This window comes from Cibotium barometz, chromosome 3 (assembly GCF_041138505.1).
Source record: "Cibotium barometz isolate CiBa-2024 chromosome 3, ASM4113850v1, whole genome shotgun sequence".
In the NCBI taxonomy this organism is placed as follows: Eukaryota; Viridiplantae; Streptophyta; class Polypodiopsida; order Cyatheales; family Cibotiaceae; genus Cibotium; species Cibotium barometz.
The window spans coordinates 32,018,104-32,090,192 of NC_141048.1; the positions used below are offsets into that span (position 1 = coordinate 32,018,104).

The following is a 72,089-nucleotide window of genomic DNA, read 5'->3' on the forward strand; positions in this document are numbered from 1 at the left end:
TGAGGCCTTAGAGTTCAAATGAGCTTAAATCCTTTCAAGGCCATCAATAGCAATTAGTCTAGTAGAGCATTAAGCCAAGAAACACAAGAATTGACCAAACATTGAATGCTTAATCTCTGTTTTACCAAAGTCACCTGCAGATTTGATGAGAAGCTTGGATCTCACTGTATACTTGATTAAATCAAATTCTAACTTCACTAGCTTGTAGAGCACCCTTGAAAACCCTTGGGGCTAAGAGGAATTAGACCCATTGCATTTGATGAAGTAGAAATCTCAATTTTTCCTCAGAAAAACTGCACCTACAAATTAGCAAAAATCTCCAGCTGCGCACAGCGGTTTGACCTTCTGTTTGGATGGGCTGGAGCACAAGTGTGTTAGCTAGGTTTGCCTAAAGTGGCTTGAGCTAATTTGATGTATGATGGGAGATAGAGCTCCTCCAGCCGCTGGGGGTACAGAGGGTTTATTGAAAAAGAGATAAAAAAATCTAATTATCTACTAATCGTAATTAGCCAAGTGATTAGCAAGATAATGGACTCATAAACTTGATGGATTCTAACCTGGCTCTAATACCATGTTAAAATTACAGCAATGTGATGAGCTATGGTAGATCAAATGCTAGAATCAACATCATTAACAAAGAGATTAGATAATAATTAAGATGTGATTAGTGAGTAATTAACTAATAGCTTAATGTAGGCATGGATAATAAAAAACCAGCAAGTTCTCATTAGTCCAATGCCTCAATTTATAGAGTTTACATCCAAGCATCTAATCCCACTGATTTCTCCTTGATTCACTCCACCTCTTTTGCTTGATTCTCTCCACCTCTCCTAGAATATATCCACACCTCCTAAATCTTCTCATGCTATCCTTTATTCTCTCCCCGTAGATTCTTCTCACCTTTTCACAGGTTCTCTCACATTTACAGATTCTCTTTTACAACCTCTAACCAAGGGCTTGTTCCCGCACACACCCTATTCACTTGTATATTTCAACATGTTACATGACATTTAGCCATAGAGAGTCCCACCCTAAGTCACGTTGGTTCAATGTTTAGTTCCTCTTTGCCTAGGAGAGTTAGTGAAGCCATGTTCACATGCAACATTCTCTTCTGGAGTATCTGTTTAGCTTTGCCTCCCTTGCCTTAGCCTCTTCTTGAGCTTGCTGGATTTTTTCTTTTGCGAGCTCCTTCCATTGTTTTCTTGCAAGAGCATCTCTTGGGTCAATGGTCCAAAATATTTTTTAAGTTTTCTCCCATTGACGTAACCCTCCATTTGTATGCCCTCAATTGTCTCAATTCTAACCGACCCCTTAGGTGTGATCTCGGACACTTGGAAGGGTCCTAGGCCTCTATACTTGAATTTCTTTTTTCTGGTGCTCCCTACACCATACATGAGGACAAGGTCCTCCGTTTCCAGTTCTTTTTGTTTTAAGTTGTTGTCAAATCAATGTTTTCTTTGTAGTTTTTCGACCATAAGTCGATGCGATGCAATTAGTATGGTCTCGTCAAGCTTCTCTAAATCGAAACAATGTTTTCTTTGTAGGTTTTCGACCATAAGTCCATGCGATGCAATTAGTATGGTCTCATCAAGCTTCTCTAAATCGATTAGCCTTTCAGCTGATGCATTTTTCGTCAGACGTTCTTGCATTGCAATCCTTAAGCTTGGAACTAGGTATTCCATAGGCGTTACTATCTCAACACCATAAGCTAGACGGAAGGGAGTGTATCCCGTCACTACCTTATATGATGTTCGGTATGCCCATAAGGATGCTGTTAGCTTATGCTCCTTCCCAGTCCGTTTGACTTGCTTCTAATGTTTTCAAGATAGTACACAAAATCTTGTTTGTACTCTCTGCTTGACCATTATTAGCATATGGATAATAAGGTGATGACTTCCGGCCGGTGGACTACTAGGAATCCAGCAAGTAAGTGATCAATTACCTCATTAATGAAATGTGAACCACAATCACTGACTAACTCTAATGGGAAGCTGAAATTCGAGATAATTTGCTTATATAAGAATTTTGCTGTTGTTTGTGAATTAGCTCGCTTAGAGGTTCTGGCTTCTACCCATTTTGTGAAATAGTCCGTGGTGGTCACCACCACGACGAATACATATCGGGCAGATGCGTCGCTGGATCAATCCCCCATTTCTTGAAAGGTTGTCTGACAATAATAGGGGTGAGTGGCATCCTGTCCCTTTGTTTGCGGGATAGCAAATCTCTGACATTCCTCACACCTTTTGACAAACTCTATGGCATCCCCGAACAATGTAGGCCACCATAGTCGTGCTTGAAGTAACTTTTTGCGAGCCATAATCTCTCTAGCAAAATGTCCTTCGGCTATCCCTGAATGTGCTCCATACAGTATCGTGAGTGTGATGAGCTTATCTTCTCTCACACATCTTCTTAGTTCATTGTCCTTACCTAGCTTATATAGTTCTCTCACAATTAATTGATAAGGTGCAACAAGCTTGATAAGCCACTGCATTTTATCTTTATTCAAGGGTCTTTCTTGTGGAAAACCATTAGCTAGATAATCGGATCTCCTCACTCCATTCGGGCACCATGTCCAGTTTAAACAAACAAGTATCAAGGAGGTCATCATTAACATTAATTGTCGATTCCCCATTTAGAATTCTTGACATATGATCTGCCAACACATGCTGTGTTCCCTTTCTCACCAGTAACTATAAAGTCAAATTCCAATAGTAATAGCAACCAGCGTGTGATTCTTCCCGTGGTGCAAGGCTTATTCTCCAAATATAATAAGGCTTGATGGTCCATGAAGAACACAAATTTGTTGGCCAATAGGTAATGTCGATACTTCTTGACTACATAAACCGTGGCCAACCCTTCTCGCTCTCTGTTGTAGTAGTGTAATTCACCTCTGCATCATTTAATTGTTGACGACTAGCGAAGTAGACTGGGTAGTCCAATTTGAACTCACGAGACTGGGCCAATTTGAACTCACGAGTTATAATAAAATAATCATCTTTTATGCATACATCTATGCATGAAATTCAATTATGCTAAAAGTACATATCCAATAGCAAAGTTTGATGCATCGATATGCACATGAAATATAAGGTCCCAATTGGGTGGTCTTAGAATTGGCGTGCTAGCCCCAATGCCTGTTTTAATCGATCATATGCTTCCTGGCATTCCTCAGTCCATGTAAAGATAATGACTAGCTTGTATAATGGCCTGGCAATTTTAGCATAGAAGATTATGAAGCGGCGGTAATACCCAACGTGGCCCATAAATCTTTGCACACTTTTGTAATTAGTGTGGGTGGTGGCAGTTCCAAGATCAACTTGACCTTGTTGTCATCCATGGATATACCATTCTTAGAGACAATGTGTCCCAATATCACACTGTGTTTGACCCAAAATTGGCACCTTTAAGGATTTAGGGATATACGATGTAATCAACATCGCTAAAACACCTTCCTTAAGCAAGCCAAATGGTCTGCCCATCGAGAGTGTGCACACAGATCATCAATGAATACCTCCAACCACTTCTGCAAGTAGTCTTTGAAGGCTGTGCACATTAATCGTTGGAATGTTGCTGGGGCATTGGTGAGACCGAAAGGCATGACTTTGTAAGCAAATGTCTCCCACATTGTATTGAAGGCTGCCTTATTCTGGTCTTCTGGTGCTATAGACACCTAATTACAACCTAAAAAACCATCCAAGAAGCTGTAAGCTTCTTCACCATCCACTCTCTCCAAAACATACTTCGTATAGGGCAACGGATAATGGTCTTTCGTATAGCTACGTTGATGTTTTTAAGATTGACACATACTCTAAGTTTCCCATTCTTTTTTGGCACTATTATGATTGGTGACAACCAATCCGTATGTTCTTTTCCTCCTTTACAATTGCCGCATATTTAGGATTCATCTGGTATGGTTTCTGCCTGGTTGGTCTTGATCCTTCCATGATTGGGATCGTATGTTGCACCACCTAAGGTGGTACACCCTTCTCCTTGTAGTTCCAAGTGAAATAATGCTTAAACTCCTTAAGGAGAGTAACAAGCTCATTTTCTTCAACCAAAGTCAATTCCTTAGCGATATAAAGAGGTTTGGCTTCCTCCCCCAGCCCTGCAATATCAACTTCCTTAATTTTAGCTGGGCCATCGTATGATGTGGACAGCCCATCTTCCGTAACTCTTTTTGCCATCAGTTAGCCTTTTGTGGACAGCCCATCTTCCGTAACTCTTTTTGCCATCAGTCAGCCTTTTGTGTGTAGGTTTTGAAATGGTCGTACTAAAAGCAAGTCTAGTTTATCCTCGTCGTGTGTAGGTTTTGAAATGGTCGTACTAAAAGCAAGTCTAGTTTATCCTCATTCTCACTTTTTTTTTAAAGCCATAACTTTCCTGGCCTCTCGCGCTCAACTTCTGCCAAAGCTTTGTTTCGTTTTCGATGCCCAGATTTTGTAAGCTTAGGTGTTTCTGGTTTTTGAAGGATGAGTTCCTCCTTATGTTTCCCTTCAAGTGATATCTTAGTCAATTCCTCACCCCAATCCTTAGAAAACTCGTCGTGTACCTTAGTGGCTTTGAGGTATCTCAGCCATTGGGCTGTGGGTTTTCTTCATAGTAGGGAATTTCGTCGAGCAGTATATCGTTCCTACTTTCGCCATCTTCTAAGGCATTGGTGGGCACTCGTACAACCTTGTGATCCAGTCCCTTCTATGCTAGAGACCTCCTCTTTTGATTCCTCATCAATGGTTTGCCAATTGACCATACAAACAGAGGTAAAGGAAACAGTTCCAGATTCCACATATTGGGTTCGTGGGGGTTGCATCACATCTATGGTAGCTAGCACATGCATCCAATTTTCACTGAAATCCAGAGGAGGAAGTGATGCATACATTTCCATTTCCCCTTTCTCTTTGGAATTTTCCACTGTGGGCTGGCATATTTGTATGGATGTGGTCCGCGCGGTTGTGACCGAATCATTACCGAGCAGTTGCCCTTCCATGGGGTGTGCTCTCCATGTTCTTAGATCTATCTTTAAAATTTACGAATCCCTATGCACATACACATGCTCTAATGCTCAATCGTGCACCAATTTGGATTCCCTCATGAAGGGTCTCCCCAATATTATGTCATATGAGTTTGGTTGGCACAGAAAGTCCATTACTACAAATGTATGATGGTAGCAAAACGTAAAGAGTTTGAGTCTCACATCCTCTAAAAGCCCAATGGGCCTTGAAGATGTTCCGTCTACCGTTTTAACGATAAAATCTTCTCTTTTTAGATAAGGTTTTTCCTAGTTTTCTCAACACCGTTTTGTGATGATGCTACCCCCTGCCCCACTATCTAGGATAGCTAGTTCCTGGTACCCATTTATGATGAATTGGGATTGTAGCATTAGTGTCTTCACTTTCGTAATAATGCCCCAATTGATTAATCGGTATCTTGTGACGACTCTGGTTGTTTCTGCACTTGTGTGTTTTAAGGCTCTTTCTGCCAGAGGTGACAGAACATCCTCTGTAGTGCCGGTTGCCCATTCCTTTATGTCTACCCATAATGTTGGTGAACTACGTCCCAATGGAATTTACACAGAAGTGGACAGTACAGCCCCGAGGTTACCTATGTCTCTAGGTTCTCTGGCAATTGAGGGTTCCTTCCATGTGTGTGTCTCGTATCCATCCCTAGGGAATGAATGGATGGACTTATCTGCTTATCTTCCTCAAACATTCTTGACATTGTGTTCCCTTGAGATTCCTCTTCGTCTCTTCTGGAATCGGAGTAGGTACATCCAATTCTCTTCCCCTTGTTGGTTCATTTTTTGGATACATTGTATCCCTGACCCGGTTAGTTAACTTGACTTTGTGAAGTTGTTGGCACTCTTCTACTAAGGCCCTGGCATCTTCGAGCTTCCTTATCTCCTCTTCGACATTTGGGTATTCCCTGAATCCTTTAGGGGTTGATGGTTTTTCCCCTTGCATCTCTAGGTCAAGCTCTTTTTGTTTGACCACTTGATCCCCTTCTTCTCTTGATTGGGTGGATCCAGTGTCGATTGTATCTTCTTTGAATCCATCTTGGATTGTGACCTTGGTGTCACCCTTACCCACTTTTTTCACTCTCCTTCTCTGGCCAGTTCTGGAAGTGGTTGCATCTGCTCGGTTCTTCCCCTTGTCCCCCAATTGGGCCTGGGCTTGTGTCAGGACATTGAGTGGCGTGATATTTTTAGGTTACACACCAATGGTCCGAACGACGGCCTAGTTAGAAGTGGAAGTCAAACCACTTGCATGGTATGGAAAATCCTTGATCAAATGATCAATCCCACATTTAGTACAAGCAAGTACTAGCATGTCATTGGGTGGAGCAATTAATTATTGGGGTTGGTGCATATGACCCACATTCTTGTTTGGACACTCAGCGATTTGATGCGGTCCACTGTAACCAAAACATTGTAGTGGTCCTCTCCTCATGTTTGACCACATTTAGTACAAGCAAGTACTAGCATGTCATTGGGTGGAGCAATTAATTGTTGGGGTTGGTGCATATGACCCACATTCTTGTTTGGACACTCAGCGATTTGATGCAGTCCACTGTAACCAAAACATTGTAGCGGTCCTCTCCTCATGTTTGAGTTTATGTCCTTACCCTTCCACTATACCATGGTTTGAAATAGAGGTACTGGCGTGTTATTCTGTAGGACAGAATTTTGGTGCGATCGCTGCAGCTTCCTCATAGTACTGTCCACTGAGTTCTACTTCACGCACCATATCCATATCTTTTGATGGCTCTTAAATCTATACTTGGTTAATTTTAGCCTGTGGTGGTTGTGGTGGTAGAACAGGTGGCGGTGGTGAAGTGTCCTGTACTCGAAATATCTCCCTAGGTAAATAGGAAGAGTTGGGCTATCCTACAACTGCAGTGGTGCTAGTAAGGCCAATGGAGCTCTAGGTGCCGGCAACTATGCAACTATTTGGAACCTTGGATATCTGCACATGGAGGTGTCATGATTTCCTAAATTTTACACAGTGTGCAAAATAGAGTAGTGGCCTTGCTCTTACATTCGGTGGTAGTGTGATTCAATCTGCACATAGAGCACCATACCAATTCTCTACAGGGGTAAATATGGGTATGCCCATGCCTAGATGTTTCTCTTCCCTCCTTTACCTCGAATTTTTCCAGTATTGTATTCGTAAGTTCATCCACAATCATGTTTTTGACTTGCTTGCTTTGAGTTCCAATCTCTTGGTGACTTGAAACACGCGAAGTCATTGCTCTGCCAAAGATATTTTGACATCTTCCAATTGTGGCAATTCCATCATATTATCTTCATATTCAATTGCCAGTTTACAACATGCATCCAGAGCAGTCGATCGGGCTAATACCAGATAATCATGCATCTTGTGGTCTCTAACTCCTCTTCGGAAGCAAGGCAATAAGTGATTATCCCCGTTAGTGTTTCCCGTAGTTTACACCTTGAATTGAAGTGCTTTAGCCGAGACACATAGTCTCGCATGTCGACTCCATTTCCTTTTGTTTGATGTTGTGCAACTATGCCACAGGACTCCATCTGTCTCGCCACTTCTAGCAGAGCTGGGTACAAACACATTCTTGAGTCGTGTGAAGTTAACCTTATCCTCAAGTTTGAGGGTTCGAAACCATTGATGCACTTTCCTTCTAGGGTTAGTGAGAAAGCATGAATCAGGTTTTGCATGTGGTCTGAAAGATCTCTACATGTTGAATAGGATCCCCATCCTTAGAGAATTTTTGAACGAGCTTTGAAATGATGTGTGGCTTCATTTGGGAGGGTTGGGATTCTAGAGCAGTGCCTAGTTCCTGACCATTCCTCGGCCCATTTCCATAGCCATATTCAACAAATCCGTCCTTGTGGCCCCATTAAGATCTATGGTTGGATCCAACCTTGGTCTTTGAGGAATTTCTCCCCCCCCCTAATTAGACCTCGTCCTCTTCCTATGTTGGCTCTTCTAGGCATCTCCGGCCTATGGGATGGTCCGGCCACTTCATTCTAGAATGGCTCATCATTAGCCGTCTCTGTACGCCTTTGCAGAATTAAGAGTTCCATGTCCTGTAGAAACGTGGGATGATTGATCATCTCCTTGATGTCCTTTTTTGTGTACAGGCTGTCTTCCACTTCACCCGCTTCTCTTGGTAGATTATCCTCTTCATCTAGGGTTACAAACCCTTCCTCCTCTCTAGGCTCTTCATTAATGGGTTCTAAGTTTAGAATTTCTTTCACTTCTTCCCATGACTATTTTCGGCTCTTTACCCCATGATTGAAGTAAATTTACGCTTCCCATCTCCTTTTGTTCGGCCCTAGCCCTTCGAGTATCAAGCTCTTATTTCCTTAAGCTTAATTCTCGTAGCTACCGTTCTACCTCAATTCTTTTGAGATCTAATTCTACTTCCTCTGAGGTTGGAAACAATACTTGACCAGTCCTGACTGCACTTTTCATGTCTCTTCTCATTCGGGGGTGCCAGTGTTTGACAGCCTCGAATTTGAAGTTTGGAAAGGTACTTCTTGTCTTGGACCAAGTCCAGCACTGATTGATGGACCCATGCCTGCAGATTGCTCTTCTTCATCATTGTTGGTTTGGAGACCAAAAAACCTACAGGCTATATCGATGATACCACTAGATCTCGCAGGGGAGGTTCTCCTCTTCCCCAAAACCCAGAGTATCGCAGCCCTTCTTCCATGGATTATTCACTACTAGTTTTGATGGTGGTCAGATTCCTTAAGACGCTCAATTGAGTGCTTACTGAGTGGCCTGAACCCACACTCTTTTGATAGGAAGATCCTGGGTGATTTGATGCACTATTATGAGGAGTGAGGTCGTCTCCGATGAGCTTTCTAAACCTCAAGTACATGTGAATATAATTTGATAAGCTATTTTGTTGTCCCAATTAAATTTTGGTCAGATTCTGCCGAGACTTGTTTCTGAGGCCGTGAGATTGCAGAAAACAGTTCACGTCGTGAATGATTTTTTGCACTTTCACGTGTTTAAAATTTTTGCTTTGGACTTAGATTTCCATGTTACCTTGTTATGATTTTCAATGTTCTCAAGACTTTCTTAGCCTTAATCTGACAATAAGGTGTAAAATTGCTGAAAAAATTCACACCGTGAAGAGAAAAGGGTTCACGTCGTGAATTAAAAATGGTTCATGTCGTGAAGGGTTCTAAAATGGTTCATGTCATGAAATGAAAATTTTTCACGCCGTGAAGTACTTTGAATTAGTTTACATCATGAACAATTTTCTACACGTTCACGATTCTTAATTTTGTCAGATCCCGTGATGCCAGCGATGTCAGGATAAGGCTACCTATTTTTGGGAGCAAGGTAATCCCGTGAATTGCAGCATTGATGCTGGGAGCGTTTCACGGCATGAAGTTGTAGAAAACGGTTCACGTTGTGAACAATTTTCCTACAGTTTCATGTGGGAACTTCCCGCATCGACTAAGGTGATTTTGGGTGCAAAATCCTTATCCAACTGCTTCCAAGATGATTATGCCACGCCTAAGGAGTGTAATACAAGTTCAAGGCACAATTAACGGCTCCTTATTTTTATGATTTTTGTAAGTTTTTGAAAAGAAAGAAAAACAGAACACCAACCTGCTTGTTCATGTTAATGATTCCGGTGATGCAAACATCAAAATTAACTAGAAAAAACAGTGGAGCTCTCTTCCCAGACCACTCCACCACACAAATACACAACAAACACAACCAATTTTTCACTTACACTCAAATCTTATCCATTCATTTCCTACACAATGCACTACCATAATACAAAGGCAATGATGAATCTTATGTAATGAGAGATGAAACTCAAAGAGGATGGAAGAAACAAAGGTGTTTCCTTGACAACGGTGTCAAAAATGGTATAGGCTACCACACCTCCAAGAGGAAACTCAATGCATTCACCTAAGAAAAGAGCAATAGAACACAAATGTCATAGGGCACTTACCAATGCTTGGAACTTGTGTCCCTTGAGGCCTCCAAGCTCACTTGAGAAGCTCCAATCCTCCAAGCTCCACCTCCACACTATCACTGTAGAGTCGCTTGCACCATCACATAAGACAATCACTCTCTCTCACTCTCCAACACAAGCATGCAACATACAAGTATAGAAGAGTCGCTTGCACCATCACATAAGACAATCACTCTCTCTCACTCTCCAACACAACAACATACAAGTATAGACGAGGCACAAGTGCTAGAATGCTCTCTCTCTCAAGACACAAACAAGAGCTCTCAATAATAGCACAAAGGGGGATTGTGTCCTTTTATTATGAGAAAATGCCTTGTATACAATTGGCCCTTATTCACACTTGGGCACCCAAAACTTACTTAACTAAGGCCTTGGGTGGCCAATATCTCATAATGTACAACTTCCATAGTGCCTTTGCATGACACTTATTAATGTCCTCAAATGGAGGAGCATATTTGTTAATCCAAAATGGGATTAACACATACATAGTGATGTATATGGTCCTATGAGTACACCATCAAAATCGAGGGATATATCTACTTTGTGACTTTTATTGATGACTCCTTTAGGCACACCTAGATGTATCTGTTTGAAAGAAAAGTTAGAGGTTTCAGAAATGCTTCAAACACTTTTCTATGGCTAAAAATGTGTCTGCATGTAAAGTTAGAGGTTTCAGAAATGCTTCAAACACTTTTCTATGGCTAAAAATGTGTCTACATGTAAAGTTGGCATTCTTCGTATAGATCGAGGGGGAGTATATGTCAAAGGAGTTTCATGTATATATGGATAAAAGAGGCATAAAACACTAATCCAGAGTCCCTTGCGCACCTTAGCAAAATGGCATGTGGCTAAAAGGAAGAACATACCTCTCATGGAGATGGCATGTTGAAAGGCCAAGATTTGCCTCATGTTTTTTTCTTGGAGGTAGTTATGTGTGCCACTTATGTGCCCACCAAGGCCTTGTAGACAATTACCCCTTGTGAATCTTGGAATGTAAGGAAGCCCTTTGTGGCTCCTTTGCATGTTTTTGGTTATCTTGCTTATGCTCTTATACCTAAGCAACAATGCAATAAGCTATGGATAAGGCGATAAAATGTATTTTTGTGGAATATAGCTCAAAAAGCAAAGGGTATAGACTACCATCTAGCCACAAAGCTCAAAACGTATTTTTGTGGAATATAGCTCAAAAAGCAAAGGGTATAGACTACCATCTAGCCACAAAGCGAGAGATGTCTTTATTGAGAACTTGGTTCAACCCATGCCTTTATGTGAAAAATAACAAAATGTATGCTCACATAACATCTTTGATACATTCCTATCTTTGTATAATGCTAAGCAACCATATGTAGAGCAAGTGACTGCTTAATAAGGTGTTACAAATTAACCCACAGAGCAACTGAAAATCAGCTCAAATTTTAGTCCACAGATTGCCTATTGATGAGGAAATTGTGGATAATGTAGTGGAAGGAAAGGGCGAGTATGACTCAATCATCAAAAATGACACTTAGTATTTAGCATTTTGTCTTATGGTAAAAAGGCCATTGTTTGGTATGAAGTGGGTTTATAAGCTTAAGCATAAAGATGATGGTAACATTGACCGCGTATAAGGCAAGGCTTGTTTTGCAAAGAGTTATGCTCAATAGAAGGGCATAGATTAAACCTTTGCCTACATCTTGTATGACTACGATCAAGTGTATTATTGCATTGGCAATGCATCATGGTTGGAATGTACATCAGTTGGATATCAAGACTGCCTTCTTGAATGGTGATTTGCATGACGAGGTTTATGTATCTCAGCCTCATGGTTTTGTTGAGAATGGATAGGAGTCTAAAGTATACATTTTAGGAAAATCATTATATGGCCTTAAGAAGGCTCCCAGATTGTGGTATGATAAGATAACCACATACTTGGTTTCAAATGGTTTTTACAATAGTTCAACTGAGAGTACCCTCTATGTACATAATACGAATAAAGAGTTTTTACAATATTCTGACTAAGAGTACCCTCTATGTATCTCTATATACATAAGAGTAAAGAGTTTTTTTAAAGTCATTACTTTATTCCTTGATGACATGCTTCTCACAAGCCCTAATGCGAAGAAGATTTCAACTGTCATATGAGATGACAGATGAGTGACAGATTTGGGTTCATTGCATTATTATTTAACCATACAATTTATACGTGTGATTATACTATTATGATGTTGTAGTCAAAGTACATACAGTTTCATCTTGAAAACTATAAGCCAGTGCTACACTAGTAGAGACTAGTGCTAGGCTTAGTCTCTAGGATGTAGGTGAACCATTTAATGCATCACTTTATCTCAACAGGTTGTTGAGTGCCTCATCTATTTATATAATACGGGGCTATACATTCAGTTTGGGGTCTCCTAATTCAGCAGGTTTATGCGCAGTTCCATAAGTAAGCATTGGTAGGTTGCCAAGTGAGTATTTCAACACTTATAGGGTACTCAACCCCTTGGCCTATTCTATGTTAGGAGAGGCGACAATTAGCCATATGCTTCCAGTAATTTTGATTGGGCTGGATGTTATGACATGCACTAGTGGCTTTTTCTTTCATCTTGGTTATTCATGTATATCATGGCTTAGCAAGCACCAGAGCCAATAGTGGCCACTTTGAGCAGTGAAGCTGAGTATAGGACAACTTTTACAATGTGTTGCTGGCCAGGAACCCATTGTGTCATGCTCACTCAAAGGACATTAAGGTGCATTATCTTATGTAAGGGAGAGTCTCATTGCAAGAGAGATTAGCTTGGCTTATGACTCTACACATATGATAATGTGGCAGATATGTTCATGAAGTCTCTCTCATGAGAGAAGTTCGAAGATTTTCGTAAAGTTTTGGGCTTATTGCCATTTGGGGATTGCTTCAGCCACATGATCCCTATACATGTTCATATCATCATTATATGGAAAATTTATAGCCATTTATATGTTAGTGATATGTGAATGTAGGCTAATAATGGGCTAGGGAACTTTTTCCCTATTTAGGAGGTTTTCTTCCCTGAGCATATGTATGCACTCTTATGAGTGTGTGTCAATGACATTATTATGTCACTTCTCTTGTACGTCACTTATTCTTATTAATCTACTTTGAGTTTTGTGCTTCTCTCTATCTCTCTTTGCTTGTTGTGTGTTGCAACTCCTTTGTCTCCACTCTAGTAGAAAAAACCACTCTAATAAGAAAAACCCATAAAGATTAATAATTCCAACTTCTCTAATGTGTCTACACTTAGATCATGATTTTATTTTTAAAAATGAGGGTGGCAAGGGAAAAGGGTTTATCCCTTAACAGGTATGTTTAAAAAAATGTTACACAAGATACCCTTATCCATGGTTCAAAGTAATTGTTTCTTACTAGGAAGGGTTTGCACATTGAATGATATGTAGGTAAAGAGTGCTTATATACGTATTTTGAGTTGTGTATGGAAAGGGTGCACCATGCTAGTTGTTAAAGAATTTTATCTCCTTTTCAATATAGTTTACAGGATTAAGTCACACATATGTTGGGAAAGGGTGACGTTGAAGAGAGTGGTAGTGGGTATGGTAAGAATGAGATTTGATTCAAGGAACTAAATAAACTTGTGGACTTTTATGAAGAAGAATTTGTCAAGTACAAGCCATTATAGATAAAAAGGTTGCTTTTAGGTAGTAAAACAATTATAAATATGCACAAATAAGGGCAAACTAAAGAGTTGCACCATGAATAAAATTAGCTTTAATGTAATATTTTTGGTTTATGAATTTGTAGATATAACCTTTAAAAATTTAAGAGTTAAAAAAATTGTAGATATAACCTTTAAAAAATTAAGACTTATCACAATGCAAATTAAGACTTATCACAATATAACCTTTAAAAAATTAAGACTTATCACAATGCAAATTTGAAAGAACACCTCCTATTTATGTTTTGGGATTTAAAAGAAATAGTAAATCAGCTCTACAGGAAGTGGTGGGTCAACATGATCAAAATTGAGGTGACTAGCAAGGATTAAGGATTTGAAAGATTTTGTGGTCCATTGTGATAAATCATAATAGACTTTCCATTTTGAAGTAAAGTCTTCCCTTTATTTTTCTTATGTAAATATAAGTGAGAAGGTAAGGGAAGGAATTTAATTTCTCACAATGAGGAGATCTTCTTATGAGGGATATAACATGGAAATCACAAGGGCTACCAAACAACACTGGCACATTGAATGTGATGCACAAAGTCCACAAAAAGAAAGGCTTTTATTACCATTGCACAAAGTCCACAAAAGAAAGGCTTTTATTATCTTTCAATTTCATGGCATGCTGGCAAGCATTTGACATATTCACACCTACATTAGTTAAAGTTGAGTATGACCAATGTTAGGTGTTAATGAGGATGCGTAATGCATTATCAAATTATATATTGATATTAATGGCCTTCATTGAAAGCAATCAAAGCAAGCACACACACACACACAAAACATATTATATATGTATCGTATTTAATACTTTAAAAAAATTGCTAATCCATACCTATTCTCTTAATATTATATTATACACATCTAACATCACTAAGTAAATGGCTAATAGACACAATGTTGGGTAATGTGTCAAAAAATTTGAGTGGGCATAAGCTATAGTGATGTGTTGTAGGCCTTATGATGTGGTAATGAGTGTTTGTTTAGATGAGCATATATATCTTAAAATCACCCCTTACTTTCACTCTTTTGGGATTTTATTTGCCCAACATACTTTTATTGCATGCTCTCTATGTGTTCCATATGTAGTTTCTATGACATTTGTTGGCCTTAAATAAGAATGTACTTATGTTACTCAATCAAAGTCTCAATTATGTGTTCTTATATTCACATGGCCTATGGGGACCTCACTCTTTTGGGATTTTATTTGCCCAACATACTTTTATTGCATGCTCTCTATGTGTTCCATATGTAGTTTCTATGACATTTGTTGGCCTTAAATAAGAATGTACTTATGTTACTCAATCAAAGTCTCAATTATGCATCTTATATTCACATGGTCTATGGGGACCTTACTATTTAGAGCCTATATGCACATGACCTATTTAAAGCCTACCCTATCATTTGTGTTCACATGGCCTATGGGGACCTCACTATTTAGAGCTTATATTCACATGGCCTATGGGGACCTCACTATTTAGAGCCTATATGCACATGACCTATTTAAAGCCTACCCTATCATTTGTGTTCACCAATGTTTGTAAGAATCTCCTATATACAACACACAAGAAAAAGGTTTTGTCCCTTAAACACAAGAAAGGGGGGTATACACATGTTAATGTAATTTACACAAAAAATAGACCTCTAATGTATACATAAATACTATGAAACCACCTCTTTAGAAAAAACTTTATTTGAATGAATGTGTTACATTACATCAATTACAGTGAGGTCACTCAGACATGGCCTCTAAGGACTTTGTAGTGATACTCATAAGTTATGTGGAAGCGTGGGATGCCTAAGAAATAGGTATGTTGGCTTAACCCCTATGGTAATGTGAAAACTTAAGTGACATAACAATTGAATACATCTTTCCATGTATTCAATTGTTCTATCACTTAATTTTTCACATTATGGTGTAATGTCACCATAATGTGAAAAATTAAGTGACAAACAATTGAATACATATTTCCAAGGATTTGCAAGTGTGATTTCATGCTTGGGAACCTATAATCTCTATGATTTGGTATGATGTCTCTTTTGTAAGGAGTGGACAATAGGATGGAGCTCAAAAAGTAGTTACTAGTACTATGGTAAACATTAAGCAAAAGTTTCACACCGTGTCACACCGTGCCACGGCCACAGCACTCTTATCAATGAGTATTGAGAGGCCCTTGGTTTTGGTGGATGGTAGTTGCACATTAAAGCCCACTTAATGCTACCCCAATAAATATGGACACCCAATGTTTTAGGTAGTTGCACATTAAAGTGAGAATCTTCACATCTTCAGATGGTTTGTGAACAGATGAGAAGGTGAGGACTATGGAATTGTTATGTTCATGCATTGAAATTTAGTAGTTGGAATGCTAATTATGGTTGTGGAAAGATAAGAAGGTGAGAATCTTCACACCTTCACATGGCTGGTGGAGATATGAGAAGGTGAGGACTATGGGATTGTTATGTTCATGTATTGAAATTCAGTAGTTAGAATGCTAAGAAGTTGAATTTTATTAGTCCCAATGTCCTAAGAATGCTAAGAAGTTGAATTTTATTAGTTTGAATGTCCTACTCAAACTCTCTCTCTCTCTCTCTCTCTCTCTCTCTCTCTCTCTCTCTCTCTCGTGTACGACGAACTCTCTACATGTATACACAAAACCTACATGTATCCACAAAACCTTTTGCTTCTTCAAGTGGTGCCTTTTCAATGTCTCTCAACTAAATGTATTTCTAGCTTTAATATTCATGTGCTTCTCATAACGATGGCTTTTAAAGTTAATTTTTCATAATGCTTACATAATACTATTTAACCTTTGTAAAAGAGGAGTAGTGTCTAGGGTTTAGGATTTAGAGTTTAGGGTTTAAGTCTAGTTTTATAGTAGTTTATGTATAAGCTTTTCTCATCTATGAGTCTTGGCTCATTGACGTCATGAGCCACTTATCTTTACAATTATGAGACTTGGTGCACTAGCATCACAAGCTATGTAAGTATACTTGACATAATCATGTCGTTGGGTATGCTACTACATGTGACGTTTTAAAGTTATTGAGATTTCTTTTCATGATTTTTTCATATTAAGAAGCAATTAACTCAATTAATGTGTGGGATTCACAAAGTTTTTTTTTCATGGTACATAAGTGTGAGGGCGCATGATCCCATGTGATGACTAAGATAAAATAGATAGTAGTTTAAAAGACTATTTACCTTTAGAAGTAACGGCTTTGTAAAGTTATTGAGTGTTTTACTTTACTCATGCATAAATTAATTTCTAAAATTCTTGGTGATTTTCTTTACGAGTGCATATGCATGGGTTGCACAACTAGTTTCTTAAAGGGGGAGATGTTCTTGTGAGGAATACAACATGGAAATCACTAGGGCTACCAAACACATTTGCATTGAATGTAATGTACAAATCAAAAAAGGCATTTTAAACCTTTACATTTCATGGCATGATGGCAAGCATTTAAGATATTTACAGCCACATTAGTAAAAGTTGAGGATGACAAACATTAATGCATTTTCAACCTATATATTCATATTCAAAGGCATTTGTTAAAGGACTAGTAAGTGTATTTTCAACCTATACATTCATATTCAATGGCCTTTTTTTGAGGCAACTAATTAGCATGAATAGGTGAATTTTCAACACCTATATTCATACCCACAGACATTGTTTTGGGTTAGTTATGGGAGAGGCTAGGAATGTAGATGTCTTGGGTTCAATCCTTACCCACCAGAGGTGCAAGCCTAAAATGGAATTTCTTTCAGTACCTCTCTTGTAATGCAAGCTAAACACGTAGAAAAAGTTGTATCTTCATATTCAATGGCAATTGTTAAAAGCAAGTATGTTCTTTTGTTTCTTCTGTCTCTCAAAATGATGTTGTCTACCCATAAGAAAATTACCATTTCAAAACAATGTTAGAGCTTAAAATAGCATTCTCCTTAAATTGTTAGGTTTTCTAATCTTAAGTGAAAATGTTAGGTGTGGGATGTGATTGGTTAGAATCTAGAGCCATAGAGAAGTTTTCTACAAAATTGTTTAACTACTAAAAAGTCTCTTTCCACCCACCATGTATACATTTGAAGTAGAATTGTTCAAGGTTTCCATGAAAAGCTTGTGAGAACAAAGAAAGATGGTAATACCATCAATCAATATTCCTTACATAGGGCTACACACATGTCATCATCATATGCCTAATTCCATGTGAGATGATAAAACTACTCATGTACAAGGCTCGACCTAAGATATCCTTAATTACTTTCATTGTAGCTCCAAATTTTATATTTCTCATTCGTGTTAAGCTTCTAAGCTACTTGTGTGGTCGAAATGGCATAGGTTAGACATGCCACCCTTTCATATTACAATTGATTTATAGGAGTACAATGATATTAAAAAAATAGTAGGTGGATTTGGACAAGAGTTTTGGTCCATGTGAAACTGGTTGCACATCCTTGGTTTTGGATAACATCAAGGCCACTCTCTTATTTTCCTACATGTACTTGAGATGAATACCAAAAACTTTTTGTAGCACAATTTTGGTGGTTTTTAAATAATATATATCACATACAAACACTCTCTCTCTCCCTCTCTCTCTCTCTCTCTCTCTCACACACACACACACACACACACGTGCCACGCACAAATGTATGATGTACATGGGCATATACTGGTTGCTCTCTTGGAAAAAACTTTTTTTTTTTGCTTTTGTTTACACATGCCACAATGAGAAAACAAGGGTCTCTAAGGAAAAGAACTATTGCCTATATTAAAATACTATCACATGAGAAGGTCGTGTCTTCCTATTCTTTCCTTGCATTTAGAAGAGGAGCATTAGAGATGATGTGTGGAGAAATTTAGAAACTTGCTATTATATTCTTGTTTGATCCCAATTAATGGGACTTTCCTTTACATGGTTTACATGGTTTGTAAACTGACATGTTGGCTTCTCACCTCCTAACTTTTAGGCTTAAAAACTATAGTTTCTTGAACCCTATTTTTAGGATATTCAGAACACAAAAAGGCTTTTGTCTCTCGTTTGATGAAGGATATGAATCAAAATGTGTACATATGATCCCAATGTTGAGATAAGGGTGCCATAGAACCGTGGGTCACATAATACTCGAATTGGGTTATTCTAGGCACCTATATTATATTTGTTGTGCTTTGTGCCTCACTGATTAATACTCTCTCTCTCTCTCTCTCTCTCTCTCTCTCTCTCTCTCTCTCTCTCTCTCTGTGCTTCGCGGAGCCAAATTCACCTTAACCTATAGAGAAAAGGCACCGAAACAACAACCATAGATTGTGAAGGGTGAAGCAAAATTCACAGGGAAACAATTTGACTAAAAATCATGTATTTTGCACGCAGCCAACCAAAAATAGTGAAGTATAACTCATAAATGTCGGGGCGATGTAAACGCCCATGCACATGACAAAACCCACACGACACCTCGTTCGGTGACCCTCGCGCGTGCAACACCTCGTTCGATGACCCTTGCACACTCATGCATGTGCGACACCTCGTTCGGTGACCCTCGCACAAGTACGATGCCTCATTCGGCACCCTCGTACTCATCACCTATACTCAACAAGTCAACATGTCAGGTGAGGCAATCAAACACCAATATCAACAACACTAGCATGCGTACACATGGCATCACCCAATCACAACATACATAGCATAGACCCGCAAAGCATATGCCAATCGCACTTACAATTTAGTATTTAATATGACATCACTCATGATACTAATTGCAAGCATGGCACAATGGTCAGACGGGGTCCCCAATAGACCATAGAGGGCGAATAATGTAACATTCGGCCATAGCATTAACGAGAATGGGAGGTTCGAGTTGTAATAAAGATGCAGCACATGGTGCACGTTGGGTCAAGTTGGTGTACCCTGTTGGTTATCGTCGAAGAGGGCTTGGGTAAATGCATTTAACTAAGTTAACTTTGATGTGAGGAAATGAATTTCATTGAATGTAGGTATTTCCAAGTTCCAACATCAGAAGAATGGATCATGACAATAGCCCCCTCAATGGATCATTTGATGTGGCCGTGGATAGGCTGCAAATGGAGTGATCACGTGGCAGTCTATGGTAGGGACATGTGGCACACCCTTCATCCCCAATAATCTGGTTAACGCACACCGGATTAGTATTCTGCTTGAGATTAAACGCGTAGTGTAAGGTAGAATAAGGTCAGGCGTGTGGTTTGAAAACTGCCTTCCACATCACTCACCTGTTCTGTTTTGGGCATCAAAGCTCCATAGCCGGCGCAGCTGCAGCTGGGCGCTCAATCAATTGCGCAGAGATCCAAGAAACTCTTGTTGTGCATAAGAAAAAATACGAGGGTTTCCTGCATCTGCCGATCTGCCATCAGGGGAGGCCCTGTGAAGCCTTTTTCCGTTACTCTTCACAAGAAGAAAAGTGTGTGTGTGCGTGTGTGTGTGTGTGTGTGTGTGAGAGAGAGAGAGAGAGAGAGAGAGAGAGAGAGGAGACCTTCCTTCCCTTCTCAAACACACCATTGCACCTCACTAATCTCCACCATCCTTTACATCTCTGCCGATTTTCCCCTCTCTCATAGCCTTGTTCAGCTAGTCCAGAAGATTATCTTAATCATCTTGGATTAGCTCGGCCATGGAGCCGGCCGCCGTCTCCTTCAACAGTTTTGGGCGGAGGGAGGAGCGGGTCCCCCATTCCTGCCATTACCGGCAGAAGAAAAACCTTATGCAAAGCAGTCCACCATACCCAGATGCAGAACCGTTCGATGACAAGATGGATGCACTCTCTAACCTCCATCGCTTCCTGCAGCACACAACCCCTAGGGTTCCATCTCAATTCCTTTCCAGGGTATGGCACTCCAAGGTCATGCATTAATCTGCTAACGCCTCTCTTAATAATACATCTATTTCTTTCTAAGGTGTTAGGTCTAAGGTTGTACATCAAATGCCTCTGTATGGTCTAAGATGTTGCAATTTATTCATACATGTTGTGACAGTGATGACCTCCCTTACGGTTTTTCTTAGACCTGCCAGTGCTTGTCGTGTACATCTCTTTGATTTTTGAATTGCTCTTTAGTTATGCATGTGATTTCTTACACATGTTTCCGTCTCACTTTTAAGAGCACACAGCTATAGTTTCTCACAAATGCTAGCATTGTAGCATACACATCATCATCATCATCATCATCATCCGTTCTGAATTGGCTTGATTGTTTTCCACAGACTCGCCTTCGAGGCTTGTGCCCCCAAGGATCTGAAGGCTGTAACAAGAATTTCTTCTCCTTGAATGATCTCTGGGATAGTTTTGATGAATGGAGTGCCTATGGTGTGGGTGTTCCCATCCTCCTTAACGGCAAAGAAACTGTAATGCAGTACTACGTGCCCTACTTGTCAGCTATTCAGCTGTATTCAAGTGAACTTACTTCAATAAACAGGTGAGCTGTGGTGCAAGGGCTTGCAGCCTACACTGCCATAATTTTTATGTGTTTGAGGATTGATGTTTTCTCCACTTTTGATCAGGCAGCGTCTTGGCGATGAAAGTGATGGTAGCGAGATGGACTATAGAGACAGCAATAGTGAAACCAGTAGCAGCGATGGCGAGCCGGAAAGGGTATCCAATCATGCATCATGGAGCTCCTTGGATGTCAAGGAGAGGATCCATGATGGAGAGTCTCTTCTCTTTGAGTACTTCGAGTCAGCAGCCCCATCTCTGAGAGTCCCACTTTTTGATAAGGTATGCAGGCCACACCTGTAATTAATCTTACAACATCATTATTTTTGGAATTCATTAGGATGCAACATTCCTTGAGTAAAGGCTGGTTACACAACAATCCTTGCCTGTCAGCAGGGGCCTTGTCCAGTCCACTGGTGAGGAGTGGATGGGCAATCTTGGCTTCACCCCCTTTTGCACAGGGGCGGTTGTGTAACCAGACTTAGTCTCTAGCCCCCACTTTCCTGAATTTATTCTTAAGAGTAGCAGAAGCTTGGCACATGGTTTCCGTGTTTGGGAAATAGGTGCCTCACCTTGAAAAATTGCCGTATGAAAATTCAGAATAGCCGGCTAAGAGAGTCTCAAAACCACTTGTAGAAAATGCAATCATAGTGTAAAAATTTCAAAAAGTAAGGTTATTTTCTTTCAAGTTTTGGGTTTCATCAATGGTGAGAAGGAAGTGTGTATGTTTCCTCAAAATGAGTTTCCCGAACACTGTTGGTTTGTGCATAAATACACACTTTGGTTCTCACCATAGAGCCTGAATGTACTTTGGGGCACTGTTGGCTTAAAATTCTACCAATTATTTTTCTTTTATCCAGGTTATAGATTTGGCCAGGCAATTTCCAGGCATCAAGAGCTTTTGTAGTAATGACCTCTCACAGGCGAGCTGGCTTTCTGTAGCATGGTATGCAACCTCATGTGTTATAAGGGTGGCATTCTTTGCTGGTGGAGACTAAGCAATGTTTTAGTTTCAAAAGTAAGAGAGAGCATTACCGTAACGCAGGTACCCCATCTACGGGATACCTACTGGTCCGACTGTGAAGGATCTTGCCGCCTGTTTTTTGACCTATCACTCCCTTTCCACTTCGTTCACAGGTGTGCCACTACACCCACTTATGGATTCAAGTGCAGAGCGGACTAACATCTTAATAGCTAGTGTTCTCTCTCTATTAACTTCATGTGCTAGATAACTGCATATCCTGGTCTTGTGCTTACTATTATTTTTGTACTATAGGCTCATTTTTGTGTCTCCATTGAGCTGCAGGTGAGTCTACTGGTGTTGCTGGAGCACACTCTCTGTGTGGAACCAAGGTGGCCCTTCACCCTTTTGGTCTTGCTGGTTACAAATTCCGAGGTGCCGTGTGGACCTCAGCTGGAGCCACAGACCGCCATCGTGCCACCTTGCTACTTAGGTCCTCAGATGATTGGCTTAAACGACTCTGTGTACGCCATCCAGACTTTGAGTACTTCATGTCCCACTGTCCTCCGTTACACCGCTGATATTAACACACAGTGGGGAAGATGCATTCTGGTCATACATACAAGCATGGCTTCTTTTTCACACCTGAACTGTTGTGCCCCCCACAAAGTGTATGTAAAGGTCTTAGGATACTCGCTAAAAGCGCGAGCCCAAAAAAACAGAAAAAAACAAAAATCAGCACAGAAAGCAAGGCATGAATGAAGTATAGATAAAATAGAGCATGATAGATGAACAAAGGTTGTCTTTGAGATCTATCGATGAGGTATGGAAGCACTTAAACTCTTCAAACTACAGAGGCAGGTTCTTTGCATGTGCTGTGGTTCCAGTCAGGGCTATGGCTTCTAAATGAAAATAGTCGTGGCTGAGAGGTCTCGTGAACCAGACACTGGAAAACCACACACTTCTCCCTTGTTAAGAAGAATGCTATTTGAATGAGAACTGTCAGAGAGCTGCCAATTAATTATGTGAAGAGACGTGATCAAGAAATGTATATGAGCTGCACAGTTGTTTGTGTAGCAGGACATCTAGACATGTGCCAGAATTCCAGTGACCTGTGTGTGATAGTCATGTCGTCGTCACCAGGGTTAGCAACCACTGAAGGGTACCTCGGATGCGGAAGGTTTGTACTGGCATGGTTCTTATTAGGCTGTGTAAGGTACCTCTTTTTTCTGTCACTCTTCTTATCAAAGGTATCATTCAGTTGTAAGTGGTTTGGTTTGCCAGTGTGGAGCCTTGCAAAAGAATTTGAACTGGATATTACATGCTCTTGTAGAACCTATTAAAGAACCTCTGCAGGACTTTCTATCATCATCTGTTTTCCTCTTCTTCCTCTGTAGTAACGTTGTCTTAAGCATTTGGGGCCAAGCTGCTGAAGAGAAGTTACTGGCCCAGAGGGGGGTATATTGTGCAAGGTAAGTAATGGCTTGGTTATGATGTTATAACTCTAAAATTAATAACAAGGTAATTAAAAGCAATTAAGTTGATTAAAATAAATAACTTAAGAAATATTAATCCAAAATCAAATCCTTAATAAGATTAAAGGGCAATACCATGAAGTACATTCCAAGTCTTCAGACAAGGATCCTTAAGCTCGATTTAAGTAAGCAATCAGTGAAAGTAAATGCCATATACCGAGTTTGGAATGAAGGATTTGGATTTGGATTGAATAAGTACAATGGAATTGGGATTTGTATTCGTGTCTTTGAAAGAAGAGATGGGATTTTTGGGTCTTCTTGCTATTGTTTTTTAGAGAGGTATAGAAATTTAGAAATGATAAAGGTCTTGAAATTTCAAATGTTTTTTTCTTCTTTATCCACCCAAATATTTAATGCTAGTTATTACTTTGAAAGAATGTAATTACTTGGAGTTAGATATGCTCATGGTTAATACCTTGATGAATCAGTTCTACATATTGCCAATCTATCAAAGGAAAGATCTATTTCCTCTTGATAACTTCCATTGGTGTAATTGTAAAAACGTTGGTGTAATTCAACGGAATGTGGAATGTTGAGCTCAATACACTTGGAAAACTGGCTTGAAAGTGGAATGGATCGTGTAACCGCCCATTTGTTGTGTTAGTGTGTAATAAAGGCAAGACGTCTTCCCATCACATAGTTATTAGGACACGGACAAACTAGGCCATTCATTCCAAGGAAATAATTACATCTATACAAATGCACCATTCATAAATTTGTCCCTCTTTTGATTGCATCCAACTTCTACAACAATTGTAAAGCCAAGTGAGTGACTTTATTTGCAAATTGAACTATCCATCCTTACTATAGTATTTCCTCTTGAGAGTTGAATTTTCCTTTACTTTTGTACCACCACCACATGATCATCAAGTGCATTTTGTAAGACTTGATGTGCACAAATCCTCTCAAGTAGTAAACCAAATCTTGGGCTTATACGAGAGAATAAGATCTCCACTAACCCTCAAGGCACATCCACATTCACATCAAATTGGAGTGGAGGGAATAAAAGTCTAGCAGCCTTTGTCGTAAAATGAAGGTTGAGAAAAACTCAAAGAATCCACTCCCTCGAACACAAAATGAATAAATGGAGTTGGTAAGGTAAAGTAGATGGAAAATGAGGAGAAATGGAAATAATCAAAATAGAAGAACATTAGAAAAAAAAAATTGGGACAAAAGGACCAAAGAACGGTGGAATAGTAAAAGGACAATGGAGGAATGGAGTTGGGTTTTGTCTTAAGGAGTTGGAGGTATTGAGTATATTGATTCATCAGCATACGATAATAATTTATTATAGTGTTTCCCAAGGTAGTCAAATAACGTTGAAGTGCATGTTCCTTCATTGATAAATATTATCTCGATACATGTAACTAATAATTAATAATAGATGTAGGAATGTGATTGTGCCAAGATACCTCTTTACACCCTTCAATCTTTTGAGAATAAGCTTGTTACCCCTCAAATTTAGATGTGTCTAAATGATCCCAATAAAGGAATGCTTGAAGAATAATATCTCATCACGAATAAGCAGCTCACCTTATATGTACATAAAGCTCAACAACATGGCGTAAATGTGAGTACATGACTCCAAAGAGTGGAATATTTTTTTGAACATCCTCCATACATACTCCAAAGATTTTTCCAAGGCTCATCTGGGGGAAGGAGATTAAATGAATACAAATTAAACATGAAATCATACCTCTCACAATGATAATTAAGCCAACTATTTGGGTTAGGCATCACTACCTCCGTAGAGACTCCGAAACACTTCTAATGTTGCTCAAGTATAAGAGCATAGGCAAGATAATAAAAAACACACAAATGAGCCACAAAGGGCTTCTTGCCATTCCAAGCTTTATAAAGGGTAATGGGTGGGGTATTTGTTTAGCACATAAGTCATACACATAAGTGCCTCTAACCAAACAACATGAGGTAAATCCTAGCCTTTAAACAAGGAACATGTCATCTCCATGAGAGATTTGTTCTTCCTGTTAGCCACACCATTTTGGTGAGGTATGTAAGGCATCGTGCATTGATGTTTTATGCCTCTTTCATCCACATATGCATAATGTAAAAACCTCTCACTTCGCCTTCAATGGTGGATATACCTAGGTGTGCATGAAGTAGTCATCAATAAAACACAAAGTAGAGATATCCCCTAATTGAAGGTTTCCTCATAGGACCACATACATTATTAAGCTATAATTTTTGGATAGTTCCTATTGATCCATCTTATGATGCCCATTGCATCTTGTTCAAAATGTACCCCTAATATACATGTTTCATAGGGGCCTCAAGGTGTGTCAAAATTAGCACCATTTGTGATCTTTTAAGGTGCAAAGTGTTGAAATTTAAGTGACCAAAGTGGGCATGCCATAGCTCCACGTCATTCACAGTATTATGTGTGGAAGTAATTGACCAATTATTAAGTGTTGAAAAACAAATCACGGACACATTGTTCTCAAGTTGTGATAGTATGGTCGATTGGTCACTTTAGACCAAGGTTGGTCGAAGTGGCCGTATGTGCTATATATAGACTAGTTTGACCGTCTATTTCATAATCAAGTTTATTGTGCTCAAGCACTTTTGTAAGCAAGACATCTTTTATCTAGAGTCTGTCTAGATCACCACCATTAATTTGTAGTAAAAGTTTGCAAGCAATAATATTGTTTACTCTGCACTTCTTTCTGCAATTTAGTGCTTTCTATTGTTAAGATCCTTCCTCCATTATTATGTTTTCTTACAATTAGACCTTAGGCTCTAGGCAAAGCTTGTCTTGGTAGTTTGCTATTTAAAGGCAGATTTGGAGAGATGGTCCCAACCTGCAAATAATGCAACCGTTGGTGCCCCACCATTTGTTGGTGGATGAAAAGTTAGATGGGACAAATTACACTCTTTGAAGGTTTAAGATAGGTCTATCGTGTTGTTGGGAATCATAAAACCGGGGTTGATGCAAATTCAGGTCTTAATTTGGATCCAACAAAACAGATCCATTACAGATTATATTGCTAAATATTTCTTTGGATTTGGTGTGGAGGCAAAGGAATGTAGAACATTATGTGCCATCATCATCAACATCACTGATTTGGTGATAACCCTGATTCATCATACTACCACAACTTTTGAAGCATGGCAAGTTCTTAAGAACTAGCATGAGGAGGAATTTGACGAAGATTTAAAACTTTGAGAATAGGCTTATAGCAAAACTTTAAAGAAGAAATAAAGAAGTTCATATCGCGGATAAAGAATCTGCAAGATTAGAGTGCTAAGATTAGGTTGCTGCCGACATCAATGAACAACCAGGTGTTGACCTACCTCTTACTTTTGAGGAGTACGATGTAATAATGGTGGAGAGATGCATTTTAAAGCTAGAGATCATAGTGATGTTGCATTCTCCACCAAATGCAAAGAAAGGCAAGGGAAAGGGCTCCAATAACCCCAATTATTTTGAGAACGAAAAGAAATCAAAGGCAAAGTGTTTCTATTGCAATAAGTCTGGTCATGTGATTAAAGCATGTAGGCTGAAGGAAGTAGATGAGGAGTACCCCTAACATACATGTTTGACAAGGGCCTCAAGGTGTGTCAAATTTAGCACGATCTCTGCCTTTTTAAGGCACAAAGTGTTGAAATAGCTCCATGTCATTCATAGTATGTGTGGAAGTAATTGACCACAATTATTAAGTGTTGAAATAGCTCCATGTCATTCATAGTATGTGTGGAAGTAATTGACCAATTATTAAGTGTTGAAAAACCAATCAAGGACACATTGTTCTCAAGTTGCAATAATATGGTCGATTGGTCAGTTTAGACCAAGTTATGGGTTGGTCGATGTGGCCGTATGTGCTATATATAGACTAGTTTGACAGTATTTGTTCATCATCAAGTTTATTGTGCTCGAGCACTTTTTTAAGCAGGACATCTTTTGACTAGACTCTATATAGATCACTATGTGTTTGTAATCAAAATTTGCAAAGTAGTAATATTTCTTACTCTCCACTTCTTTCTGCAATTTAGTGCTTTGTATTGTGAAGATCCTTCTTCTATTATTGTGTTTTCTTAAATGGTATTAGACCTAAGGCTCTAGGCAAAGCTTGTTTTGGTAGTTTGCTATTTAAAGGTAGATTTGGAGAGATGGCCCCAACCTGTAAATAATGCAATTGCTCGTGCCCCCCACAATTTATTGGTGAGACGAAAAGTTAGATGGGACAAATTACACTCTTTGAAAGTTCAAGATAGGTCTATTGAGTTGTTAGGAATCACAAAACATCAGTTGATGCAAATCTAGGTCCTACTTTGGATCCAACAACAGATCCACTACAGATTATACTGCTAAACTATGTTCTCCCTTTGGCATGGAGGCAAAGGAATGTAGAAACATTATGTGCCATCATCATTAACATCACTGATTTGGTGATAACCGTGATTCATCATACTACCACAGCTTTTGAAGCATGGCAAGTTCTTGAGAATTAGCATGAGGAGGAATTTGATAAGGATTCAAAACATTGAGAAAAGGCTTATTATAGCAGAAAAGCATTAAAAAGCAACATAGAAGTTCATATTGTGGATAAAGAATCTACAAGTTCAGAGTGATAAGATTGGATTTCTTCCCCTAAAGTATGACAATTTGGTGACCTCACTGAACACCCATGTGTGTGACGTGCCTTACTTTTGCGGAGTTCGATGCAATAATGGTGGAGGAGGGATGCATTTTAAAGCCAAAGATGATAGTGACGCTGCATTCTCCACCAAATGCAAAGAAAGGCAAGGAAAAGGGCTCCACTAACCCCAATGATTTTGAGAAGAAAAAGATATTGAAAGCAAAGTGTTTCTATTGCAACAAGTCTAGTCATGTGATTAAAGAAGGTAGGCTGAAGGAAGCAGATGAGGAGTATCCCTGACATACATGTTTTGATAGGGGCCTCAAGGTGTGTCAAATTTAGCACCATCTCAGCCCTTTTAAGGTGCAAAGTGCTGAAATCCAAGTGACCAAAGTGTGCATGAAATAGCTTCAGGTCATTCATAGTATGTGTGAAAGTAATTGACCAATTATTAAGTGTTGAAAAAAGTTGTGATAATATGATCGATTGGTCAATTTAGACCAAGTTGTGGATTGGTCGATGTGGCCGTATGTGCTATATATAGACTAGTTTGACAGTGTTTGTTCATCATCAAGTTTATTGTGTTCAAGCACTTTTTTAAGCAAGACATCTTTTGTTTAGAGTCTCTCTAGATCATTACAGTTTACACGCAGTAATATTATTTACTCTGCACTTCTTTCTGCCAATTTAGTGCTTTTTTATTGTGAAAATCCTTCTTCCATTATTGTGTTTTCTTACATGGTATTAGACCTTAGGCTCTAGGAAAATCTTGTTTTAGTAGTTTGCTATTTAAAGGCAAATTTGGAGAGACGGCCCCAACCTGCAAACAATGCAACTACTTGTGCCCCACCATTTGTTGGTGACAAAAAGTTAGATGGGACAAATTACACTCTTTGAAAGTTCAAGATAGGTCTATTGAGTTGTTGTTTTGGGAATCACAAAACAAGGGATCCAGGTCCTACTTTATTGTGTTCATCATCAAATTTATTGTGTTCAAGAACTTTTATAAGCAAGACATCTTTTGTCTAGAAAAGAGTTGGTCTAGATCACCATCAATTTGTAATCAAAGTTTGCAAGCAGTAATATTGCTTACTCTCCACTTCTTTCAGCAATTTAGTGCTTTGTATTGTGAAGATCCTTCTTCCATTATTGTGTTTTCTTACATGGTATTAGATCTTAGGCTCTAGGCAAAGCTTGTTTTGGTAGTTTGCTATTGAAAGGCAAATTTGGAGGATGGTCCCAACTTGCAAATAATGTAACCGCTCCTGCCCCACCTTTTTTTGGTGACGAAAAGTTAGATGAGACAAATTACACTCTTGAAAGGTCAAGATAGGTCTATTGAGTTGTTGAAAATCACAAAACAATGGTTGATGCAAATGCAGGTGCTACTTTGGATCCAACAAGAGATCCACTATAGACTATACTTCTAAATTATGCTCTCGCTATGGTGTGAAGGCAAAGGAATGTAGAAGCATTATGTGCCATCATCAACATCATTGATTTGGTGATAACCATGATTCATCATACTACCATAATTTTTTAAAGTGGCAAGTTCTTAAGAACTAGCATGAGGAGGAATGTGACAAGGATTGAAAACTTTGAAAATAGGCTTATAGTAGAAAAGCATTAAGAGGCAACACAGAAGTTCATATCACGGAGGATAAAGAATCTGCAAGATCAAAGTGCTAAAATTAGATTGTTGCTCCTAAAGGAATGTAGAAGCATTATGTGCCATCATCATCAACATCATTGATTTGGTGATAACCATGATTCATCATACTACCACAATTTTTTAAGCATGGCAAGTTCTTAAGAACTAGCATGAGGAGGAATGTGACAAGGATTGAAAACTTTGAGAATAGGCTTATAGTAGAAAAGCTAGAAAAGCATTAAGAGGCAACGGAGAAGTTCATATCACGAAGGATAAAGAATCTGCAAGATCAAAGTGCTAAGATTAGATTGTTGCCCCTAAAGTATGACAATTTGGTGACCTCAATGGAACACCCAGGTGTGTGACTTGCCTCATACTTTTGCGGAGTTTGATGGAATAATGGTGGAGGACGGATGATTTTTAAAGCCACGGATGATAGTGACGCTGCATTCTCCACCAAATGCAAAGAAAGGCAAAGAAAAGGGCTCTAGTAACCCCAATGATTTTGAGAAGAAAAAGAAATCAAAAGCAAAGTGTTTTTACTACAACAAGTCTGGTTATGTGATTAAAGCATGTAGACTGAATGAACCAGATAACATACATGTTTGACAGGGGCATCAAGGAGTGTCAAATTTAGCACCATCTTTGCACTTTTAAGGTGCAAAGTACTGAAATTCAAGTGACCAAAGTGGGCATGCATAGCCACACGTCACTCATATTATGTGTGGAAGTAATTGACCAATTATCAAGTGTTGAAAAACAAATCAACGACACATTGTTCTTGAGTTGTGATAATATGGTCAATTGGTCAGTTTAGACCAAGTCATGGGTTGGTCGACGTGGCCGTATTATGTGCTATATATAGACTAGTTTGACAGTGTTTGCTCATCATCAAGTTTATTGTGCTTAAGCACTTTTGTAAGTAGGACATCTTTTGACTAGACTCTATATAGATCACCATGAGTTTGTAATCAAAATTTGCAGTAGTAATATTGCTCATTCTTCCATTATTGTGTTTTCTTAAATGGTATTAGACCTTAGGCTCTAGGCAAAGCTTGTTTTGGTAGTTTGCTATTTAAAGGCAGATTTGGAGAGATGGCCCCAACCTGCAGATAATGTAATTGCTCGTGCCCCCCCATAATTTATTGGTGACGAAAAGTTATATGGGACAAATTACACTCTTTGAAAGTTCAAGATAGGTCTATTGAGTTGTTGGGAATCACAAAACATCAGTTGATGCAAATCCAGGTCCTACTTTGGATCCAACAACAGATCCACTACAGATTATACTGCTAAACCATGTTCTCCCTTTTTGCGTGGAGGCAAAGAAATGTAGAAACATTATGTGCCATCATCATTAACATCACTGATTTGGTGATAATCGTGATTCATCATACTACCACAGCTTTTTGAAGCATGGCAAGTTCTTGAGAATTAGCATGAGGAGGAATTTGATAAGGATTCAAAACATTGAGAAAAGGCTTATTATAGCATAAAAGCATTAAGAAGCAACATAAAAGTTCATATTTGTTGTGGATAAAGAATCTACAAGTTCAAAGTGATAAGATTGGATTTCTTCCCCTAAAGTATGACAATTTGGTGACCTCACTGAACACCCATGTGTGTGACGTGCCTTACTTTTGCAGAGTTCGATGCAATAATGGTGGAGGAGGGATGCATTTTAAAGCAAAAGATGATAGTGAGATGTTACATTCTCCACCGAATGCAAAGAAAGGCAAGGAAAAGGGCTCCACTAACCCCAATGATTTCGAGAAGAAAAATATATCGAAAGCAAAGTAATTTTACTATACAACAAGTCTGGTTGTGATTAAAGCATGTAGGCTGAAGGAACATACATGTTTGACAGGGGCCTCAAGGTGGGGCCTCAAGGTGTTTCAAATTTAGCACCATCTTTGCATTTTTAAGGTGCAAAGTACTGAAATTCAAGTGACCAAAGTGGGCATGCATAGCCCCATGTCATTTATAGTATGTGTGGAAGTAACTGACCAATTATCAAGTGTTGAAAAACAAATCAAGGACACATTGTTCTCAAGCTGCGACGATAATATGGTTAATTGGTCAGTTTAGCCCAAGTCATGGGTTGGTCGACGTGGTCGTATGTGCTATATATAGACTAGTTTGACAGTCTTTGTTCAACATTAAGTTTATTGTGTTCAAGCACTTTTGTAAGAAAGATCTTTTGTCTAGAGTCTATCTAGATTACCATTGATTTGTAATCAAAGTTTGCACAAGCAGTAATATTGCTTACTCTTGACTTCTTTCTGCAATTTAGTGCTTTGTATTGTGAAGATCCTTCTTCCATTATTGTGTTTTCTTAAGTGGTATTAGACCTTAAGTACTAGGTAAAGCTTGTTTTGGTAGTTTCCTATTTAAAGGCAGATTTGGAGAGATGGCCCCAACTTGCAAATAATGCAATTGCTCGTGCCTCCCCACCATTTATTGGTTATGAAAAGTAAGATTGGATAAATTACACTCTTCAAAAGTTCAAGATAGGTCTATTAAGATGTTGGGAATCACAAAACATCGATTGATGCAAATCCAGGTGCTACTTTGGATCCAACAATAGATCCACTACAGATTATACTGCTAAACCATGTTCTGGCTTTGGCGTGGAGGCAAAGGAATGTAGAAACATTATGTGCCATCATCATGAACATCACTGATTTAGTGATAACCCTAATTCATCATACTACCAGAGCTTTTGAAGCATGGCAAGTTCTTGAGAATTAGCATGAGGAATCTGATAAGAATTCAAAGCATTGAGAATAGGCTTATTATAGTAGAAAAGAATTAAGAAGCAACGGTGAAGGTCATATCACAGTGTTAATTTCAATTCTAGGATTAAAAGAGCTACCGCCATTATCTTACATCAAGGAGTCACGGTAGATACACCAAAGGGTCATACATTCAAGATATGAAGCAATAGTGTCCAAAGCTACAACTTGGACAAGTGCCCGTAATGGTGTGACGAAGTATTTATGGCGATCCCCGCTTCAAGAACGTGTGGTACCAAGATAAAATGAAGTCCTAAGTGATGTACTTCATGGATATATTATGAGAGTAGTCATTGTAATAGCATTAGGCCTCTTATGAGCCTAAAGTTCCCGACTGGCCACAGTTTAAGTGTGTGAACACTTATGGCCATGTATATAAGTGAACATCTCTCATAATACAATATACTCTCCCATTGTGCAATTGAGTCTTGCTCTTGCTAATCTCTCTCCCTTATGCATTGTAGTGAGTGAGTGTGAGTGAAGTGAGGTGAGAGGAGGGACGAGGACCCATAGTGCAATGTGACGGTGTGACAACGCTCGCGGAGACGCGGTGAAATTGCTTCTCAAGGAGTTGTAGAGCTTGGAGACCTCAAAGGTTACGAGCTCGGCCATTGGAAAGATCCTCATCATCACGACAGTTCGGTTCACCAGGTAATCTCTTTTTGGATGTGTTTGAAGGAGGGTTAGGGTGAGCCATAACATTTGCACTGGAGAACATTTTTGCACCAAAGCCTCACCATCGACAACTTCCAGATACATCTTTGGATGGGGGGGCCATGGTGGGCGAAAGCCTGGTCAATGGTGCAACCCATCACCTAGAATTTTCCTTCAAATTACAAATCTCTCCAAACGACGCCACCATCTTCACAAATCAATGATCTTCAATCCTTAGTGAAGATATCTATATTATCCTCGCAAGTCGACATAATTCTTTCAATCCTCACCAACAAGTGGCTACTTCAACACAGAGCAATTCAATAAGAGACCATATGACTCAATTCTTGTACTTCATGTAAATCTGCTTCATAAGAGCACTTAAATATGCATAAAAACATAAAAAGCACATGGACAGAAGAAGACAGGATCAAGTCCTACTCAACAACATTTCACAAGAATCCTGCCACACAAAGCGATTTCATCCAAGCCAATTACTTCAAATGATGAATGTCGCTTCAATGAATCAAATGTGGAACTGCGAATCACCATCTCGTTCTGATGATTAAGTCTACGTTCCTCCGGATCCTTCTCTCTCTTCTCTCCCATTATTAACATCTCTTAGTGTCCCCACTAACAAAAATCACATGTAACCTTACCGATGATTGCCAAAAACAAATTGAGCCAACAAAAAAGGGGGCTCACACAAATATAAAAATGCAATCATTCGCACAAAACCCCACCCCCCACCCTATTAGGAAATTCCCAATACACCACTAACCTATTCGTTCATTAACTAGCTTTTCTTATTCCTTCCGGAGGAACAAAGACCATTGAACGTCACTCAAACATCAACGCCATCGACAAATCTTGTTCATTCTCCCCACACAAAGGTCTTTAACATGATCACGCAGACACGATCGCCATCGAGAAGGGGGGGATATTAATCCAATTCTAGGATTAACAAGAGCTACTACCATTATCTTACATCAAGGAGTCACGGTAGATACACCAAAGGGTCATACATTCAAGATATGAAGCAATAGTGTCCAAAGCTTTAACTTGGACGGGCGCCCGTAATGGTGTGACGGAGTATTTATGGGCGATTCCCACTTCAAGAGCGAGTGGTAGCAAGATAGGCTGAAGTCTTAAGTGATGTACTTCATGGATATATTATGAGAGTAGTCATTGTAATAGCATTAGGTCTCTTATGAGCCTAAAGTGCCCGACCGGCCATAGTTTAAGTGAGTGTGAACACTTATGGCCATGTATAGAAGTGAATTTCTCTCATAATACAACATACTCTCCCATTTTGCAATTGAGTCTTTCTCTTGCTAATCTCTCTCCCCTAATGAATGCTAGTGAGTGTGTGTGAGTGAAGTGAGGTGAGAGGAGGGATGAGGTCCCATAGTGCAACGCAGCGGTGTGACAACGCTCGTGGGAGACATGGTGGAATTGCTTCTCAAGGAGTTGTAGAGCTTGGAGACCTCAAGGGTTACGACCTCGGCCATTGGAAAGATCCTCACGATAGTTGCGGCTCACCAGGTAATCTCTTTTTGGATGTGTTTAAAGGAGGGTTAGGGTGAGCCATAACACACGGATAAAGAATCTACAGGTTCACATTGCTAAGATTAGATTGCTACCCCTAAAGTATGACAATTTGGTGATCTCACTACTGGACACCTAGGTGTGTGACCTACCTCTGACTTTTGAGGAGTTCGATGCAATAATGGTGGAGGAGGGATGCATTTTTAAGCTAGAGATCATAGAATGATGCTGCATTCTCCACCAAATGCAAATGAAGGCAAGGGAAAGGGCACCAGCAACCCCAATTATTTTAACAACAAAAAGAAATCAAAAGCAAAGTAACTGCAACAAGTTTGGTTATGTGATTAAAGCATGTAGGCTGAAGAAAGCAGATAACATACATGTTTCACAGGGGCCTCAAGGTGTGTCAAATTTAGCACCATCTCTTCTCTTTTAAGGCGTAAATGAAATTCAAGTGACGAAAGTGGGAATGCCATAGCTTAATGTCATTCATAGTATGTGTGGAAGTAATTGACCAATTATTAAGTGTTGAAAAAAAATCAAGGACACATTGTTCTCAAGTTTTGATGATATGGTTGATTGGTCGGTTTAGACCAAGTAGTGAGTTGGTCGATGTGGCCATGTGTGCTATATATAGACTAGTTTGATAACCTTTGTTCATCTTTAAGTTTATTGTGTTCAAGCACTTTTGTAAGCAAGACATCTTTTGTCTAGAGTCGGTCTAGATCGCCATCAATTTGTAATCAAAGTTTGCAAGCAGTAATATTGCTAACTCTCCACTTCTTTCTGTAATTTAGTGCTTTGTATTGTGAAGATACTTCTTTCATTATTGTGTTTTCTTACATGGTATTAGACCTTAGGCTCTAGGCAAAGCTTGTTTTGGTAATTTGGTAATTAAAGGCAGATTTGGAGAGATGGCCCCAACTTGCAAATAATGCACAGGTCCTACCCCACCATTTGTTAGTGTGACGAAAAGTTAGATGGGACAAATTACACTCTTTGAAAGGTCAAGATAGGTCTATGGAATTGTTGGGAATCACAAAACATCAGTTGATGCAAATCTAGGTGCTAGTTTGGATCCAACAAGAGATCCACGCAGTCGCCTTTACCAGGTACAGCCGACTCCACTTGTACAGCCGACAGCCCCCTTGTCTTGTGCAGACGACAGCCTCTTCCAAGTTTTTCCATGCCTTGCTCCAACCTACACTGCCAAAAGTGCTCTGTGCTCCATCATCCTGACTCTACCTGGTTCATACTCTTTATCTGGCTGTCTCTTCTGGATTTATCCCTGAAAATGTCCATGGCATCTATGATGCACATGACATCCCCCTTTGCTAAACTTGATGACGGGATTCCAACCTGCTCTTGGATGACTGTCATCATCCCAATCTTTTCTCGAAGTCCCTCTATCATCATCCATCCCTGGCAACACTTTTTCTCTGAAAACCCGGCCTGTTTCCCAAACCACTCTGTCTTTGACGAAGATCTATGCATCTGTTTTCCTCTAGTCCACAATCCATTCCTACCCTGACTCTGAACACCGTCTTGGTCTTCATTCCTGAGAAATGAGTCTAGCACTCTCACATCACCCTTGGAAGGATAAACCTCCCTTGGGACCGTTGCTCGGGAACCTATCTGGCTCACAAGACTGCCATCCCCTCTGGCACTGTGGAACACCACCAACAAACCTCCTGGGAGTTCTTCCCGATCTGTGTTCCTTGCCTTGGGCTTTGAATCCGTGTACTTTCCTGTACCTTGGGACCTGTACACCATCATATGGGACTGAATCAGTGTTTAGCTTTGCTAAGCTTGATGCTCTGATACCAATGTAACACGCGGAAGCGTTGGGGAGTCTTCTTTCAGCCCTAAACACTCTTGGAAGACATCTGATGCAAAACGTAGATATAGAGAGAGAGTAGAGAGAGAGAGAGATGTGCTGGAAATTCAGTATAGTCATATGGTACAAAAAGGTACATGAATCCTTGCAACCATGGGCTGCCTTTCTGGAAAAGGTAGAAAACCCTAACTCTAGTCCTATGCCTAGACCCAACTCAAAAAGGAGTTGAATGGCTAACACAATGAGCATTTGAGGCTATTTATTGTTTCTTAAATGATTGGAGGAGCTGGCCGACTACTGTCGGACCAACCGACTGGCATTAATATTCATTAAAATGTTGAGCGCTTTTGCAGCCGCCTTTACTAGGTACAGCTAACTCCACTTGTACAGCCGACAGCCCCCTTGTCTTGCAGGCGACAGCCTCTTCCAAGTTTTTCCATGCCTTGCTCCAACCTACACTGCCAAAAGTGCTCTGTGTTCCATCATCCTGACTCTACTTGGTTCATACTCTTTATCTGGCTGCCTCTTCTGGATTTATCCCTGAAAATGTCCATGGCATCTATGATGCACATGACACCAACCTACAAATAATGTAACTCCGCGTGCCCCACCATTTATTGGTGACGAAAAGTTAGATGGGACAAATTACACTCTTTGATAGTTCAAGATAGGTCTATTGAGTTGTTGGGAAGCACAAAAGAGGGGTTGATGCAAATCGAGGTCCTAATTTGGATCCAACAACAAATCCACTATAGATTGCACTGTTGAATTATGCTCTCGCTTTGGCGTGGAGGCAAAGGAATGTAGAAACATTATGTGCCATCATCATCAACATTTATGATTTGGTGATAACCCTTATTCATCATACTACCACAGCTTTTGAAGCATGGAAAGTTCTTAAAAACTATCATGAGGAGGAACGTGACAAGGATTCAAAGCTTTGAGAATAGGCTTATTATAGAAGAAAAGCATTAAGAAGCAACAGAGAAGTTCATATCGCGGATAAACAATCTGCAAGATTAGAGTGCCCTCAATGAACACCCAGGTGTGTGACCTGTCTTTCACTTTTGAGGAGTTGTAGTAATGGTGGAGGAGGGATGCATTTTAAAGCCAGAGATCATAGTGATGCTGCATTCTCCACCTAATGCAAATAAAGGCAAGGGAAGGGATTTCAGTAACCCCAATGATTTGGAGAAGAAAAAGAAATCAAAGGCAAAGTGTTTCTCTTGCAACAAGTTTGGTCATGTGATTAAAGCATGTAGGCTAAAGGAAGCAGATGAGGAGTATCCCTAACATACATGTTTGACAGGGGCCTCAAGGTGTGTCAAATTTAGCACCATCTCTACCCTTTTGAGGGGCAAAGTGCCGAAATTGAAGTGCCCAAAGTGGGCATGCCGTAGTTCCATGCCATTCATAATATATGTGGAAGTAATTGACCAATTATTAAGTGTTGAAAACAAATCAAGGATACATTGTTCTCAAGTTGCAATAGTATGGTCGATTGGTCAATTTAGACCGTCGTGGGTTGGTTGACGTGGGCGTATGTGCTATATATAGACTAGTTTGATAGTCTTTGTTCATCATCAAGTTTATTGTGTTCAAGAACTTTTGTAAGCAAGTCATCTTTTGTCTAGAGTCTGTCCAGATCACCATCAGTTTGTAATCAAAGTTTGCAAGCAGTAATATTGTTTACTCTCCACTTCTTTCTGCAATTTAGTGCTTTGTATTATGAATATCCTTCTTCCTTTATTTTGTTTTCTTACATGAAATCCAGATGACAGAAACAAGTAGTTGAACTTAGAAAGACCCTCATTATACGTGAAAGACTCTATCCTAAAGAAAATCTGGAATAATCCCAAGAAGTTAGAAAGGAAAATGTCGATAAAAGACCTCGTCAATATATGTAACTAGAAATTCGACTTGGTCAGAGTTTCGACTCGAGAGCTGTGATGTCTTGTTGAGCTTGCAAGGGCTTACACTACTTCGGTTATGAATATGATGCATGTTGAATCCATGTCTTGAAATTGCTGTTTGGATACTGTATTCATGTCATGTATACGTGTTGTTTGTTTGTGGAAGCCTATGAAAGTACCACACAGATTCATGGATTATGATGTGCAAAGTGCATCACATGAAGGCAGATGTCTGAGACCTTGACTCCTCTCAACTAAAATGTGGGTGTGCTCCTGGCATGATTGGTGTGATGACAAGGAAGCGACTCCATATTGATTATGAGCAGGGTGGCGCTTGGTGATCATCTATGCATGCATGTGCATGATACGTGGCCCTTAACATTGAGCACTGGAATATACGTGCTTCTTGGATTGGTAATGGCTGGGTGCATGACTCCTTGGAATAGTGGGATTTCATGGTTTGGTGAAACATATGTAGACTCCTCCATACACTCATCTCACCGAGATTCAAGAGTGGTCACACTCGACAATATGTGTTGTCTTATTGAGGATCATAGTCGTCATGCAAGAGGTATATGTGATGATGTGACACTGATATGTTGCCTTTTATTATGTGACTGGACATATGAAATATTATACATGATATGTGAAAAGAATTGTATGATGTTATGTTTATGAAAGGACTATTCTCTGAGGAGTACATGTGTGAACTATGTTTTAAGTGATGTGTATAAGTAAAAAGGTAATGTTAATTATGGGTGTGAGTTCACACCACCCCCATAGGTCCAATCGTCAAACAAAAGCCTAGACCCATGGGATTGGACAAAACTCGGTTAAACCTATATAGCAAAAAGATTAAACACTGGAAAGTGGATAACAAGGTGGACTCCAGTCTTCAGATACTTTCCAGAACAAAACCAAATTGTATTTTAGAGTGAGAAACTTAAGATGAGCAGTCTAGATCAACAATGATGGAGGATAGAGGAATTACCTTCATAATCAAGGAGTTAGGACAGGCTCAAGCAGCCATTCGACCTACTTTGCTTGTGAGAGTTACTAAGGGAAATATGTGGAGGAACCGTTCACTTTTCCTTACGCAAAGATTATTATAGTCAAACGAAGGGGAGATGACATAATAACTAAGCATCAAGATATTGTGATATGAGGCCCCTAGTGAGCCACTATACCCTTCGTGTGATTTTTGTTGCTAGAGTATAGATAGAGGGGTAGTAGTCTCACGAGAGAGAAATGGAGTAAGAAAGGAATAAGGTTCGTGGTGGTGGTGAGCGCACCAAGGGCCACGACCAGGGGTAGGGTAGGGAAGGAAGAAAAGCTGCAAAGTTTCTAGCAACTCGTAGGTGTAGCAAGCACGGCTTGAGCACCCAAGTTCTTCCTTGCTTTCATTACCATACTCTCGCAAGGGAGGTTAAGTGTATAGCACATTTGAGAGAGAGAGAGAGAGAGAGAGAGAGAGAAAGAAGGAGGAGGAGAGGAAGGAGGGAGCCATGGACTTTGCAATGTAGTAGCACCCCATTTCTTTATTAGTCGTATAGATATAGATATAGATAGACATCCATGTATCTAATGAAATTTATGCAATTAACTACTAACAACCTTACAAAACTAACCACAAATTACACACTAGAAAATTGTAGAGGATAGGCCCGGTGCTGTTCTGAAGAATTTAAGAATATAGATAATAAGAGGCCAACTACAACCGTTCTTCTGATAAACATAAAAGGGCCACCCTTCACAAGCGTTTGTATACACACAAAGCCAAAACAGAAGGTGGCACGTGCCACATCTGTTCTTCGTGCCTATGGACCTTGTCTTGCATGCCAATATCCTATATAATTGACCAATGTTTATAACATTTCATTCGAGGGTAAAACATGAAGAGCTAAAAAAGGAATATTCATGAATGTATGTCATAGCATACCTTCTACCATTACCTACCCTGAGGCCTCACCAACCGCGAGAACACTGCACTCACTGTAGCATCATCATCATCACTCACTGCTAAGCTGTGCTTTCCCACAATGCTCTGCTCCACATGCTCTTGCACAGGATGCAGTATAGGAAGCTCTAAGATCCGGTCTGTGTTTTCTTCATTCACGTCATTTGCCACCACAGACGCTTCTTGCAGCTGCAATGCATACTCCAGATTCCACAGAACTTCACCGATAGCAGGCCTATGGATACCTTCATCAGCCAAGCACTTTTCAGCTGTTTCTCCAAATTTTGCCAAGGATGGCATCTTAATAGTTCCAGCCAAGAATGGATCAATGATCTCATCTAATCTTCCCATGCTTTGCCAATGCATGGCCCATTCAGCAATGTTCACCTGCTCCCTTGGGAGGGCCGGGTTTATGGCCGGCCGGGCACATAGTACCTCCATGAGCACAACACCAAAAGAGTAGACATCTGACTTCTGTGTCAGCTGCTGCCTCCTGAAATACTCGGGATCCAAGTAGCCGAAGCTTCCTTTTACTGCCGTGCTCACATGAGTTTGCTCAAGGGTAGGACCAGTCTTGGACAGGCCAAAATCTGAGACTTTGGCCACCAGGTTCTCATCCAAGAGAATGTTGGTTGTCTTCACGTCGCGGTGAATGATGCATTGAGTTGCTCCAGTGTGAAGGTAGTGAAGACCCCGGGCAGCTCCGATGCAAATCTCTAACCTCTGTCTCCATGATAACTGAGGAAGATCACATCCATATAGATGGCTTCTCAGAGACCCATTTGCCATATACTCATATACCAGTATCATCTCCCGGTTCTCTTTGCAATAACCTATGAGAGAGACGAGATGACGATGACGCAGCTTCGATAGCATCTCAATCTCTGTTTGAAACTCCATAATACCCTGCTCGGATCGAGGGTTTCCCCTCTTCACTGCCACCTTTGTTCCATCATCAAGTTCCCCCTCATACACCTTTCCAAATCCCCCCACTCCCAGCACCAAGGTCTCATCAAAGCTATGAGTGGCATCCATTATCTCAGCAAAGGCAAAAACTCTCCCCAAGCTTGAAGGAACTGATGAGGCATAGCTGCCAGTGCCACTCACCATGGTGGTCTTACTTGCTATGCTGGCAGAATGCCCCCCATGCATTGGAAGTGGCAACCATGCTGAAGTAGGATGTTTTGTTACCTCTGCTCTCTGCTTGCATAGGTAGTGTATGCCCAGTAGGAGACAGCCTAACGCAGCCACAGTGCCTGCTACACCACCCAATATGGGGCCAACCCTAGCTTTTGAGCCATTCTCGGATGGTGCCAGGCCACCATCTACAAGCCCATCCAAGCTTGCCCGGGAGTTGTTCAACTTCCATATCTCGATACCATTTAGGATAGCTTTGTTGAAAATGCCAGAATCAAAATTGGGCGGAGGGCCAGCTTGAACCCAAAGGCCACCATCACTGCCTGCAACAAGAGAGTAATCTACATAGTAAGGCACATCTTCCCCGAGCTTTTCTGCGAGATCTAGATCAGAATAAGCCGTTTGGTTCTGCAGATAGATATTGAAGGCCCTCTTCCCCCCTGTGCCATACTCAAGCTCACAGAAATGGAGTCGGACCACATATGTGTAATCTGCAACTACAGGGAACACCCAGGAAATGTTCAAGCTCTGAGGGTTGGCTGTATCTGGAGTGACCATCTGCAAGGCAGTGCTGTAAACAATTGGCGGTGCAAAAACCCGGGCAGATGAAGCAGCATAAGCTATGGAAGATGTAGAAACATTGATGTTCTCTACTCCTGCAAGGGAGAAGAGGAAGCTCTTGTCAGGAAGCCATGTTCTGAACAGTCCTGTGGTGTCATTTGATGGGGTAACAAGGGGACCTCCAACATTCACTCTGTGCATGGTCTCCATGGCCATGAAAGGTATGCCAATGGGGGTAGGTGAGCTCACTCCAAGAGGCCTTGTATCATCAGAGATGAGATCAGAGGGCATGGACACAACTTCTAGGGCATTGACGAATGCAAAAGAGGAAGACGTGTGTTTATTCGGGATGAAGGTGATGACTAGAGAAGCCTCGGTGAGATTGATGGAGTACTCTTTGAACAAAAAGCTTGTGCTGCCATGGCTGGAGCTGACGGTGTCTGAGATGTTGACGTTGGAGAGGAGAGTGTAAGGGCCTGCTGTGACAGAGAAAACTGCTGTAGTTGGGTCAAAGCTCTGGTAGAAGAAAGGGTAGAAGTAGAGTCGGACCCAATGTCGTCCTGGAGTTACAGGGAAAGAGTATCTAGTGGTCTGTGTGAAGATACGGGAGGTGTTGAACAGAGGGGAGAGGTTCGATGACAAAGACGAAGAAGATGCTTCAATGGTGTTTTGAGATGAAGAGATGAGATTGCTGTCAATCTGCCATAACCTACCTTCAAAGGTGACATTGGGGAGGGCAGCGCCGCAGTTGATGAAGTAACTGTCTATGGGATCGTAAACCTGCTGGGAGCTTGCAATAGCCATAGTCATGGACAAATACAACAATAGAGCCCACCTCCACAAAAAGGGCCTTCCCATACTCTCTGTATCGTTATTGAAAACCCTCATCGGCAGAGAGTGTGCAGAGCTGATGTGTGCGGTCATATAGCGCAGAGATGAAGAGTGCACAACCTTCAAGAGAGAGAGAGGGCCAACCCAACGATGCTTTCAACTTCAGATGGCAAAATTCAAGAGCGCCCAACTCTGATATGAACTGCAAAAGGAGAGTTCGACAGTGCCGAGCTCCGATTTCAGCTGAAGAAAGGGCAAATCAAGGGATGGGCTTTCCAAGAGTGCCTGCCCACCAACAATTGCTTTCAACTACCGAAGGGCATTTAAGCTAGAAAACGCGGCAAGTACAAGAGTGGCCACTCGCTGTGTTTGGCACTCGCAATAAGCTTAGATTAAGCTTAAATGCGGGGCATTTAAGCGCTGATTCAAAGTACATATCGAGAATTGGCAGGAACAGAAGGCCACCTGGCGGGAAGATAGCTGTCAGAATACAACCAAAGGACGAGTGTGTCACTGTGTTGGTTTCTTTTGAATACAGAGCGTTTTAAAAGAGGATCCTCCAGGCTCCACCACGAGCCTTTGTAGGCAGGCCTGCCTTAGCCAACACGTTAGTAATCATCTCTACGCGGTATGTCATGTCACCTCGTTGATCTTGGGGTTTCACATCTGAGCCCAAATTCTTGACACTAAAACTCTCTTTAGAGTTTTGTTTTGGCGTGTGTGTGTTTTTTGGCGCTTCGGGGTTTGGTGGTGGTGGGTTCCACTTCCGCACATGGGATCGATCCTTAGTTCGACTTAACCTAGAACTTGTTCAAATTTGTGCGAGGCTTGTTCAAATTTGTGGGAGAAGGAGAAGAATCCTCTTCAAAATTTTCAAGTTTTAGTTATATTTTACAAATTTATAGAGAAATGCATTCTCAAAATAGTCAATTTCCTGTTTAAATTACAATGAGAAGGTCTTCAATCCAGCTCAATAAAATGTATTTCTCGAACACTAATTATCAGCTTGCATTGAAGTTTTCTTACGTGGCATCATTTTTTTTTTGTTGCCACGTTCCTCACGTTAACTTAATCGCTCACCACCAAGCTCAACGCCACATTTGGTATTTCTCGATAGCCAACATTCCTCTTTCTAGTATTTTTTTAGTTTGGCCTATATGATACTTATATGTGATCTCCACTGTGAAGTAGTGTTTTTTGTCCCTATACCGACACACATCTAGCAAGATTTGTCAAGCCATGTGCCTGTTGTATGATGTGTAAAGGCCCTAAGACTCCTGTAAATTGGATAGGCTGGATTGCATGTCCATCCGCTAAGCTCCAATGTGCAGGCAGCTGATGTCGTAAAGTTTTTGCAAGAGCCGAGTCCACATATGCATCACAATCTCGATACGTTAGTAGAGTCTTTTAGGAGATAAAGTTGGGTGATATAGATAGAGATGAGACATGGAATGTCAATGCTATAACAAACACAAGATCCCTATATTCAATATCTGCATTCTCTCAGCATAATCCAAGAGCATTGAGAGTGCGTTGGTTATCATGTTATTGTAGCAATTATATGGAACACTTATGGTGTAGATGCAGCAATCAGTGTCATATTCATCATTGAACCATTGGTAGACGGAATTGAAGAATACAATGTTGACATTGATGTTAGACATAGATGGGCCCTTACTAACATGCTAACAAACAAGAGGGGTTGTGTAACGAGCACAAGGCTTCACACATGCCCAATGAACACAATACCATGCTTGCATGACAAAATAGGGTTCCACTTGATGACAGCTTCGCACATGGGATCGCTTCTCAACTTGCATTGAAGTTTTCTTATGTGTCATCAATTTCTATTTTTATTTTGCCGCATTCATCACCTTAAATTAAGGGCTTACCACCAAGTTCACCACCACATTTGGGAGGTGTTTATGTTTAGGTAGTTAGCATTCCTCTTTCCAACTTTTTTTTTTTGGCTTGGCATGTATAACACTTGTGTGCGATCTCCACTTTGAAGTAGTGTTTTTTGTCCCGTATACTGACACGCATCAGCAAGATTTGCTAAGCCATGTGCATGTTATATGATGTGGAAAGGCCCTAATACTCATGTAAATTAGATAGGCTACACTGCATGTCCATCCTTAATCCACAAGACTTGGATGGGCCCTTACTAACATGCTAACAAACAAAAGGGGTTGTGTAACAAGCACGAGGCTTCACACATGCCCAATGAACACAACACCATGCTTACATCGGATTTATTAGTGGGGGGGGAGGAGGAGGGGTGAGAGACCTTTTTAATGCTTTTTTAGGGGCCTTACCTAATGTGCAAATACCCTAATGAATTGGATTGGCTAGATTGCATGTCCATCCTTAACACACATAGCCAAGATGGGCCCTTACTAAACATGCTAACAAACAAGAGGGATTATGCAACAAGCTAACAAACAAGAGGGATTATGCAACAAGCATGAGGCTTCTCTGCCAATGAACACAAGCATGAGGCTTCTCTGCCAATGAACACAACATCATGCTTGCATGGCAAAGCTTGATTTGTGAAATTAAGGTGTCCGCCACTTTTTCTCTTCACACCCTCCATAAACAAGGTTATCACTAGCCGTACCTTTAAAAATAGAGTGAAAAAGGTGTTTAAAGGGTCTATTTTGTGTCATCGTTTGGAAGCATTCAAAGGCATTCACACGTCCAGGCCCACACGACCGTGGAGGAAAGCATCTAGATAACTAAACTCAAATGCCCTCCCTTTCACAAACAGTGGAGGACAAGACTACGACTTGAGTATTTTAGAAAATTGTATTCAATAAAAATAGCCCAAGGAGCTAATAATAGTTGTGCATACAATTTTGGGCTTACTTTTTCACTTTTGGGTTTTGCTTTACATATTAATAATCATATCAAGGTTTCTAAGGTTTGTATATATCAAAACCTTTGCCCAATGATAAATACTAATGGGCCTTTACACATAAAATAGTCTTGTGCACACTCGCACATAAAATAACCTAGCCACATGAAAGGCTATAAATGATTAATGAAATTCTAATACATGATTAGCAAATGATCTCCATCTTCACGCCACCACACTCAATCCACCATCCATACGACACCTTCATCGATACCCTGTGGTGGCGACATCTCAATCGGTACCCTCGTATAGTGTGACACCTAAATCGGTACGCTCGCACATCTCAATACCTATACTCATAGACACAATCCACATTAGTTAAATAATTAATTGAATAAAATTAATCCCAACGTCATCATGAGATATAGGCAACCATAATATCAAATTACATGTACCACCAGCAGGCACAGCACACACAGGCATCCCCGATATAAAATAAGAAATATAATTCCTAGTAAACAAGAGTAATTCTCATAACATTTCCTCTTGCTGGGGTTGCAATTGTCCTTAGTTGCGTAAATCTATGAGAGGATGGCTTTATGATTGGTGTGGAAAACTAGACCAATGCATAATGCAAATATGCAATGAACCAATCAAGTGAACATATGTGAAACGAGTCTAAGTGTCCCATACCACAAAGACGCATTCCACATACACACATAAGATGGTAAAAGATAGAAGACATAAATGTGTCTGGTGTAAGTATATAAAATGAATCCGATGTCCCATACCATCGAATTAGTTCCATAGATCACTCCTTCAGAATATAAGTTTGAGATGGAGTGGCCAGTTCTCTCTGAAACTTAAATTCCTACTCAAATTTTCTTTATCTTAAAAATTTACTTAAGTTACGAAATTTGAACTAATCTTAATGTTTAATCTATGGTTTACTAATTAGGTGCTAGGTTGTAAAAATATTATAGAAATGCTTATAGAAATATAGAACAAATGTGAAAAGTTTACAAAAAGAAGTGAATATATATATACCTCTATCATTTGATAGAATTTTGATGGTGAAACCCTCTTGAGCTTGAGATGTTTGTTGCGCTAGTTGTGGACGTAGATAAAAGCTTGTTCTTGTTTTTTGTTTGATAGTCTTTAGCATAATGTCATTTTTTATGGCATATGTAACATATAAAGACAAACTTCTTGCACTTTTAGTTATTAATGGAGCTACAGTTGTCTATTTTCTTGATTTCAAAAACTTTTTTTATTTCTCTTTCATTGTTCCTGCTTAGCTGTCTCAAAAATTTCTTGAATTATGGGATTTCTCTCGAAGTTCCCATTCTTTATATAAGAACGCGCAGAGAGTCAATCTATTCTTGAATTATGGGATGTTGCGGTAAATTTGCCATATAGCTACTGAAACTAAATAAATAACAAATATTTTTTATGAGAAAAATTGGTAGAGAATACATATCTTATTGTTGTAATGTCATTGAAATCATCTGGAAAAAACAATTTTAACACTCCAAAGACATGTAAGTCTGTATACTTTTCTATGCATAGGAAATATAAACTTCTTAATTTAAAATGAATTATTAAAGAAGAAGTAAAAAATAAAAATTAAGGTTAGAACTAAAGACTTGTGCGATGCAGCACAAAGTAAAACCCCGTCATTCGTTTGATGACTTTATTGATAAAATGACCGCCCCGATCACTCACCAACTCCACTGGACAGCCAAACCTGGTAAAAACATCCTTAAAGAGACACTTTGCCACAGAGAGAGCAATATTATCCCGCAAAGCCCAGGCTTCTACCCACTTCGTACAGTAATCCGTGGGGTAGTAAGAATGTACCTGTTCCTGGTTAGAGCCACTGTGGGTTTGATTGGGCCTACAAAATCTAGACCCCATTTCTGAAATGGTTCCAAAGGAAGAATCTGATGGAGAGGCATTCGATCCCGCTGGGATGGTTGTCCCATGCACTGACAAACATCGCAGTGCCTCACAAACTGCTATGCATCCGCATGAACAGATGGCCACCATAATCCACTTTGTAAGACCTTCTTCGCGGTGATTTTTTCTGAGAAATGCCAGTAACGCCGCAATGGGCTTCCCACAACACTATCTCCTGCTCATGGGGCAAGATGCACCGCAACAGTGCGTCTGCAACATTGCGATAATAAAGTTCCCCCACACAGACTTCAAATGAGCGGCTCCACAAAGCTGCTGGTCCCTGTTTAAATGAGCAGGAGATAAAAGAAAACATTTCTTCATACCAGGTCCATGGGATGCTCGGGAGAGGTGCTCCTTCCTCTTCAGACTATACCCCCTCCACATTTGGCTGAATCGTAAAACAGTGAAGCGTCCGAAAATTCATCATCCACGTCGACTGCTGGCTCCCCCAAATCCAATCGAGAAAGGTAATCTGCCACCACATGCTGAGCACCAAGGCGATGGATGACTTCAAAATCAAATTCCTGTAATAATAGAACCCATCGAGCCAATCTGCCTTTTAAATTTTGTTGCCGCACAAAGTAAAGAAGAGCAGAATGATCCACATGGAAGAAAAATCGTCATCCCACAAGATAGCGCCGGAACTTCCGCACAGAGTGCACCATTCCAAGGCCTTCCCGCTCTGTAACAAAATTTTTCTTTTCAGCAGAAGACAACCGGCGCGACTGGCATAATAAATTGGGTGATTGCCACATCCGAGGCATCCACAAAAACATGAAAATCCACCCCCCAATCAGGAGGAATCATCACTCGTGCTTGAGAAAGTTAAATCTTGAGCCGATGATAAGCCAAATCACAGTCTTCAGACCATCGAAAATCCTTGCAGTCAGAATGAGCGGCTGCATTTAAAGGAATTGCCAAATGCACTAAAAACCGCAAATGGCGACCATGCCACCGAATTCGGCCCAAAAATTGCATACAGCCTTTAGGATCCACAGGAGCCTTTAGGATCCATAGGAGCAGGTGCTTACATAATAGCCGCCACTTTGTCTGGATCGATCGCAATGCCATCCATCCTGGGAAATGATGTGACCTAGAAATTTGCCACTTCGCAGCGCAAAAACACACTTGAGTGGATTAAGACTGAAGGACACCTCTCCCGGGCAGCGTTAAAAACAGAGCTGCAAGTGCCCCAAATGCAACACTAGTGCCAAAGACACTCAGATCATCCAGAAAAATGCGCATGAAATCGGTGAGAAAGGGCCCAAAGATTTCATACATGTTGCGCTAGAAGGTGGAAGGTGCATTGTGCAATCCGAACCACATGACTGTGCACACAAACACCCCCCCATGCGGTGATGAATGTGGTTTTGGCTTGATCCTCTAGTGCCATCCGGATTTGATTGTAGCCGCGCTGAATCCATCAAGAAACGAGTACATTTCATGCCCTGCTACATCATCCAGAATGGAATCCATGTAGGGCAAGGGAAAAGTGTCCGAGACTGTGGCCGCATTAAGCTTTCTGTAATCCACAGAGATGCGTAATTTCTTGTTCTTCTTCGGGACACAATGACTATAGGAGAAATCCAGTCCGGGTTTTCAATAGGTGCTATGAATCCCACTCTCTCAGCAACAAGCGGTCCAGCTCTTCCTTGACCTGCTTGGCTACATGCGGATTTATGCGATAACGCTGCTGCTTGGATGGTATCGCATCCGGCTTCAAGTAAATACGGTGTTGGCATTAGGAATTTTTTGGACCCAAAGAGGGCCTCTTGGATTAACTTTTGATTAGGAATGGACCAATAGGAAGAGGACTGGGTGCACATTTTTTACTTCTTTGACCCTAGGGGGCCTAGGCTTTGGTTTGCCTAATTACTACTCTTGTCCCCCTACCTCTTGGGCCCAAACTTAAAGGTCCCTCCACCTAGAATCGCGCATATGAAAAACCCTAAAAATTAAAAAATTTTATTTTTTTTCCAAAAGTGTGTTTTCTCTCTCAAACTTCCCCCCAATATACTCTAGGTTTGAAAAGCTCATTTTGAACCTCTTTCTTCCTCTTCTAAGCTCTCCATTGCTGCAGAAACTCCATACCTCTCAAGCTCTCCCTCCTTGTCAAGCTCCCTCGGTCTCAAGCTCCCTCTCCCTCTTTCTTCCTTTTCTAAGCTCTCCATTGCTCCATCCCTCTCAAGCTCTCCCTCCTTCTCAAGCTCCCTCCCTCTCAAGGTCCCTCCCTCTCTCTCTCTCAAGCTCCCTCCCTCTCCATTGCTGTAGAAACTCTTTAAGATGGTAAGTGATATCAAGACATCACTCAAGTTTTCAAAGGCATCTAGGCCAGTAGGGATAAATTGGTTTTGTCCTTTACATGTTTTTGTGCACATGTTCAATTCCATGCCAATGCACCAAACAAAAATAATGTATATTTGTAAGGAGGTACGGTCTGACCTCATTCAAGGATTACTAGGAGAGGGTTGGGAGGTTAATGAGGGGTCACATCAAGGTGATGTGTACAAGTACAAAGTAGTAGATTCTACAGTGTCTTTCAGGTTCTTGAAGGCATGCTCTATTTTGTACATGCGTCTGCACTACCAAAGATGGATGCAAAAGCACGGGACATGGATCCCACTTCAAGCCTCAGAAGAAGAAATTATGCCTATTGAGGTAGCTGTGATAATGCAAAATGGATGGATTGAGCAAGTGGCAGCAAGCAGGCATTGGAGCCTAGCAGACCTGCGTCAACACTTTAGCATCATGGGCTTTGACAATGTGGAAGAGTCAAGTTTCAAGTTGATGAGAAGAAAGGTATATCTGATTCCACTACATGTCTAGAGTTAACCCTTACACTTTCTGGTTATTGTGCCACTTTCTATATTTTTACAGATTGGGAAGCATAAGGAGGGGACAACCATGGTCTCAGAATCATGGCAAATAGGGGACCTTGAATTTTCAGCATAGCAAGGTGCATAGCCCTACCAACACATAGTAGGCATGTGGAAGAGCTTGAAGATGAACTGAGTATATGGGAAAATAGTCTCTGTTCTGATGCACGTGAGGGGCAAGAGTTTCAAGATTGAGGTGAAGGCAATGACAAGCTTTCAAGTCAACAAGGAGATGGAGATCAACATGAAGTAAATGTCACAAGAGGGGCAAAAAATGAAGACATTATAACAATTTTAGATTAGATGACATGCTTGTAATTTTGTAGCAGGCTCTTTTTTAGGCAATCTTTGTTTAATTGAAATCTTAATATTTTTGCAAACTGTATTTTTTTCGTCTAGCGGTCTAGTGTGAAAAGGCCAAACTTTAAATTTTAACTATAAATAGCCAAAGGTGCCTTCTTTCTCATTTTCACGCGATAGAAACCACAAGCACGAGCTCACACTATCTCTTTGCATTCACATGGCTACCCACTTTGACAACTTCTGTGAGTTCCTCTCCACCACCCCGTGGGCAGGCAAGAGCGAGCTCTTTGTCATGTTCTCTCATGAAATCGACTTTGAAAAGTCGCTCGCCCTTGCGTCCCAACATTATGAGACACGCAGATTGCATACATGAAGCAATACTTGGCTCCCCACTCCATCTCCTTTCCCCATTACGCCAATGATCGATGGGTGCTTGTTGAGCTGCTTAAGTACATTCAACAATATGCCCGCCCCTACATCCAGCACCTTGAACGCTTCATCGACATCTGCATCCCCGCAAGAGCTTACTGTACCTTCAATAAGCAGGAGGTGAAGAGGTTGGGGAAGGGCAATTTAGGAACTAGGTTCCTCTCGTGGCTCGCCACTTTTGCGTTCCTCATCAGCGGATTCGGATGAGGAGGTAGAGATGCCTACATTGCAGTTGGTAGGGTATTTGAGGGATGACAAGGAAGTGAAGGCAGTAGGAACGAGTGCTGGTGTAGAAGAGCAACTTCCATCAGAACACTTTCCAGAGGGTGCACAATCTGCAGCAGCTGAACAGCCCACTGTAGTAGAAGATGCGGGGCCATCTTCCCCACACCAGGAGAGCAAGGTGCTACCAGAGCTTGAGATCAATCTCTTGAGCACCATTGTGGTGGAAGGTGAAGAATACTTATTTCTTCATGACCTTGAAAAGACAGCTGGCTTGAGAATGGATGAATGCCTGGGCATTATATGCACGTGATGTGAGGTGGACCTTGATATGTCCAACCTCGGTCCTCACCTAGATAGTGCTATATTACCCCTTGGAGAATCTATCGCAGAGACAGTTGCTTTGGTCAAGGAAACTGTGGTTGAGACCGTAGAGCAAGCCCTAGTTCCAGAGGAGGAATTCACAACCTTACAAGACAAGCTAGAGGCTGAAAAGGATACCCTTGCTGCTGGAGCAATGGAGGAGACCAAAGCACCAAAAAAGGATGAGGCTAAGTTCTCAATTGACCTCTCCGCCCCCGCCAGCACTTTGGCAAAAGAAGACATTGAGCAAGAGGTAATAATTGACCTTTTACAACCTAGAAACATTTGTAATTATGTATAGGAAAATATTTTGATTTTTTCTTTGTTTATAGCGGGTGGTTGAAATTGACGCATTTGCTGGGAGAGGCGGCGACAGTAGAGACCAGGCCAAGGTCCATGGACATGATGCTGCGTTGGCGCATTATCTTAGTCGACTTCCTGTGGATGGCATCGCCATTATCCATAGGGACTACACCCCTCCATCTGCCTTCACTCTCTTCTTTTTGAAAGCCCTCTCTAAGGTGCTTTGTGTAGCCTCTATGGCACAGAGCACCAAATGTATAGTTCTAATTAAAAAATTCCTTGCCTTCGATGTTTTTGGTTCTAGATTTAGGGGTAAGCTTCTTGCTCGTATAGGTATAGCCAAAAGTATAGGCATAGAGGATCCTCAAGAAATAGCCCAATCACTCCTTGAGCACACTCTGCCCAATAACAAGAGAAGGAAGCTCAATATTGTAAGAAAGCTTTTGTAAAGATGATGTATCATTTCTTATTATGAATACAATACAATTTTTGCAAACTTATTTTCATCAAGTATATCATTGTTTTTTTAAGTTTGTACCATCAATGTTTTTGTGAATGCATCAAAAATGACTGGGAGCCTGGGGGAGTAGTGCCAGAACAGCTTCCCCAGTCCTTCAGGAGCAATTCTGATGCATTGGATGATAAATAATGTATTTTTACACATGATTAAAGGTATTTTTATCTTGTAAATTTACTGTTTCTCATAATCAATGTATCAACTTGATTATAAATGCATCAAAAATGATTCTGAGTGGCTGGGGGAGCAGTGCCAGAACAGTGCGAATTTTGAGCCTGCACCGCTGCTGCATAGCCTAAATTCGCATTGTTCTGGCATAGCTTCCTCAATCCTTCAGGAGCAATTCTGATGCATTGGATGACAAACAATGTAATTTTACACATGATTAAAGCTATTTTTATCTTATAAACTATTGTTTTTCATAATTAATGTACTCAACTTCATAATAAATGCATCAGAAATGATCCTGAGTGGCTGGGGGAGCAGTGCCAGAATAGTGCGAATTTTGAGCCTGCACTGCTGATGCAGAGCCTAAATTCGCACTGTTCTGGCACAGCTTCCTCAGTCCTCCAAGAGCAATTGGTGTTTTTATGTTATAAACTAATATTTCTCACAATTAGTGTACTCAACTTCATTATAAATGCAATTAGTGTGCTCAACTTCATTATAAATGCATCAGAAATGATCTTGAGTGGCTGGGAGAGCAGTGCCAAAACAGTGTGAATTTTGAGCCTGCACCGCTGTTTTGCAGAGCCTAAATTCGCACTGTTCTGGCATAGCTTCCCCAGTCCTCCAGGAGCAATTCTGATGCATTAGATGATAAATACTATATTTTAACACATGATTTAAGATGTTTTTATCTTATAGACTGCTATTTCTCACAATTAATGTGCTCAACTTCATTATAAATGCATCAGAAATGATCCTGAGTGGCTGGGGTAGCAGTGCCAGAACAGTGCGAATTTTGAGCCTGCACCACTGTTGGCAGAGCCTAAATTCGCATTATAAATGCATCAGAAATTATCCTGAGTGGCTGGGGTAGTAGTCCCAGAACAGTGCGAATTTTGAGCCTGCACCGCCGTTGCAGAGCCTAAATTCGCACTGCTCTGGTATAGCTTCCCCAATCCTCCAAGAGCAATTCTGATGCATTAGATGATAAACACTATATTTTTACACATGATTAAAGGTGTTTTTATCTTATAAACTACTGTTTCTCACAATTAGTGTGCTCAACTTCATTATAAATGTATCAGAAATAATCCTGAGTGGCTAGGGATGAAGTGCCAGAACAGTGCGAATTTTGAGCCTACATCACCGTTTGCAGGGGCCAAATTCGCACTGTTCTGGCATAGATTCCTCAACCCTCCAAGAGTATTTCTGATGTCTTGGGTGACAAACTGGCACATGATAGACACTCCATGTTAAACAAACATGATGACACCGAGACATTATAAGAGAAACTTAAAATTTTAATTATCAAAAGGTTACAAATGAAAACCAGATAGGCCGAGCATGACTTTTTTGCAGCCTTGCGTGCCTCTTGCGCAAGCTTAGATTGTTGGGCCCGCTCCCTAACCAATACCCTTCCAAAGGTTGTGCGATAAAACCAATTGAACATCTCTTGTAAATAGTTTGTACGTGTTCCTCCTACAGAAGCTCCACCTCCATGTCTTGTATTTTTGAAATAAACCCCTCTTGCTTTATAATGTGATTTCTCCATCCCTTGGGTACTCCACATGTCGAGCGATCCATACTTGTTCATGAAATACGCACCATGCTCATAAACTGTGCGCTGTACACATGACAGTAGAATTTAATTAGAAAAAGTCAAGGTTAAAACACCAGTTTATTTTTTTACTGTACAACTTACCATATAGTGTGTTACTTTACTCTCTCCCCAAGCACCTAGCACACTTTTGGTGAATTCTATGATATGTTGTTAGAATGATGCTCGTTCTTGGGCAGTTGTGCTACTTTGATTCATAATGCGAACCATGTTATTGAAATTTATCCAAAGCTGTTTGCGCATATTTACAAGAGCTGGCATTGGACAATCTACATGTGTGGTGATTGCACACAGGTCTCTCCAGAGTCCCCAAGTCTTCTTTGAATTCTCTATGTTTGCTAGCTTCTCCAAAAATCTCCTTGCCTTTGATCCATGGAGACCTTTTGAGCAACCTCGTATGACATACCAGAGGCCTGCTTATTCACTCCAATTTTCATGTTTCCGCCATGGCAGCCCAGAGACTTCAGAAGATGCTCTAATTTACCAAGGGTTGCAACTTTCCTCTCTTGTGTAGGCATTGTGAATGCATAATCGATATGGCACTTAAGCAATCGATCAAAGATTCTCATGAATGCATGAAGTGTGCAAAAGTGAATATTCTTTAGTGGAAAATTAATGATGGGGCTCCAATTTGAATTCGTGTTTGGTTCTCCTAGCATATCACCAGACATGACACCTTCCACCCATCTTGCATTTGGTTGTTCCTCATCTTCATCACATCGGTTGACTTGGTTGGATCTACTGCATCTTCTTGTTGCTTCTTCCCTTTCTTGGGACCTTTTGAGGCATCCTTCCCGACAGAATCAACCTTCTGTATACCTTTTACATTTGTCTTTTTCTGCCTAGGAATATCAATCTAAGCATTGCAATATGGACAAGGCCATCTTGATGTCGCGCCTTGAGCACAACCCATCATGCATTTAATTGTCTTCAAATCTCCCCCAAGATGCCAATCCACCTTGAACTTTCCTATGTTTTCTACATCTAAAAGTTGACCATCAATTTGCTTTTTGATTACATCTGTTATCCATCATTTGCTTCGGTATCTCGAATGCACCAAGCCACCAGACCTCTTTCTCAGATTGCACACTAAAACTTGGTTTGGTAGTCTTTTCCATGCACAAATCATGGCCTCATTCATGAGCATAATGCTCATACGTTCTAGCTTTCGACCTTTCACAATTTGGCACTCATCTAGCTTGAGCACAAATGAAAGTGTGCTCCCCAAAACTGCAAATAAACGGTAATTTACAATATTCAAAACAAAATAATCGTCTTCATTTTCTACTGAAAAACATGAATAGTAGCAATTTCAAGTTCTCACCTTCTGGTGAAAGACCATAGAACTTCACCATAGCTTGTTGTAGTCTCTCAATATGAACAAAGATGTTATTCTAAACATCATAGTGAAATTCTATACTTGTTGTCTTGATTTTCTTTCTGCTCGACCCTGTGTCTAATGTTAGTGTGTCCTCAATGTGATAAAATTGTCCTATAGCTCGCTCCACATCATCATTATTGATACGCTTGACATTGTGAATCACCTTGAGTGTAGGAAAAAAAAGTCCCAGTGATTCCTTGTCTTAGAAATGCATCTTTTACAACAACCTGATGGATTGCTTGGTACTCTTTCATGCTGATTCCAGCCGCATCACAAGCATGTTGAATTAATGAAGAATCGATAAAGGTGGTAATCTCGCTCACTACATTGTTGACAACAACTTGGCATATTTTAGGATGACGAGGGTCAGTAATAATTGAGAGAATATCCTTGGTATTCAGAATGGCTTTGACCAAATCCTTTCATCCCTCTTTATTAGAACCACACACCTCTGCAAAAAATTCCTGGCAGAACATAAATCATGACTATTTTGTTTAAATCACTGAGTGCATAATGAAAGTTTATGTTACTTACTTTGTTGTACGAATCCTTTTCTTCCGTCCTCCACCTTTAAACGCAAGAGATTTTTGCGTTCACGAGCACCATTTGGCGTTGCTTTGAGCCGTTTGATAAGTTCCTCTAGCCTTTGAATCTTTGCATCCTTCTCCACATTCTCTGCGAGGATATCTTTCATTTTATCTGATAATGTTTTAAGTCCTTCTTGACATTGTAAAAGGCTGAATTGTGATGCTTGCAATTGAGATTGGAGAATATGGGTTTGCCAAGCTCCACTTGTAGTAGTCAATCTTCTATAGTATCCTAATAAGCCAAGCTCTCTTTCACCAACAAATTGCATAAAAGATGATAAATTGCAGAAAGGAGGGTTTGCTCTTAATGGAGGGTCAACTGGATAGAGATGCCCATCAACCCAAAGATCTACATTTTTCTCCTTAGCTATCCTACGAGCTTGGACAGATTGTGCATCAGTAGGATGAGTTTTTTTAGAGCTACCATACTCTTCAGGAATACGAATGTGTAAATCAACCTTCCGTTTTCTAGCTTCACAAGGGGCCATACACATAGCTTGCAAAGGCTCCATAGCTAAGCAGAGAGAGAGAGAGAGAGAGAGAGAGAGAGAGAGAGAGAGAGAGTTAAAACTTTGCTATTTGCAGGTTTAACACAAATCCGTTTTTCTAAGTAGAAAATGATCTTTTTGATATACAAATATACTAACATGGAGTTTTTTATCAATAAATTACATTTATGAGAAAAATAAAAAATAATAATTTTTGGGGTCCCCACAATTTCGGGATCTGACAGTTAGTTATGTTTATGGGGTTGTGGAGACCTGACAGTTAGTTATGGATGTACTGGCTTCTGACAGGCTTCTGACAACGTGACCCTTGATTTACAAGCTTTTTGGAGGGAAAAATTTATTTTCATCATACATATTGGTTGGGTGGTGTTTTTTCCACCTCAAAATGTAAAAAAATAAAAAAGAAAAAATTTTCACTTTTTGGGACCCACCTAAATACGAGAATGTTTTGCTGATGTGGAAGGGAGATATGGTGGGAGTTAATGAGAAAGGAGATTTCAAACTGACAAGAAAGATTCAATTTATAGAGAGTGAAGATAAAAAATTCAAAAAGTAAGAGAGAAAGTATGAGAAAAGTCAAAAAGTAAGAGAGAGAGTATGGGAATATTCCCTTTAAAAAGTGAAACTAGGGGGGTATGACTGATGTGGCAGGGCAAAAAATAGGGGTCATCATAGCCTTTGTCTCCCTTAAGCCTAGCTTTTTAAGCTCTAATCCCTTAAAATTAGGAATCCTTAGGAGGCCCTTTTTGGGTCCAAAAAATTCCTAATGGGTAAAACTTCGGGTCCAGACCTTTCATTTCACCATAATCCCAGGCAAACACATCCCGGAATTCTCGCAAAAGTTCCACCAGATCAGTTTTGAATGCAGGCTTCAGCAAGGTACTAATTTTCACCAGCTTAGTCTCCTTGTCATCACCTAAGAAAATGGTCTCCAAGACATCTTCTTTGACATGGGTAATGCGGCTCATTTGCACCTCAAAAACGCGCTTCTTTTTCAGAATGTCTTTCCTGTTATCTTCAGGTGCATACTCCTCAGTACTCAGCAATTTCTCCCCAAAAAGGTTCCCTTTGTCCATGGTGACTGAACACACCACAGGTGCTGAGGTATTCCGCAGCAATACATGCCACATCCACTAAGCAGAATGGAATCAAATCCTCACTTTTCCGCAAGAATTTGTCCTCTTCATCTTCATCCAAGCCGTCTACCATGTTCACCGTTTCCGCAATGACCGGCCAAACTGAATTGCTCAGTTGATGGCGTTCCCTCAGAGCGAATTTAACCTTCCTGCGACCCTTGCGGGCGGATGGTCATTAGATTATGCTCCCAATTATGCTGGACCTTTGCCTGGCACAACCAAGGACGACGACCTAGCAGCAGATTGTATTCCTCAGCAAAATCCTCCATGCTCAGCACTACAAAGGACATGATGAAGGGTATGCCTGCCACCTCAACCACCACGCCTTTCAAGACGCCGAAGGGACTCGCCCCGCTGATCAGCCATGTGTACCAAAAATGGTGCAGGATCCCATGCTTGCCAACCCATGCGCTTACAGGTGGACTCCGTTGCAATATTGACACCAGCTCCACCATCGATCAACACTTGATCAATCGTGAGGCCTCAGAAGCCTACAGAATTTGAAATTCGTATATCAACCACGGGAACTGCCGCCACCACGGGCTCCAAGTGTGCTGCTTGCACGGATGACACCACAGTCGGTGTGATCGCCTTGCCCATCTTCTCCGACGGAAGCAATGCTTTATGAAAATTCGGAACCAATTTAAGAAGGTGACCCAATTAAATTTGTAGAAGGGCGTCGAGCAATCCATCCCAACCTTCACTCTCGACCAAACTAGGCTATTGGGATGGTTGTTCTAAAAGATCCATCTAGGCTTGTGGTAGAGGCTGCCGCGACTGAGGTATGTCGTTGATGAGAGTGAGAGCATCCTGAAACTGCACTTTACTTGGTCCGGGCACTGGAACACATTCCGGAGCTAGCTTGTTCACCCAAGAAGTAACTTGCTGGTGGCGAACAGCTTCCTGTGCTGGCCAATCCTAAAGTGGTTGCACTATGCGCCTGCTGGGGGGCTTCAATTTGTAACCAGAGCATGTGACCACGCACACCTCCGAATCCACAGTCGCCTCCATCGACTCAATCTGAACCATGGCCACTGCTGGTTGTTTTCCTGCAGCTTTTGCCTGTTTCTCAGCTTTCTTCCGATCATACTGTTGTGCTTCTGGGCAATCTTGGCACCAATGTCCTACCTCTGTATAGAAGAGACAAATTTTTGGACGGCCTCCGCGACCACGACCACGACCGCCACCCCTACCACCACTGTTGTTGCGATAGGGTTGCTCAAAATTACTCCCAAAACCTGTACCCATGCGGCTAAGAGTTCTGGCGGTTCCGTGTCTTTCCCAATGTTAATGACTTGGTTGCCGAGGCGAGCCTTGTGTCCCCTCCCATTATAGTAACACTCCGACGTGTTATGGGAGTTGCTGATACAGATAGCACACCACTTGTCGTTCATCGCACATTCCATTACTGGATGACCAGGATTACGGCAACGAGAACATCAGACTTCCTTTGTGGACTTAGCAGCCAAAGACTCCCCTGCGGGCCCCGTGCTGACCTGCCCACTTTTGTGAGATTTCCTGGTCTCCCGCACTGGCGCCTCGTCAGAATCTGTACCGCTACTATCCTCCGATTCACTGTCCGAGCTCCGTGTATCCGAATCCTCCTCCGAGCTGTGCCGATGATGTCCCCGTGACGTGCTGCTGTTAGATTTCTTCATGGATCGCTTTATGGTGGTGGAATCGTTATCCTCCAACGACTCCCCGACACGAATAGACTAAGCAATGACCTGCGCCAGCGGCGTATTCACTTTGTCCACACAGTGGCCAGGGCCATGCGTAAGTCCTTTGCTAAGAATTTTAAGAAATAGTCATTCAAGAGACCTCCTAAGCTGCTGGCCGCTACACCTGCAAAACCCACTGCAACAACAACACTCGAAATTTCACAGCATAATCCTCCGCTGTGTGCTTGCCTTGCTTGAGGACCCGTAGCCGCTCCAGCGTTTGGGCTACTATCTTCTCCACACAAAACCTATGCAAAAACGACAGACGCACCGCATCATAATCCTGAAAATGCCCGATGGGGTATTTTGCCAGCCATCTGGATGCTTTGCCGCTGAGGGTAGACTCGAAAACTGATTTCTTGTGGAGAGGATCAAAGGGTGGAGGCACATTCAGGCCATAAGAGTTGTCAAACTACCGCGCACATGTACGTCTGGATCTTCTCCTTGTTTCCCCCGAAACTTAGAATACTTGATGTTGTGGGCTGGCGCGGCCATCACGACAGGTGGCTGGTGAGTACCACCGGTGGGTGAAGGAAACAGCCATCAAAGGACGCCCACCCACCTTTGGAGTGCAGATAGGAGGACAAGAACGGCTCCATCCGCTACCCGGCTTCCGGCCCAGCCGAGGAAAGAGGCGGGCTACTCGTCGAGCCATGACGAGCTTCGTCTCAATGACACAGTGGCTCCGTCGCCCAATCGCTAAGACCACCAACTTAGGAGGCCCCTGAGAACGCCTGTGCATTCACGAACATCGTGGTCGCCAAGTGTAATCGCATTTACTTTTACACAGACATTAAACGATTACGGGACTGGTTACCTTCTTCACAGCAAAGATTAAGTTAACAGCATCACAGTTTGAAGACCAATATGGAAAAATTACACAAAACATTGCAACAAATTTCATTGATTGAAGAATTCCATTGATTCGTACATATAGTTATATCCATATATAGGAATAGTTATGTGATCTGAATAGATACATCTACTAATAACATCCCATGGAATCCCTACTGACTACTATGCATAATAACAGTTTATCCAGTGCGGTTACAAGAATGCGGTCGCGGTGTGTGGTAAATACCGCAAAACTCTTCGTCAGTTTCGAGGAAAGAAGATGTGACCAGTTCAGGAAAATACACTCAAATCTCCCACAAAACCTAAAACTAAGTTTGAGACCCTTTGAATTGATCTGTGGATCAAGTTACAGAATACGAGGAATTTTGTTATGGAATTCAGACTTATGATCAAGAAGTTTTGGGGATACTGATTTAAGATATACTCATTGTATTCAAAAGAAAATCAAACTGAAAACTTGCATAGAAACCCTATTTTCTTAAAGGACTGTCTTACACCAGAATGCTGGAGGGAGCGTTTGGTATGTGTTTTTCTAAGGGAAGTTTGGTTGCAACAGCTGGCGGGGAGTGTTCAAAGGACAGCTCACGCGGCAAAGCCTTGATTAGTCTCGGTACGGATAAAATGGTGCGCTTTCGGTACGATGGACGAGGGGCGACGAAGCGGTCCCCCCTGAGTGAAGTGCCAGGACACCTAAGGAGGATCCTGGAGGGTTCTGACCAGGCGATGCACGGGCTCGCGGTGCCTAGGACACCCATGCGTATGTCGTGGAAGATATGTATGATGGACAAATGACTATTGTAATCTGTTACTGGATCTCGTTGTTGCTAACAAGCTGATTTTAACGGAGAGTCTAGAGTGATTTTGTTTTTTTTTTAACAAGGGACTGGATGGAATTTTTGAGTTATGATATCTGTAATCAATAACTGTTTGTCAATGGATTTTTTTATAAGTTAAAGTTTTAAAGAGGAGTGTGTGCGTATCTGTATTCAAAAGCAAAAGTTAAGAAAGACATTCAATTATGGGTGGGTAAGTAATTGTCTGGTTCTACCAATTCCAGTGGTGGTTGGGTGGTGGCTAACCCATGGGCCGAATGGGGTTAGGTTGGAATCAATGGAGTTTTAATAATGAAATTGAATAATAGGAATACGCTTAGAACTTGAGTAGTTAAATAAAAACCTGAAGACTTCTCAAATGATTAGATCAATAGCTGTGCCTGATTGCGGTTAGAAAAAAAGCATTGATTTCTTCAAGTTAAGTCTATATAATAGTTTTCCTTCTATCTGGTTTAATCAGGTGAAGGATAGTTTAGCATCTTGACCCTGTTAGAAAATTCATTAAGAAAATCAAAAAGGTGGAATCGTCCCCATTTTTCGAGCAAGGGAAATTTTCTCGGTTTCTCGGAATGACCACCAAATTAATCTCGCGTACGGACATTCGAGGGCGAGGCCCCGAGTAGGAAACCCTACCCTGTGCAAGAGGAAGCTACTTCCGCTGCTATCAACCAGGAATCCGGTGCGCAGAGGGAGCAGAGGGGTCTCACAACCATTATTGGCATTTGCCTACTTTTTCTTGCATTCTTTGGCTATGTGCCCTTTCTTGTTACAGTAAAAAGCATTTAATCTATTTCTTGAAAAGATGCAGGGGAGAAGAGAGCTTGAGCTCTTGCAAGCACACACTCACAAAATCCTAAAAGAGAACACACAAGGGGAGAAGAGAGCTTGAGCTCTTGCAAGCACACACACACTCACAAAACCCTAAAAGAGAACACACAAGGTGAGAGACTGAAAATCTTCTTTTTCTTCACACAACACTCAACACACCATATACAAAGATAAGAGTACACACTAATATGAAAAGGTACTCAACCAAATACATACTAGGGTTCTCTATAGTGTGAACCCAACTAAATGAGCCGGTGCTATAACTATGCTAGTCTCTAGAATGGCTCTCACCACACAGCTTGTCATCCCACTGGCCGCATATCACCCATGATCTCACCAACCATGCCAGTGGTGTAAGTGTGGGGCCTATCCCCTAGGCGGGTCATCAGTGTCCACTGCCTCACTAGATGAGCTCAATATCTTAACACTCCCCCTCGAGCTCAACTCTATCTCATGTATACCAAGCGAATCCCTGAATCTGCGGAGCTTCTTTGTACCCAATGCTTTGGTGAAGATGTCAGCGACCTGATCCTGTGTGCTGACATAAACAAGGTCAACGTCTCGTGCCAAAACCTTCTTTCTGACAAAATGGTAGTGGACCTCTATATGCTTTGTGCGAGCATGAAAAACTGGGTTCCTGGCGAACTGTATACTGCTAATGTTGTCACAGAAAATGACAACTTGTCTATCCACTAATAGACCCAAATCTGCAAGTAGCTTTCTCAACCAAGCTACCTCACATGTGCTGCCATAGCAGCATCTCTGTACTGGATAGAGCAACCGTAGGCTGCTTCTTGCTGTTCCAAGTCACAGCAGCACTCCCCAAAGAAAACATGAAGCCACTAGTAGATCTTCTATCTGAGATACTACTAGCCCAATCAGCATTTGTGTACCCATGTACACATATCTCTGTCCCAGTTTCATAAAATAGTCCACAATGCAAAGTAGACCTTACATACCTCAGTATGCGTCTCAATGCATCCAAATGTGGCTTCCGAGGAACCTGCATAAATTGACTCACCAACCCAACAGCATAGCTCAAATCTGGCCTGGTGATCGTCATGTAGATCAAGCTTCCTACTATGCGCCTATACATAGTAGGATCCTCCAAAATCTCTCCTGAATCTGCACTCAACTTGCCATTCTGATCCAATGGCACTGAGATAGGCTTACAGCCTATCATACCATACTTGGACAACATGTCCAAGCCATACTATCTCTGTAGTAATCCAATGCCATGTGGTTCACCTCAATACCCAAGAAATATCTGAGCTCCCCCAGATCCTTCATCTCAAACTTCTGTCTAAGAAAGATCTTTAATCAAAGATCTCTGCATCATGGTCCCCCGTAATAATCGTCATCTACATAGATGACAACAAGCACAACCCCTCTATCATTGTGTCTCACATATAGCGAGAAGTCTGCATTGGCTACATGAAAGCCAATAGTGACAAGATATTCAAAAATCTTGTCAGACCATGCTCTTGGTGCTTGTTTTAAGCCATACAAGGCTTTCTTCAACCTGCAAACATGCTCAGGGTGACTCACATCCTCATAACCAGGTGGCTGCAACATATACACCTCTTCCTGCAAATCCCCATGCAAGAATGCATTCTTTACATCCATGTAAAGACCATTGCTTTGATGCAACCACTGTTATCACAACTCTCACTGTTGCCATCTTGGCAAACATGAGAATGCCCTGCAAAAATGTCAGGCATACTAAGGGGCTCAATCACTTTCTCTTTGCCTTTATGTGATGTACTAATCACATTTGCAGGATTGGTATTGTGACGCAGCCTGCCACTCCATGATCTATTAACTGAACCACTAGATGAAGACTCTCCTGGTCCACTCAAAGACTGTGATTGCTAACTTGCATTCTGTGCAACCACATTTCCACTCACATCAGCCCCAACAGCTTCTTTTTCAGCAGCATACCAGCTGATCATCTCATCAAAAACAATATCCCTGCTTACCCTCAACTCACGTGTAGCAGGGTTACAACACTTGTATCTCTTTTGCTCAAGGGAATAGCTATGCAGTATATTCTTCTCTCCCATCAATGTTCACGCAATCTCAGCAATGTGCCTGTTTTTCCGCTCAGCAACTCCATTTTGCTGCGGAGTGTATCTACATGTAAACTATCTCCGAATACCATTCTTCTTCAAAAATTCAGAGAACTCATTGGAGAAGTACTCTCCCCCTCCATCTAACCTTAGGCACTTTACGTATTTCCCTGTTTGGTCTTCAACCATAACTTTGAAATTCTGAAAATGAGTGAATACCTCACCCTTCTCCTTCATGAACTATACCACACTTTCCTTGTGTGGTCATGAATAAATGTCATATAATACCTGCAGACTCCCATAGACATGGTCTTCGTAGTAGGACCCCATACATCTGAATGCACAACATCTAGTGCGATTCTACTCACATTTCTATCATGTGAAAATACATGCTTTGTTTGCTTTCCAAATTGGCATGCTTCACATATTTTCTATATACCTTCAACTTTAAACTTTGGCAGTCCTGTCACAATTCCTTTAGTCTGCATAGACTTTATTCTTTGCACATTCACATGTCCAATTCTTTTATGCCAAATGTCTGTGTCTGCAACAATTCCTGAACCATTTGCAAACATCGCAGCACTCACTTCAAGCATGTTTACATTCAATGTAAACATTCTGCCCACTCTGTTGCCTTTTGCAACCACCAACCTGCACTTGTGTTTAAAGTCTTCAACATAACAACCATCAGGGTTAAACCAGACCTGCAAACCCTGCTCAATCATTTGGCCAACTGAAACCAGATTCTTTGTTATGTTCGGAACATGAAGTACATCTGCAAGGTACTTCACTTTGCCATCCTGCAACATAGACAATGGCACATCTCCAACATGGGCAATTGGATGAGCAGTGTCATCCCCTGTTTTCACAAAACCTGGTCTTTCAAGTTTTTTCATCTCCTTGAACCACTCCCCCCCATGACTTGTCATGTGGTTCAAAGCACCTGAATCAACGTACCATACATCATCTTTATGTGCTGCTTCAACATTTTCAGACATGGCATTAACAACATGCTGCATAACAAACAACCTTTCATTATCCTCATTGTTTTTGCTCGAGGATGCATAGTTGTTTTGCTGCAATTTTCCATTTTACATGTCAGCCTGCTTCTTATAACAATCTACCTACACATGTCCAGGCTTACCACAATAAACGCTTCCACGTATATCATTATACTGCCTTTGCCAATTTCCACGACCTCTTTGACTCCCCCTGCCTCCTCTGAATTGGCCTCTTCCACCTGCGTATTGTTGTTGTTGTGAATTCTGGGACTGTTGTTGTTGCTGCTGCTGACCTACAACAAAGTCCGTGCTTTTGCAGCTATGGAGACATGTTGAATCATGGTTAGCACACTATCTTCCACATTGAATCCCTTTGTCTCCAAGCTTGGACAAGGTTGGAAGTAGGTGGTATAGGGTTGCTATTTGCATCCCTTCTTGGTGGTGGTGGGTGAACATTAACATCAATGATAGTATCCCAGAGCTCAGATAAGGAAAGAATAACCTTAAGCTTGAACTTCCAAAGAGGATAATTGGTGCCATTAATCTTTCCCCATCAGCACACCGAATGGTGATGAGCGGGGTCTTGCGGAAGATGCCATTTCTCTAATGGGACTTCTAGACACAATAATTAGGAAAGAAGTTTCATACCGAGCCCAAGCCACACAACAATCAGGAAAGAATATTTGTTGACCCGATACGATGTAAGAGGATACAACGTGTGGTGTATACAAGAGAACACTCACATGAAGTAGGCTCTTTTACATTCCAAAACTTTAAAACTCAAATTACACAATAACAAAGATAGAGAAGAATATTGTATTATTGAAGTGATACAATAGAGATGGCAAAGCCTGACACCCATGTGCTCATGTGAAGAGAGCTTCGATGGATGCCATTTGGTATTGCTAAGACGGAGGTTGTATGCTAGCAGAAGCTAGGGAGTAAACTCACAGTGATGACTGATGAACTATGTGGAGAGGGGGATGGCTGTGTATCTTTATAGGCCTGTATATGTGGGGTAGCCATGGTATGACCGTGTAAGTCTACACTCATAGTCGGTGCCACCATCCGTAGTGTAGACTCAGCCCATAAAGATGTACTAGACTTCTTTTCTTATAGAAACACCAACTCACTAGTTGGAACTCTAAAGATAAAGCTTTATCAAGCATGCCAGCAAAGTCAACGATAGTGACATCAAGGCTTTTGTTATGGAATGGGCTTAGTGAGGCCACACGATGGTAAGCCGAAACCTTAAAAACCTCGTTACATATGTAACATAGCAATTCCTATTAATTGAATATATACATTACCCAAAATAACAAAAAAGTTAAAATCCAAAATAAAACAAAAAATGACCAAAAATTCACATGCACTTAGGTGCACATAGCACGCACATATACACATGCATGCATGCATACATAGTCCTCTTACCCTACCTTTGAAAAATTACCCTCGAAGATCCTTTAAACTTCTTCCCCCTAAATTTTAGAAACATCTCTTCCCTTGGAGAAAATTTCCAAGCACACACACATACACACACATAGACGTAATCTTCAAAAAAACAAAAAAGTTGACCTATTAAAAAGTGCCACCTGGTGACGTAGGCTCACTTGTGCTGTGTGGCATTGTAAGCTCATGGGTGCCACATTATCACCGAAGAAGAAATATAAAAAAGAGAAAAACAAGTGCCTTGTGATAACATAGGCTCACATCGTGTGCCACATGGCAATGTAGGCTCTCGATACTACATCATTACCATTTTTTTTAAAAGTACCACATGGTGATGTAGGCTCACCTGGTAACAGAGGCTTATGGTGCTACATCCTTATTAAAAAAAGGAACATTAAATTTTTTGAAAAAAAACTGCAACGTGTCGACATAGGCTCACGTTTGCCATAGGGTAACGTAGGATCACAATGCCACATCATCACCTGAAGAAAACTTTGAAAAAAAAGTGTCACATGGCAACTCAGACTCACGTGTGCCATGTGTCAAAAAACTTATTTTTTATGATATGTTTTAAAGCTAAAGTCCTTGTTCTTATTACAAGCTTTATATATATATATATATATATATATATATATATATATATATAAAGCTTGTAATAAGAACAAGGACTTTAGCTTTAAAACTAAGCTTTAATCAAAGCTTAGTAAAGCTTCACCAAAGCTTATTAAAGCTTTGAAAAAAACTTCAATAGAGTATAGACTCTGCATGAAACAGCCCCCACCTGCTGCCAGCCCTTTTTTTAAACTACTTCTTCTTCTTCTTTTAACTCTAAAAATTTAAGCTTTTTTAAAAAGCTTTGTTATAAATCTCTTTTTAAACAAGCCTCTTAGCGGCTGTAAACAGCGTGCAGCGCATAAGGCGCTCTCTCTCTCTCTCTCTCAACTCCAAAAAATATATATATATATATATATTTTTAAAGCTTTAAATAAAGCTTATTAGAAGCTTGAAAATCAAGCCTTTTCATGCTAAAACAAGCACACCAGCGTGCAACAATGGAAAAAAAAAAGAGTATAGCTGCACTGAAATTCAAGAATTTCCCGCCTGCTGAATTCTTTGCCCGTGGAGAAAGAGGACTAAACTTAGAAAAATAATACAAAGAGAAAAGATTATTATTTTTTTGTTTCTTGAAAAAGAGAAATCCACCAACGCAAAGCGATTTATGGTGAAGGGAAGAAAACAAAAATTTAAACCCTCCATTATGGATTTTGAGCATGCTCAGTGCTTGGCAATTTTGAGAATGGGTCTTTGATCTCCTCAATTTGCTCATTCCATCCATAGTGATGGTTTATGGTGAGGATTAAAATTCAGGAAGGTGGTTTTGGGAAGAAGAAGGGTGGTTTCTCTTCTAAAAGAGTGGTTTTTTTAATCAAAGTTGATATTAAAGCATACCGGCTTATCCCATAACCTTTTAAGCTTTTCTCCATGGGTTTTTGAGTCTTTCACTACTTTACCCTTTGGATTTTTATTCTTCAAATCCAAGTACCCCTAAGCTTTGATACCACTCACACTCTATCTTGAAATAGTTTTTTGAAGAATAATACAAAACTCATAATTACAACAAAGACTGAAACATAGAATTGAAATTAAATTGACAAGATGAGCATAAATTGAAGCAAAAATAAGAAAATAGAGTGGACATCACCTTGTACATAGTATTGGGTCCAATCTCCCCTCCCCAAGAAGTGTCGGTATCCTCCTACTTCTTGGGTATTTATGCTTTATTCATATTAAATAGCTCATATGCCAAAAATAGTTGCACGCTTATGTATAGGCTTGCTCTTTACAAAAAATGAAAGTTGATTTAACAAAAAACTAAGATAAATTCTTCCTATCTAAACCACTAAAGAAAAAATACATAAAGAACCCAAAGGCTAGTTCACGTGTAACAAAATCAATAAGTCTATGTCCAAGCATAACAAAAGTGGGCAGCCATGAATGACAAAAAATCTCATAGTAGATACTATGGCCAAAATATAAAAAATGAGAAAAACCTTCCTGGTAATTACTCACGCCATATCACCGCCATCACGCCCCAGCCATACTGGCTTACGACCGAGCACAAAGCCCGTCAATCTCACCAACCTACAGATTGTCCATTCAAACACATTATACATTAGCAACACATGCTAAAGTTACACGACAACACATAAGCATTAAATCCAACACTTAGTTCCAGCTATTCCTAATTTCATACATCATGCACATGGAATATTCGGAATCACCCAAGTGCCATGCTACGAACATAGTGGTAATTAGGTGTGTCCCCAGTTAACCAAAGAAGGACAAATAGACAAATCGAACAATAATTGAGCAGAGCCTATTTATTAGGCATTTAATGTATTTTCTCCTTACTTCATGAGTCGTGAGTTGGTCGACCTATTCTAGAGCAGTCGACCAGGTGCACATCCTCACTATATAAGGAGGCGTCCCATTTCTCACTTTCTCATCCATTCCTTTGCACAAGTTCAACACTCCTTGCTGGCTAATTGCCATTGTAAAGTCTTCATGATGCTAATATAAAAGGTGATTTTTTCCACTAGCTCTCTCTACTCTCTCTCATATTTTGTTTATGCTTCCGCCTATGCATTCTCCAACATGGTATCATTCGCATAGGTTCAGGCTGCTCCATCCTTCTGCAAACTGCTCGTCATATGTGTGTTCTGCTTCCATGGCTTCTCCGGCTATGCAAATCAACATATACAGTGGCTGCGTTTCACTGCCTTGCTGCGTTTTCTGGTCGAGCCAACTCTCTTGCTGCTGTCGCGGCGGCCATCCCTACAGGCTGCGTTTTTCTCTTTAGAGGCAAGTTCTTGAGTTATTGGCTGTGTTTTTTATTTTCAGCATCAGTTGTGTCTAGCCTCTGTCTCTCTCAGATTTGAGAGGGGGATGATTGGTTCTGGAGCCTCACTTTGTTGGAAATCACTTGAGAAGAGTCTTGGAAAGCTAAGATTTGTGTTCTTTGTTGCTATGGATATGGCTCCCCCTTGTACGAGCAAGGATGACAAGTTGAAAGGACCCAACTATGCCCATTGGAAGCTTCAAATGCGGATCTGGTTCATCCACAAGGGTTTGTGGGATATTGTTCAGGGCACTGAGAGGAAGCCTGAACGTCCTCAAAACTCTAGGAGGTGGACTCAGGATCAAGAAGATGAATTCGTTGTGGAATTACAAGACTAGGAGAATCAGGATTCGAAGGCTCATTCAGTGCTTGTGTGGACCATCATAGAGGAGGTCTCACCGATCGTGCAAACTCTCACCAGTGCTCATCAGGTATGGTCTAAATTGGAGGATCTCTTTGCTCGAGATTTGATGAGGGTAGTTATCTTGCAAGGGAAACTCTACGGTTTGTTCCTCATGAAGGCCAAGGTTATCCATGACCAGTTTACTGGCTATGGGTGCTTCTTTTTCATCTGCTCAGCTGGGTGCACTTATCCTCACCAGGGTTTCCTCGGACTATGATGTGATTTCTGGATCTTTGCGGTGCCGGGTCATATCCACTCAGTTGGATTTTGATGATCTTAGCTCTCTACTTTTGGAGAAAGAGTCCGTCCTCATTTTCACAAGGTAAGTACCAGGCACTTCCTCATTCAGAAGAAAGGTCGAAGTTACTGCTTCGCTTGTGGGAAGAGAGGACATCTATCCAAGGATCGTTCGTCCAAGAATAAGGACAAGACCAAGGGAAAGGCTTCATCTTAGAGAAAGGGTAAAGACACGACACATGTGTTTAAAAATAGGTAGAGGGAGAGGAGACACACACACACAGGAGCAAACCCTAATGTATATTGTAAACCCTAACCATAAAGGGAAGCCATCTCCCTTCTCACACAATGCATAAGGCCATAATCCATAATACACTAGATACACTATGTGTTGTGTCCACACACATCTAACCCTAGCTAATGTCCACACACTATGACCAGCTGGACGCGGTCATTTATGTCTCACACATGTTCCTACCTAACATGCCAGCACATAGCACAGCTGGCACACACTGACATCGAGCTTGAATCTCAACAGCCCCTCTCAAGCTCATGATGTACTGCCATAGATGAAGATGTAGATGAGCTTGGGCTATCAAAGCTCTCAACACTCCCCCTCAAGCTCATCCCACGTACTCCCAACATGGTACAGAAGTACTCAAACTTCTCCCTGCTAAGTGGCTTTGTAAAGAACCTGCTCTTCAGTCTTCACATACTGTAGATCCACTGTACCATCCACCTTCTCTCTGACAAAGTGATAATGGACCTCTATGTGTTTGGTCCGCGCATGAAACACTGGATTCTTGGCCAGCTGTATACTACTCATGTTGTCACAATGAATGACAACTTTGCCATCAATAGGCTCACCCAAATTAGCCAAGAGACTTTTTCACCATATTCCTTCACAAGTAGCAATGGCTGCACCCCTGTATTCAGCCTCTGTACTAGATAAAGCAACAGTAGGTTGCTTCTTGCTACTCCAACTCACCACGGCACTTCCAAGTATAAAGGCATAACCACTAGTAGACCTCCTGTCATATGAGCTACCTGCCCAATCAGCATCTGTGTAGCCATGTATATCCAAGCCTTTACCACTCTCATAAAGAAGACCATAATGTGCAATGGTCTTTACATATCGCATAATGCGTCTCACTGCATCCAAATGAGGTACCAACCATCTTTCTGTACATAGATGGATCATCCAACTCCTCACCAAAATCAGCCTCCCGCAACTTCACATTCTGCTCCAAAGGTGTACTCATTGGCTTACACCCTGTCATGCTATATTTTTCCAACATATCCAATGCATATTGGCGTTGCACTAAAACCATGTACCTGCATGGTCTTTGATCACTTCAATTCCAAGAAAGTATCTCAGTTCACCCAAGTCTTTCATGTCAAACTGTCCACTCAATGCTTTCTTGACACGCATCACATCTGTACCATGATCTCCTGTGATAATCAAGTCATCCAC

At 40.9% G+C, this 72,089-nt stretch overlaps 1 protein-coding gene and 1 pseudogene across 5 annotated transcripts; one reads left to right on the forward strand and one right to left on the reverse strand.

Annotated features, from left to right (window-relative positions):
- Positions 1–19,813: 19,813 nt before the first annotated feature.
- Positions 19,814–23,446, forward strand: LOC147639960 (uncharacterized). Of its 4 annotated transcripts, none has more exons than XM_086775621.1 (6): positions 19,814–20,514; positions 20,889–21,100; positions 21,186–21,399; positions 21,978–22,063; positions 22,163–22,254; positions 22,424–23,446. In XM_086775621.1, the coding sequence occupies exons 1-6, from the start codon at positions 20,302–20,304 to the stop codon at positions 22,657–22,659; spliced, it is 1,053 nt and encodes a 350-aa protein (XP_086631747.1). In that variant the 5' UTR covers positions 19,814–20,301; the 3' UTR covers positions 22,660–23,446. The 4 variants fall into 4 exon arrangements, with proteins under 4 accessions (XP_086631747.1, XP_086631744.1, XP_086631738.1 ...); XM_086775612.1 differs by having other exon boundaries at positions 19,831–20,529; XM_086775618.1 differs by lacking the exons at positions 21,978–22,063; positions 22,163–22,254.
- Positions 23,447–40,280: 16,834 nt separating this feature from the next.
- Positions 40,281–43,605, reverse strand: LOC147639961 (receptor-like protein kinase THESEUS 1 pseudogene; annotated as a pseudogene). The gene has a single exon (XR_015262223.1). The product of XR_015262223.1 is annotated as a receptor-like protein kinase THESEUS 1 pseudogene (transcript).
- Positions 43,606–72,089: the final 28,484 nt, after the last annotated feature.

Bases quoted from the DNA above. Each gene is read 5' to 3' on its own strand.
- LOC147639960 (XM_086775604.1), top strand. From the start codon at position 20,302: ATGGAGCCGGCCGCCGTCTCCTTCAACAGTTTTGGGCGGAGGGAGGAG. The intron at 21,101-21,185 runs GTGAGCTGTGGT...ACTTTTGATCAG, and splicing joins GAACTTACTTCAATAAACAG to GCAGCGTCTTGGCGATGAAA. The intron at 21,400-22,423 runs GTATGCAGGCCA...ATTGAGCTGCAG, and splicing joins GAGTCCCACTTTTTGATAAG to GTGAGTCTACTGGTGTTGCT.